Genomic DNA, 72,089 nt, shown 5'->3' on the forward strand with positions numbered 1-72,089 from the left:
GCAGAAGTTTTCGGCACCTGGCTCCTATGTTTTGGAATACTATGCCTCTGCATCTTAGAATAGAAAGCGATTTGCTACAGTTTAGAAAGGGACTAAAAACGTGGTTATTCACATGTATCCCCACAAAATCGTAAGTTTCTCTTGTCTTGACATAATGGCAGTAAGTGCTAAGACGCCAAGGCAAACATGCGCTCTACAAAAACCAATTTTCAATTCATTTAATTTCCACTAGATGAGAGAAGAATCTCCCTTGGAGTAAAGGAGTTACTCCCCTGCAAGGCAGGCACCAAAGACACATCTGACCGGTTTGCATCTCCAAAGCTCCCGCCAGACTCTGAAGAATTCTGCAACACAGGAGGTGGGTTTCCGTGGTCTTAGAGGTCGATCAGTGCCCACAGCAAGTCTGAGGTCTGTATCCCTTATGGCGACCGTGCAAACCGAACCCCTGGACACCACGTCACTTTGCAGAAGCATCAGCTTTCCAACGACTCCTGCAGCTGAGCTTTGGATTACTTATAACCCTGACCCCGAGCAGCATTTGCACCGAAGATTGCCCGCCTACACTCCACGAGTGTTCCGTGAGCTGGCCCTTTGTGTTTTCTCACAAGGTCCCTTCGCGATCTCTAGTCCATTGACTGGTGGGTCCCTGTGAAGGCAACTTTAGTTTTAATTAGGCTTACCTGGTTGCTCCAGACATGCCCTGACTCTCCATTGCTAGGGGAGTCCCCAGGACCTTGCTGGTCCGCACCGAAGCATCTTTTCTCTTCCTGTGTGGGTTGCTGTTGCCAAGGCTTGTTGTGTTCAATCCGAGCACCGACACCGCAGCACTCGACATTCTTTGTGGGACAGCTCAAATCCAGCTTCTGGTTGTCGTCGACGCCTCCTGGTCCTCGTGGCTTCAGAGTCAAGCTTCACCTCTTCGCACCTGAATCACTCGACATCGGTGGGCTTTCGTTTACCGTGCCCCTGGTCACTGGCAAGTGACCCAGACTCTGTCTCCTCTGCTTTCAGGTTCTTCTGATCTTTGATCCAGGCTTGGATCACACCGGACACTTTTCTCCTTCCCGGCACCAGCACTTTGCAGCAGACCGCCATTGAAATCAACGACGCCTATGCACCCGGCTTCCCTGGGTGAGGTAACTTGAGTACTCCGGTGCTCCCGTGGGTGCTGGCCCTAGAACCCCCTAAGTCTAAAGGGGTTTGCTCAAAGTCCTCTCCTAAGTGTCCTCAACTTCTAAAATTCCAACCGCGACCTTCCCATAGAGTACCCCGTGGGTCTCCTGTGTCACTACCATGGGTGGTTCCTTGTGGTCCCAGCAATTCTACGTGCTTTAGGCACTGTGTCTAGTCAAGTTGTGGTTCTTATACCACTTTCTTAATATATAGTTTATTCCGCCACTAGGGCCCATTGTATATTGTGCTATTTACTGTCGTTTTAGAACTGCATTATAGTGTATCATGGACTCTAATCTCATAAAGAGATTAGTTGTGAGTGTTTAAAAATAAACACATATATTTTATATATACCTTGTGTGGATCTCCTTTCATTTAGTAATTCAAGAGGTTATAATCTGGTAAACCAAGCTGCTTTTCACTCCTTCAAAACTTAGCTTGAAGGCTGCTCTCCATAGATACCACTAGGAGAGCTTTCAATAAAGGTTGTCTTTAAACCTATCATCAATAAGGGTTGTTTGGACTGGTATAAGGTGCCCACTATAACTAGTGGACAGCATATACCATGCCAACGTCTCACAATCTGCACGGTACATGTTCTTTGCAGCAGGCACATAAACCCTCTGAGCTACCTTTCCATTAATCAAAACTTCCACTAGACAAAATGATCTCTCTCTAGGAAGAACATTAAACACCAGAGTCATCATGACATTTTTATTGTTGCCGTAAATTGTTGGAGGCCAGGAAGGAGACAGCAAGCACTTTTAAAACCTTAATATACGTGAAAACATAATGCCTCCACCCAAAGTCAGCACCCGGTCCGGTCACACCGGTTGCATTGCCCTAGAGCTGGCCCTTCTCAAGTATCCTGTGACCTCAGTGACAGAGTCACTGTCGCTCTAGGTGTGCTGCTTCATAGGCCTGTCTGCAAGACTGGAGGTGAACTTCAGTAGGGATTGTGGTGGACAAACCTTGAAGGTTAACCCACACTTGCCACTGCTAGGGTCCACATGCTGGTGCTAAGACACTAGGGCTTCTAAGGTCTTGCGCAGCCTTCTAAGGTCTAGCATAGGAATGTGCTCCCTCAGAAGAGTGGTCTGGTGGACTGGTTATTAAGGCTGAGCCTGGTTCCCCAGTTCCAAATTCAGTAGCTCTGGCCATAGTGGCACATCCTCTCCCCCACTGAACACCATACTGCCCCACTGAGAAAAACTCACAATGCCTTAAACTACAACCCAATTGCTGCCGGCTATTAACACCTGGATGCGGCTCAATTTAAATGACGCACTAGACAAGAGCAAAATGTGGCCTACAAAAAAAAAGTAACAAAATCCTGGAAAAAGCAAACCCTCATAGGGAATGTCAAATTTAGCAAACCATGTGAAATGTAAGCAGGAACAACATGGTTACCGTAACGCGTTTACACTCACTATTCAGAAATCAGTGAGTGCTTTTGCCTGAAAAGTTAAGGACATGACTACAGGGCCCTGAATGGACCCATTTCAATGTCCATTGCTTATATCCTTACAAAACGTAAGCAGAATGGTAAAAGACCACATCCCTGGACGTAGAGCCGCAGTACACATTTTGTTTTCCAATCCACACATTGCAGTACCTCCAGGATTGGTGCACTAGTTGCAAGCCCAGGGAAAACAAAGACAAGAAAACAAAAATAGCGCTTCACTGGCAAACTCTAAAAGTGGCGCTAATGTGTTTGGGTGTGAATAAAATCAATCTGGTCAGTTTGCTACCACTCTGTCTTACTTTCTTTCTTTATTTTTCATATTTTTAACCTTTTATTCCAGATGCTGCACTTTGGAATTAAAATACGACATTTCCAGCAAAAATGTTTTTCTTTTTTGGATCCATTTCACAGGGGAGCAAATAAAAGAATGGAGAGGAAAGAGTGTGAAAACCCCGTCTTGAAGTCTCGGTTTTCAGTAAGAGAAGAACTGCTAGACAGGAAGAGAGGGATGAAGGAAAGAGTGGGGGGGGCAGCTGAAGCGACAGAGCAGAAGTGGACATTGTATTTTTCTTCTCTGGGCAAGAAGGAAAAGACAGAGTCCTGTTACTTCTCTGCCACCCGTCCTCGAACGCCAGGAACGCCAAGCTTTATTTATAGGCGATGGTGATTTCTTGCATCCTGGGACGCATTTTCAAAACAAAAAAGTAGGGGAACGGAATCCCTGGAATTGAAGAAGTAGGGGCACGCCGTGCCCTGCCGATCCCCCCCCCCACTTCGACCACTGCTCCATATATATAATATAACAAGTAACATTAGACCTACAACAAGTCAGGGCTAGTCGCTTTATCAATGGTTGTTTGTTGCATAAGACAAATAAGCAACAACTACGGCTTTGTTGTTAGAACATTGAAAATGTCTTGCCTTTGGGACCTTATAAGTGTTTAGTTATCCAGCACAATATCCTTGGTGCAACAACATCAAGTGTTGCATGGCTAAACACTTATAAGGTCCCAAAGGCGTGTAGGCCCCATTGCTAAAGTGTTTCTGCGCTTGAAGAATATTTGCATGCACTTTCATGTCTACCCGTGTCATACATGCCAACACACCTATCTCAGCAGGGTGACTCACGATTTTTTAAACCACATACAGCTTTATTTTTGCTGTCTCTTCCCTAAAATTGCCTTCAAATCAATGCAAGCAAAATTAATTCCTCTTTTTTTTTTTAACGTCCCTCTTTCTTGCTTCCAAATGTGGGCATTATGCCATATATGGTTTTTTTACTTCCCTAAGCTCAAGGAGAGAGCAGGCCTGTCTGGAAATGTGTGTATTCTGAAAGAAATGTGTAATTGAAGTACCTATGGTTCAAGTACAAATGTCAATATTTAATAGACAGAACAACTGCACATTCCTGATAACTTGTATTGGTGTAAAATGCATTTGGATTTTTTTTTAAACTATTAACGAGTCTAACAAAATAAATCAGGCATCTTCCGCTTACTTTGGGAGCGTTGCAACGTGGGAATCCAGTGAAATATGAAGGTCCTCTCCCTCGACATGCCATCCATTAAGCACTACGTTTACAGCTCTAGCCATGTCACTTACAAATCATCATCATGCTTTTAAGTCTAATTGGTTTTAACTGAAGCCAACAGACCCTTCAACATTAAATGCATTAAAGTGCTTGGTGTGCGGCTCCCCTGGCTATGTTTGCCGGCTCCCCAGGGAGCCACGACACACAGTTTGGGAACCACTGGGCTATGCCAATGATTGTTTTTTGGTAGGCACGGGGAGATTAAGTGATTTGCCCAGGCTACAACCTTGGTTTACCAGCGCCAAAGACCCACAGCATTCTGCACATCTAACTATTAAGACAGCCTTGCAGGGCTTTGTGAAGTGCGGACTCAGGCAGAGGGCCTGGGCCCCACAGCCAGCACTAGGCCTCTCTCTGTTTTATCTGCCCCTGTGCTGAGTACAGTGTGTTGAAAAATGCAAACTGGAAGTTGCGGCCGCTGGCCTTGCTTTTTAGTACTAGATCAGAGAAAGGTTCTTAACACGGACTTCAAAGAAGCAAAACTAATAACTGTGTGGCACAGCCTCGGATTTAAAATCACCAAGCTTATATTGATATTTGGGCCTCAAATTCTCCATTCCATTCTGGATGCTGAAGGCAGGCCCCTTCCTCTCTGTTTCAATGGCAGGTCTCGGACCTGAAAAGGATTCTGCTAATTAAACACATTGGGCTCGGGTCTGCGCCCACTCAGCGCCAGGGTCGGACTGGGAACCAAAACCGGCCCTGGTAAAGTGCTCACCCGGCCCCCCCAGGGCTTGGGGGTGCCGCCGAGCTCTTTGCCGAGGCCGGTTTTCGGCCGATTTTGTTACAGTGCCGATTTTCCAGCTATGCTGCAAAAACGGCCCTGTAACAAAATCGGCCCCCAGGGGCCCAAAACCGGCCCCTACCCGTGTGGCACACCAGGGGATTGCCAGGTGCCCACTACGGTCAGTCCGGCCCTGCTCAGCGCTATCTCTCCCAATGACTGTCAGCGCAGCCGCACTGGAACTGCTATTCGTGAGGCAGGCGGTAATGATGCTGCTGGAAGTGGTATCAAAGAGAGAGGCCACGTGGGCAGGGGAGGGACACCGGACTAGGAATGCATTGCAACCCTAGAGCCATAGGCAAAAACAGAGCGTCATTACCTCCTCGTCCGTCTTCCTCGCCACAGTAATTACCAGTGAGCGTTCTGCTCCTACAGAAACTCCATGTAAAAAGTTACATACTAATCTCCCTATCCCTCCAATATGGCCCCCAATGGCAACAACCAATCACATAAAAGTATACAAAAGCCAGAGCACGACCTGTTTTTTTGTTTCTGCACTGCTCCGAGTGCTCTTCCTGTTGACCGGGTAAGTTAGGGGGCGGTGGTCCTGCTTTAGCAGACTCATGGGCTCAGTTAGGGAGGGGGAGGGGTTGGTGTTCGGTGTCTCCCCACTTAATTTGGCACTTCTGGGCATTCTCCTCAGACCTGCTCTAGCGGACGCTGGGAGATACCGTGCCTATGTCTTTATTAGTTCAGCTGCCGAGTCCTGCTTTAGCGGAGTCGGCATGTCTTACTTTGCATTGCTGCCTCCCGGTGGGGTTGCTGGGATGCCTCAGTCTTCAAATGGCTCCCTCCTCCCCAGTGGCTTACTGGTTTCTGCGGGATGACGGCCGAGTACTAGGGGAGCAGGTCATCGGCCAGGGAGGGGGCGTGGCTTCATGCCGGCTCCTTACGGATCGGAGCGTTGAATGCTGAACCTTTTACGGGGGATCATTAGTATGGCGTACCTTCTAGGGGCGTGCCGATGGCCGGCCTGAGGCTTTTTTTGTGGTTTCCATGGCAGTAGTACGCTTTTTACGTGGTTTTGCTTGCCGTATGGGTTTAGCCTGACATTTTTGTTTGTGCTATGATGGAGGAAGATGCTGAGTTGACTTCTGCTGACGCTGGGGCATCTTCTGGGTCTATGGACGCAGTCCCTTCCCTAGCTATGATCCAGCAAAGGATTAATACTGCTGTGGCTGCCGCTTTGCATGACAGGGACTCTGTTCCTCCCTCTAAAAAGGCCAGATGTGACCCTGGTCCCCCCCATGACTCTGATGGGGACGAGGATGTGAAACTTAAGGGTCGTTTTGTGCAGGGGTCGGTTCTTAGGGATGTTCTTCAGCATATTCGTTCCAACCTGCTGTTTCCTGAGTCTGAGGTGAATGTGGAAGATGCGGATTTCTTTTCGAAATATCAACGGAAAGAACCAGAGTCATTGTCTCTCCACTCTTCTGTCTTGAAGGTGTTGGAGACAGAATGAAAGGATGTGGATAAGAGTAACTTTCCCAAGTTTCTGGCCAAAAGATTTCTATTGCAGGACATTGTGGTTACATTTCCAGCCTCTGTGAAGGTGGATACTTTGATGACTGGCATGTCCTCTCAGGGTACTATTATTTCTGAGGATGCTTCCCCGGCAGATCCTGTTGATAAAAAAGGTGGCTACGGCAGTGAAATGCACTTTTTCTGCTGCCAATTTTTCCATTAGGGCTGCTACCTATTTCTCCTATGCACTCCAGTCTTGGTTGAAGGACTTCCAATCGTTGGCTGATTTGTTGGATCAGGGCGAGGACGTTTCTTCCACGCTAGCTCTGATGGAACAGCAGGTGCGTCTGCTTTCTGGCATTTCCTTTGATTCTTTGGGGGCAGCGGCTTCTGCTTGGTCTTCTGTGACAGCTCGCCGCCAATTGTGGTTACGCTCTTGGAAGGTTGATGCTGCGCAGAAGGGTTTACTCATGAAGATCCCTTTTTCTAGAGTTAAGCTGTTTGGTGCTCCCTTGGAAGATATGGTCAAGAAGTCTGCGGAAGATCGTAAGCTGTTGGCTCCGAAAAGAGAGCAGGGCATTCACGCTTTTTTGGGGCTTGTAGGGTCTCTGGTTCTGCTTGTCAAGGACGGGTTCCTCAGCGCTTTCCTGGAAGGGGGGCTCCTTCCTCTGACAAATCCCGGTTCCCTGCCAACTCTTCCTTCTCTTCTGCTCCTTCCAAGTCTTGACTGGGTTTCTCCAGGAGTAGGTCCTGTGGGAGGTCGACTGTCTCTCTTTTTGGACAGCTAGAGGCTAACTGTGTCGGATCAATGGGTTCTTCAGGTGGTGTTGGAAGGTTTTCACCTTGGGTTCGTCCAAACTCCCCCAGACTGTTTTTGGATCACTCCTTGCCCCAGGGACTCTCTGAAGAAGGTGGCTCTGTTGGAAGGTGTCCGTTGTCTTGTGGAAAAGGGCGCTTTTATTCTGATACCCGTAGATCAGCATGGGCTGGGAGTGTACTCTGTTCTTTTCCTGGTAGAGAAACACACCGGGGACCTCAGACCGGTGTTGGATCTGAAGTGGTTAAATCTGTTCATTCCTCCCATACAGTTCAAGATTGTGTCCTTGCAGGTGAAGTGAAGTGAAGTGAAGTGAAGGGGTTTTGTAGAGCGCGACTGCTGCCCGAAGGCGTCCAAGCGCTGGTAATGGAAGGAAGACGGTTCTGCGGGTAGTGGGGGGCAGGGGGGATTAGTTTCTAAATAAGAGTGTTTTGAGTTCTTTGCGGAAGTGTAGAAGGGTGGGGTTGGCTCTGAGTGGGAAGGGGAGTGAGTTCCAGAGCTTGGCAGCATTAAGAGAAAAGGACCTGCCTCCTGCTCTAGCTTTTTTGATTCTAGGGACTACGGCGAGAAGTGCATTCGTGGAGCGCAGGGATTTTCCAGGGCAGTAGGGGGAGAGAAGTGAATGATTGATTTTCGGATTTGCTCTGTAAAATGCTTGATGCGAAATGCCGAGCGCCTTGAATTTTATTCTCTCCCTGACTGGGAGCCAGTGAAGAGCTCTGATCCCTGCCTTGACTGACTCTCTGCGAGGAATCTGTAAGAGAGTGCGGGCGGCACAATTCTGTGATCTTTGTAGTTTTTCCAACACATACTCTGGGGCTCCTAGGTTTAGAGCATTGTTGAAATCTAGCCTAGATTGTACAAGGCCCTGAATGACCACTTGCCTGGCTTCGAAAGGTAGTAGTGGAAGAATTTTTTTCAACATTCGGATAATTCCGAAGCAGGTTGCAGCTGTTTTGGTTGCTTGGGTGTTTAATGTGAGTTTATTATCTAGCCAGACTCCTAGGCTTTTTATATTTTCCTTGGGAGTTGGCATAGGTCCCATGCTTGGGGGCCACAGCTGGTGATAGGTTGTGGGGGGGAAAGGACCGAGGATCATAATCTCGGTCTTGTCACCGTTAAGTTTTAAGGATGACATTGTCATCCATCTTTTGATTTCCTCCATGCATGCTGCCAGATTGGGTTGGGGGGACACACTGCCTTTCTGTGTCAGGGAGACCACCAGCTGGGTGTCGTCCGCATACGATATGATTTTGATACCGTATTTTTGGACGACGCCCGCCAGTGGCCTCATGTACACGTTAAACAGCGTGGGGCTCAGTGAGGAACCCTGAGGCACACCGCAGTCCAAAGGTCGTTTATTGGAGTAGGAGTCGCCATCAAAGACCTGGAAGGTTCTGTTGCTGAGAAACGAACTCAGCCAATTTAGGGCGATTCCTGATATGCCAAGATCAGAGAGTCGAGCTAATAGGGTTTTGTGGGATACCGTGTCGAAAGCTGCGCTTAGATCAAGGAGGACCACTGCCACTGTCCCTCCTCGATCCAAGATCTTCCTAGCTTCTTCTGTAACGGCTAGCAGCGCCGTCTCAGTGCCATGTCTAGGGCGGAACCCTGTTTGGGATGCGTCCAGTAGGAGGTTCTCCTCGAGGTAGTTAGTGAGATGGAGGTTGACATGCTTCTCCAGGATTTTGCTTGCCCATGGTAAGAGAGAGATTGGGCGGTAGTTATTAGGATCTGCTGGGTTAAGATTAGGCTTTTTTAATAGTGCTTTCACCATTGCTTGTTTCCAGGCGGGGGGGGGGGACCACCCCTGAAGAAATTGAACTGTTGAGTAGATCCAGGAGAGCAGGAAAAATGATTGGGTCGAACGTATTCATCATCTTTGGGGGTGCTGGGTCGCGGGGGGAGCCAGATTTTACCTGAGGTGCAAGTGATTTGAGTGATTCGAGGTCTAATAATGAGAAGTCATTCAGGAGGGTTTGCGCAAGGTGTTCAGTTGTGTATATAGATTGTGAAGAAACAGTTTCTTGGTTGGGGTTTGTAAATGAGGAGTACATTTTATTTATTTTCTGAAAAAAGAATTCAGCTAATTCGTTGCAGCGGGAGATGGGATCAAGGATTGTGATTGTAGGAGGGGGAATTTTGGAGAGGGTTTTTACTACCTGATAAATTTCTTTGGGTTTTGACCTGGCTGCCATGATTTTCTCATTGTAGTAGGTAGATTGAGCGGCTTTTATTTCCATTTTGTAGAGTCTGATATTTTCTCTGTACCTGTCTTTGTCGGATAGGGCGTATCCCAGGCGCCACTTCCTCTCCATTTTTCTGCATTGTCGTTTTTGCTCCCTAAGTTTGTCCGTGTACCAAGGGGCGGTTTCACGGGTTCTTTTTAGTTTGGTTTTTCTTGCGGGGAGAATGGTGTCGATGGAGTCCTCTAGCCATTTATTAAAAGTTATGCTATTTTGTTCCGGGTTATTGGAGAGGATAGGTTTGGATTTAGCGAGAAGGCTGGACCAGGCTTCTAACGGAAGTTTTCGACCAATTTTTCATCTTCCGAGTTATGGGGGGGGGGGGGGGGGGCGATTTCTATAAACCAGTTTAGGTGGATTAGATGGTGATCCGTCCAGGGTAGGGGGGTAATGGAGCCGACCGATAGTGTGGGGCAGTTGGTAAAGACTGGGTCGAGTAGGTGACCTTTGTCGTGGGTGGGCGCTTTTACCAATTGTAGTAATTGGATTGCAGCTAAACTGGAAGTGAGCTCGCTTGCCATGTGATCGGTACTGACATCAAAATGAATATTGAGGTCGCCCAGCAGCGTGTAGTTTGAGGAGGACATGGCGGTTTCTGCAGCGAGCGAAGGTAAGGAGGAGGGAAAATTATGCAACAAGCCTGGGGGGCGGTAAATTAGCGTCCCTGTAAGGGAATCGTTGGGAGTGAGCTTGAGGCAGAAGGATAGGCTTTCACAGTCCGGGATAGGGTCGCTAGTGCAATGGCAATGATAAATGGACTTATAAATTATGGCAAGGCCTCCTCCTTTCCGCATGGGTGGTCCCGGCGTTCGATGTAATATTCCGATGGCAAGGTTTGAATTATATCTGGGTCACAGTCTGGGGATAACCAGGTTTTGGTTAGAAAGAGGACATCAGGGGATAGTTCGTCTAAAAGGAGTGAGATTTCTGTTTTGTGTTTCGGCATAGACCTGCAGTTTAGAAGCAACAGGGTGAAGTTTTTCTGTGACTGCTTGAGATGAGTCGTTTTAGGTCCGCGTTGCAAAGTTGACAGAAAGTGGGAAGGTTAATGGGGTGATATTGCTGGAGGCAATTATCCTTCGGGGGGGGTCTCAGTGAGAGACGGGTGGCAGAGTTATATTGCGTCCTGTGAGGGGGGTCAGGAGAGGTGGCCCCTGTCCCCGGCCGGACGCGGACGGGCGCAGACGGGCTTGCCTTAGGCGCGCCTTCGGCGCGCAAACGGCGCTCGTCCGCTGCGCTTCCGGTAAATGCACATTTTATTGCAAAAGGGGAGGGGACGTGGCCTCGAGGGGGCGTGGCCAGGATGCACGCCTGTGATGGCGGCAGCTCGGGTTTGTTTTCCGTGAAGTCGCTACAGCGATAATATCGGCTGTGCGGGTAAGTGAAGTTCGGGCTTCTGCCCCACAAAATGCTTTAAGTGGTGAGAGTTTGTTTTAAAAGCAGATAAACAAGTGACAATTCAATTTTTTTTTAAAAAGCGTGAGGTTTCCTGCTCCCGGCTTCCGCCTCAGGAGTGTGTCTATTCCGCTTAGGTGCTCGTAGTCAGCAGCCTTTTAACTGGGCGGGAGGGGGCGTGGCCTCGAGGGAGCGTGGCCAGGATGCATGCCTGTGATGGCGGCAGCTCGGGTTTGTTTTCCGTGAAGTCGCTACAGCGATAATATCGGCTGTGCGGGTAAGTGAAGTTCGGGCTTCTGCTCCACAAAATGCTTTAAGTGGTGAGAGTTTGTTTTAAAAGCAGATAAACAAGTGACAATTTGTTAGACCTGTCAGCCCTTTGGGTGGTCCCTCCTCAACATTATTTATTTTGTCCCACTTTTGCCTCAAACCCTGTTTGAATTTTTCCTTTTTGGGAACCACCAGACTTTTTCGTGTTGCTGCAGATTCAGGGAGCCATTTTAGCTACCCCTGAAACTTCTGTCTGAGGGCCTGGAGCACAAAATGGTGGCCACCTGTGACATCACCAGCATCCACTGGAACCTACTAGCACCTTCCAGAACATTCCAGAACCCTGTGACCGTTGGAGGCGGTTTAGAATGTTGGGAAGCTAAGACAGAGAGTTGGCAGTTGGAGCTGGCAGTTGGCACCTGACTGGTGAAGAGTGAGCAGCAGAAACCTGAAGGAGGAAGGAGTGAGGCAGCAGGGGTGGAAACTTGTGCCTGGAGTGGGGTCCATAAACCCACCCTTGATACTAGTCCCTACTGACTGAGCCCAGCCTGGAGCCCTGTGTGGGAAGAAGCAAGGAAAACCCTCCTAAGGACCTGGACAACAGGAACAGGCCTTAGAAGTCAAGGAAGCAAGTACCTGACCTGTTTATTGGTTTCCCTGGAGCCGGACGTCGAGTAGCCTGGAGACCTGGAGCCTGAGGTGGAGAAGCGGCGCTGACTGGAGAAGCAGACGTCGTGCCCAGAGCCGCCAGAGATCGTGAGAGGGCGCCGACGGAGGACGTGAGGTGTACCAGAGGTCGAGGTGGAAGTTAACCAAGGTCGAGTGAGCGGTGTCAACGGGGGGGTGAAGTCCGCCCTCCGGAGTCGCCGGAGACCGAGGTGAAGTGTACCGGAGGTCGGGAGTGAGGATCGCACTCCGGAGTCGCCGGAACCTGAGAGAATCGTGCCGGAGGTCGGGAGTGGAGGTCGCACTCCGGAGTCGCCGGAAACCTGAGGAGAGGAGCACCGGAGGTCGGGAGTGAGGATCGCACTCCGGAGTCGCCGGAAGTCGACATCGAGTCAAGGCCGGCCGACGTCATCGAAGTTGAGGTCGCCATCGGACCGGAGCCGCCCGAAGTCGACATCGAGTAAAGACTGCCCGACGCCATCGAATCGGAGGTCGAGATCGAGCCGAGGCCGCCGACATCGAACCGGAGCCGCCTACCGGCGTCGTCAGGAACTGACATTGTGCCGAAGCCGCCGACGTCAAACCGGATCCGCCTCACGGCGTCGACACGACTCCAGCGGCGTCGGAACATCAGAAAAAGGGCAGTAAGTGGAATAGAGGGCGCCAAAGGCCCTGTGGAATCCTAAGAGACTACTCTAGGGGTTAGAGAGGTGCTGGAACCAGCTGGACTGTGCCAGGGGTGAGCTGGGACTAATTTAGAGGGGTTGTGTAGAGTGAGAGAGCCAGGTCTCTGGTATTCCCCCCCTTGATCTACCTCAGTTTAGGCCTCAGCCTTGTCCAAGCCAGGGAGTAGACACCCTCAAGCCTTCCACATCCCCACAAGCTGTGCCTGGGCCAAATTAGCCCATAGTAATCTCAAATGTGATCTGATTCTATGAGTGTCACTGTCAGCTTTTAATTATTTATTAGGGGCACTGTATTTATTGTATTTAACCTATTTATTGCTTCACTGTATTTATTGGACCACAGTATTTATTGATGCACAATATTTATTGGTTTACAGTATTTATTGCCTCAGAATATTTAATTGCCTGTATGTATTGCACTTATATTTATGCCTTCATTATTTATGATCACCCCTATTTATTGAATCATTAAGCCAGTATTTATTTGACCTGCACTATTTAAAAAGTTTGTATATTGTGATTGTTATTTATTTACCCAATCAGCAACTAAGAGAAAAAGAAGATAAAGAAAGATATTTTCATAATTTTTACGGTGTAGAGTCGTTTTTGGAACGGATGCACGCATGGTTATTGTATGGGTATGTCGTATGCTTAGCACGGAGCCTGATTCCTGACCACTCGAGCCAAGCTACCACATTGTATGTCTGGGAGAACACCACCACCCTTCCAGTGTGGGAGTGTTTTTCTAACGCAATTCAATTTTTTTTTAAAAGCGTGAGGTTTCCTGCTCCCGGCTTCCGCCTCAGGAGTGTGTCTATTCCCTCTGATCACTCAGGGGGATTTTCTGGCTTCCATCGATCTGCAGAATGCTTATCTCAATGTACCGGTCCATCTGAACTTTCAGAATTTTCTCCGTTTCTGTGTTATGGGACAACATTTTCAGTTCAGGGTATTATTACCCTTTGGCCTGTGTTCCTCCGTTCCTCCCCCCGGGTCTTTACTGAAGTTCTGGCCCCTCTGATGGGTCATTTGCATGCGAGGGGTATTAAGATCTTTCCTTACCAGGATGATTTGTTGATTTCTGCTTCCTCTTTTTCTAAAACACACAAGATGATGGACGTAATTTTGCATATTAGCATGGTGAGCAAAAAAACGATGGATTTAGGCCCAGATCTCTGTACTGGGGTGAATGTATGCCATTGTTCTGCATTCTGTCCATCAACTGTTGTTTTTGCATTTGTCACCCCGAGTGGGACGGGTATGCCTAGACGTAGGTCCTGTGCTCTCCATGCCACTGGAATCAAGCTATCCTGGCTGAAGAGGGGTGATACCCCAAAACCGGTCCTAGGATGCTTGTTTCCAATCCAGGGAGGACCTGGCTTGGCAGTTCGGGCTGGACTGTTCCCATGAGGCACAGGGTCAAGACTGATTTGCATATGGCTGGGTTCAAACTGGAATGGCATGGTGAGCAAAAAAAACGATGGATTTAGGCCCAGGTCTCTGTACTGGGGTGAATGTATGACATTGTTCTGCATTCTGTCCATCAACTGTTGTTTTTGCATTTGTCACCCCGAGTGGGACGGGTATGCCTAGACGTAAGTCCCGTGCTCTCCATGCCACTGGAATCAAGCTATCCTGGCTGAAGAGGGGTGAAACCCCGAAACCGGTCCTAGGATGCTTGTGTCCAGTCCAGGGAGAGCCTGGCTTGGCAGTTCGGGCTGGACTGTTCCCATGAGGCACAGGGTCAAGACTGATTTGCATATGGCTGGGTTCAAACTGGAATGGCATGGTGAGCAAAAAAGCGATGGATTTAGAGCCAGATCTGTGTACTGGGGTGAATGTATGACATTGTTCTGCATTCTGTCCATCAACTGTTGTTTTTACATTTGTCACCCCGAGTGGGACGGGTATGCCTAGACGTAGGTCCCGTGCTCTCCATGCCACTGGAATCAAGCTATCCTGGCTGAAGAGGGGTGAAACCCCGAAACCGGTCCTAGGATGCTTGTTTCCAGTCCAGGGAGGACCTGGCTTGGTAGTTCGGGCTGGACTGTTCCCATGAGGAACAGGGTCAAGACTGATTTGCATATGGCTGGGTTCAAACTGGAATGGCATGGTGAGCAAAAAAACGAAGGATTTAGGCCCAGATCTCTGTACAGGGGTGAATGTATGACATTGTTCTGCATTCTGTCCATCAACTGTTGGTTTTGCATTTGTCACCCCGAGTGGGACGGGTATGCCTAGACGTAGGCCCCGTGCTCTCCATGCCACTGGAATCAAGCTATCCTGGCTGAAGAGTGGTGAAACCCCGAAACCGGTCCTAGGATGCTTATTTCCAGTCCAGGGAGGGCCTGGCTTGGCAGTTCGGGCTGGACTGTTCCCATGAGGCACAGGGTCAAGACTGATTTGCATATGGCTGGGTTCAAACTGGAATGGCATGGTGAGCAAAAAAGCGATGGATTTAGACCCAGATCTCTGTACTGGGGTGAATGTATGACATTGTTCTGCATTCTGTCCATCAACTGTTGTTTTTACATTTGTCACCCCGAGTGGGACGAGTATGCCTAGACGTAGGTCCCGTGCTCTCCATGCCACTGGAATCAAGCTATCCTGGCTGAAGAGGGGTGAAACCCCGAAACCGGTCCTAGGATGCTTGTTTCCAGTCCAGGGAGGACCTGGCTTGGTAGTTCGGGCTGGACTGTTCCCATGAGGCACAGGGTCAAGACTGATTTGCATATGGCTGGGTTCAAACTGGAATGGCATGGTGAGCAAAAAAACGATGGATTTAGGCCCAGATCTCTGTACTGGGGTGAATGTATGACATTGTTCTGCATTCTGTCCATCAACTGTTGGTTTTGCATTTGTCACCCCGAGTGGGACGGGTATGCCTAGACGTAGGCCCCGTGCTCTCCATGCCACTGGAATCAAGCTATCCTGGCTAAAGAGGGGTGAAACCCAGAAACCGGTCCTAAGATGCTTGTTTCCAGTCCAGGGAGGACCTGGCTTGGTAGTTCGGGCTGGACTGTTCTCATGAGGCACAGGGTCAAGACTGATTTGCATATGGCTGGGTTCAAACTGGAATCGGCATGGTGAGCAAAAAAACGATGGATTTAGGCCCAGATCTTTGTACTGGGGTGAATGTATGACATTGTTCTGCATTCTGTCCATCAACTGTTGTTTTTGCATTCCTCTTTTTCTAAGGCGTAGCTCCATGTCCAGGAGTTTTGCCAGGTCCTGGAGGGTCACGGATTTCTGGTGAATCGGAAGAAGTCCTGCCTGATTCCTTCTTAGGATCTGACGTACATTGGGGCACACTTCAGGTCTCAGTTGGGGTTGGTGTTCCTGCCTCCTGCATGGAAATTGACTGTGATGTCGGAAGTTCGGTCCCTGTTGTCGGGTACTTGTCCTCCTGTGAGACTGTGGTTGAGGGTCCAGGGTCTGATATCCGCCTCGTTGTTGCTGGTTCCGTGGGCTTGTCTCCATTTTTATCCTGTGGTGAACCATGTTTTGTCTCATTGGCGCCCCTGTGGTCAGGATTTCAATCAGGGGGTTCCTGTGTCGGCCCAGATGGGCGAGGATTTGGGTTGGTGATTGAACGACGATCGTCCGTTTCTGATTGTTCCCTCTCGAGTGGTCACTACGGATGCCAGTCGGTTGGGCTGGGGGGCTACTCTGGACGATTCTTCAGGGCGAGTGGTCGAAGGCTCTGATGACTTGTTCCTCCAATTACAGGGAACTGAAGGTGGTTCAATTGGGTCTTTTAGCTTTCTCTGCCCTGCTGGAGGGGCACCATGTTCAGGTCCGGACAAACAATCAGTTGGTCATGTCAGACATCAATCATCAGGGGGGTTGCAAAGTTCGTTCCCTCAGTTGCCTCAGTCACCTCAGTTGCCTGATTTGTTCTTGGGCGGAGTCGAACTTGGCGTCCCTGTCGGTGATTTATCTCCCGGGACGGGAGAATTTGGAGGCAGACTGTCTGAGCAGGGTCTTTACCTCCATGGGGTCTTTGTCTCTGACCCAGTTGATGTTCCGGATGTTGCAGATGAAATTTGGGTGTCCGGTAGTGGACTTGTTTCCGTCTACGGACAATGCCAGGATCCGTTGTTTCTGCATGATTGTGCCTTGTCCAGAAGCGTGGAGAGTGGATGCGATGTCTTTCCTGTAGCCGAGGGGCCTGTTGTATTCTTTTCCACTGGTTCCCCTGATTCCGGAAATGTTGCAGAAGCTCAGGTGGGCATTCATTATTCTGGTGGTTCCGGGTTGATGCTGCCGGCCATGGTCTCCTCTCTTGCTAGAGTTGGCGGTGCGTCCGGGTCGGACTTTGACATTCGATCCCCCTTGATGGGCCCTCTTGTTCCTCTTTCGGTGTTAAGGTCCATGGGTCTGCAGGATTGGCTCTTGAGAGGGGTTCCCTGATCCAGAGTGGTGGTCATGTGGAGGTTGCAGGTCTTATCCAGAAGTATATGGGGACCCTCGACTTTGAAGTCCTACTCTAAGCATTGGGACAACTTTGCTAGTTGGTGTCTTCACCATGGTTAGTCTGTTGAGACTTTGGATCCTGCTCCAGTACTGGATTTTTTGAAGGAAGGTTTTGATTTGGGATTGGCCCTTTCTACTCTAAGTGCTCAGTGGGCTGCCATTTAGGCTTTTAATGGTCTCCCTTTTGTGTCTGTGGAGCCCATGGTGGCTCGTCTTTTCAAATCTCTGGCTTTTCAATGTCCTCGTCCGTTGTTGTCTCCTCCCCGTGGGACATTCTGTTGGTGTTGCAGGCCTTGCAAGGGGTTCCCTTTGAGCTTTTGGTGTCGGTGGACTTGAAGTTTTTGACACTCAAGGTGGTGTTTTTGGTGGCTATTGCCTCTGCCAGACGTGTTGGGGAGTTGGGGGCTTTCCTGCGGTCTGCTCCTTTTTTTGTGGATTTTGGAGGATAGAGTGGTCTTATGGGGTCATCCTACTTTTGGCCCTAAGGTGGAGTCTTTCTTTCATTTTCTGTGGAGGTGGTCCTCCCTGTCTTCTTTCCTGTTATTTCGTCGGTGGAGGAATCTCTGTTGCAGTTTTGGATAGTAAGTGTGCGCTGGTGATTTATTAGTCTTGCACGGCTTCCTTTTGTAAGGTGGACAATTTGTTTGGCACTTTTGGTCTGGCTTGGCAGGGCCTGAAGCCGTCTCTTTCCACTCTTAATCGTTGGATTAAGGAGGCTATTCTTTTGGCGTACGGTGTCCAGTCTGTGGTTCCCTCTCATCCTATTCTGGGGCGTTCTACTCGTTCTGTGGCTGTTTCTTGGGCCGCCTTTAAGGGTGTTTCCATGGAGGATATTTGCACAGCAGCCACTTGGTCTTCTCCTCATACATTCATGTCTCACTACCAGTTTGAGATTGGGGGTGGGGCTTCTGTTTCCTTTGCCTCTTCGATCCTGGACTCTCTGGTTTCTTGAAATGTGTGTCTCTCTCCATTGTTATCAAAAACGTTTGTTTTGTACTGCCTTCTATTTGTAGGCGGTGTTTCCTATCCATGAAGCTGATATTACTTTGGTATCGGCTCACTAGTAATTACTGTGGCGAGGAAGACGGACAAGGAGGTAATGCCCCGGTTACTTACTGGTAATCTTCATTACTCCGAGTCCTAGTCTTCCTCACCACAGTATAGTTTCCCTTCCCTCCCGTCCTCTGTTGTGGCTTCATGACTACGGCTTTGTTTACAGGTCGTGCTCTGGCTTTTCTGTCCATTTATGTGATTGGTTGTTGCCACTGGGGCCATATTGGAGGGATAGGGAGACTAGTATGTAACGTTTTACTTGGAGTTTCTGTAGGAGCAGATGCTCACTGGTAATTACTGTGTCGAGGAAGATTATGACTCAGAGTAATGAAGATTACCGGTAAGTAACCGGGGCATTATTAATCTCCCAATTACTGTTTATGCTGATAGAAAGCATATTTTCACAAGTAGTAATGGATTTTTAAACTACTCTGCTTCAGAGAGGGCATGATTCTTACCTACGTAACATTTGCTCAGCACTCGTGGGCTGCGTCTGCCTCCGGGTGAACATTAGAAATGGAACCTTGTGACAAAACCAGGCTGTTGGCTCCGAAAAGAGAGCAGGGCATTCACGCTTTTTTGGGGCTTGTAGGGTCTCTGGTTCTGCTTGTCAAGGACGGGTTCCTCAGCGCTTTCCTGGAAGGGGGGCTCCTTCCTCTGACAAATCCCGGTTCCCTGCCAACTCTTCCTTCTCTTCTGCTCCTTCCAAGTCTTGACTGGGTTTCTCCAGGAGTAGGTCCTGTGGGAGGTCGACTGTCTCTCTTTTTGGACAGCTAGAGGCTAACTGTGTCGGATCAATGGGTTCTTCAGGTGGTGTTGGAAGGTTTTCACCTTGGGTTCGTCCAAACTCCCCCAGACTGTTTTTGGATCACTCCTTGCCCCAGGGACTCTCTGAAGAAGGTGGCTCTGTTGGAAGGTGTCCGTTGTCTTGTGGAAAAGGGCGCTTTTATTCTGATACCCGTAGATCAGCATGGGCTGGGAGTGTACTCTGTTCTTTTCCTGGTAGAGAAACACACCGGTGACCTCAGACCGGTGTTGGATCTGAAGTGGTTAAATCTGTTCATTCCTCCCATACAGTTCAAGATTGTGTCCTTGCAGGTGAAGTGAAGTGAAGTGAAGTGAAGGGGTTTTGTAGAGCGCGACTGCTGCCCGAAGGCGTCCAAGCGCTGGTAATGGAAGGAAGACGGTTCTGCGGGTAGTGGGGGGCAGGGGGGATTAGTTTCTAAATAAGAGTGTTTTGAGTTCTTTGCGGAAGTGTAGAAGGGTGGGGTTGGCTCTGAGTGGGAAGGGGAGTGAGTTCCAGAGCTTGGCAGCATTAAGAGAAAAGGACCTGCCTCCTGCTCTAGCTTTTTTGATTCTAGGGACTACGGCGAGAAGTGCATTCGTGGAGCGCAGGGATTTTCCAGGGCAGTAGGGGGAGAGAAGTGAATGATTGATTTTCGGATTTGCTCTGTAAAATGCTTGATGCGAAATGCCGAGCGCCTTGAATTTTATTCTCTCCCTGACTGGGAGCCAGTGAAGAGCTCTGATCCCTGCCTTGACTGACTCTCTGCGAGGAATCTGTAAGAGAGTGCGGGCGGCACAATTCTGTGATCTTTGTAGTTTTTCCAACACATACTCTGGGGCTCCTAGGTTTAGAGCATTGTTGAAATCTAGCCTAGATTGTACAAGGCCCTGAATGACCACTTGCCTGGCTTCGAAAGGTAGTAGTGGAAGAATTTTTTTCAACATTCGGATAATTCCGAAGCAGGTTGCAGCTGTTTTGGTTGCTTGGGTGTTTAATGTGAGTTTATTATCTAGCCAGACTCCTAGGCTTTTTATATTTTCCTTGGGAGTTGGCATAGGTCCCATGCTTGGGGGCCACAGCTGGTGATAGGTTGTGGGGGGGAAAGGACCGAGGATCATAATCTCGGTCTTGTCACCGTTAAGTTTTAAGGATGACATTGTCATCCATCTTTTGATTTCCTCCATGCATGCTGCCAGATTGGGTTGGGGGGACACACTGCCTTTCTGTGTCAGGGAGACCACCAGCTGGGTGTCGTCCGCATACGATATGATTTTGATACCGTATTTTTGGACGACGCCCGCCAGTGGCCTCATGTACACGTTAAACAGCGTGGGGCTCAGTGAGGAACCCTGAGGCACACCGCAGTCCAAAGGTCGTTTATTGGAGTAGGAGTCGCCATCAAAGACCTGGAAGGTTCTGTTGCTGAGAAACGAACTCAACCAATTTAGGGCGATTCCTGATATGCCAAGATCAGAGAGTCGAGCTAATAGGGTTTTGTGGGATACCGTGTCGAAAGCTGCGCTTAGATCAAGGAGGACCACTGCCACTGTCCCTCCTCGATCCAAGATCTTCCTAGCTTCTTCTGTAACGGCTAGCAGCGCCGTCTCAGTGCCATGTCTAGGGCGGAACCCTGTTTGGGATGCGTCCAGTAGGAGGTTCTCCTCGAGGTAGTTAGTGAGATGGAGGTTGACATGCTTCTCCAGGATTTTGCTTGCCCATGGTAAGAGAGAGATTGGGCGGTAGTTATTAGGATCTGCTGGGTTAAGATTAGGCTTTTTTAATAGTGCTTTCACCATTGCTTGTTTCCAGGCGGGGGGGGGGGACCACCCCTGAAGAAATTGAACTGTTGAGTAGATCCAGGAGAGCAGGAAAAATGATTGGGTCGAACGTATTCATCATCTTTGGGGGTGCTGGGTCGCGGGGGGAGCCAGATTTTACCTGAGGTGCAAGTGATTTGAGTGATTCGAGGTCTAATAATGAGAAGTCATTCAGGAGGGTTTGCGCAAGGTGTTCAGTTGTGTATATAGATTGTGAAGAAACAGTTTCTTGGTTGGGGTTTGTAAATGAGGAGTACATTTTATTTATTTTCTGAAAAAAGAATTCAGCTAATTCGTTGCAGCGGGAGATGGGATCAAGGATTGTGATTGTAGGAGGGGGAATTTTGGAGAGGGTTTTTACTACCTGATAAATTTCTTTGGGTTTTGACCTGGCTGCCATGATTTTCTCATTGTAGTAGGTAGATTGAGCGGCTTTTATTTCCATTTTGTAGAGTCTGATATTTTCTCTGTACCTGTCTTTGTCGGATAGGGCGTATCCCAGGCGCCACTTCCTCTCCATTTTTCTGCATTGTCGTTTTTGCTCCCTAAGTTTGTCCGTGTACCAAGGGGCGGTTTCACGGGTTCTTTTTAGTTTGGTTTTTCTTGCGGGGAGAATGGTGTCGATGGAGTCCTCTAGCCATTTATTAAAAGTTATGCTATTTTGTTCCGGGTTATTGGAGAGGATAGGTTTGGATTTAGCGAGAAGGCTGGACCAGGCTTCTAACGGAAGTTTTCGACCAATTTTTCATCTTCCGAGTTATGGGGGGGGGGGGGGGGGCGATTTCTATAAACCAGTTTAGGTGGATTAGATGGTGATCCGTCCAGGGTAGGGGGGTAATGGAGCCGACCGATAGTGTGGGGCAGTTGGTAAAGACTGGGTCGAGTAGGTGACCTTTGTCGTGGGTGGGCGCTTTTACCAATTGTAGTAATTGGATTGCAGCTAAACTGGAAGTGAGCTCGCTTGCCATGTGATCGGTACTGACATCAAAATGAATATTGAGGTCGCCCAGCAGCGTGTAGTTTGAGGAGGACATGGCGGTTTCTGCAGCGAGCGAAGGTAAGGAGGAGGGAAAATTATGCAACAAGCCTGGGGGGCGGTAAATTAGCGTCCCTGTAAGGGAATCGTTGGGAGTGAGCTTGAGGCAGAAGGATAGGCTTTCACAGTCCGGGATAGGGTCGCTAGTGCAATGGCAATGATAAATGGACTTATAAATTATGGCAAGGCCTCCTCCTTTCCGCATGGGTGGTCCCGGCGTTCGATGTAATATTCCGATGGCAAGGTTTGAATTATATCTGGGTCACAGTCTGGGGATAACCAGGTTTTGGTTAGAAAGCTACCACATTGTATGTCTGGGAGAACACCACCACCCTTCCAGTGTGGGAGTGTTTTTCTAACGCAATTCAATTTTTTTTTAAAAGCGTGAGGTTTCCTGCTCCCGGCTTCCGCCTCAGGAGTGTGTCTATTCCCTCTGATCACTCAGGGGGATTTTCTGGCTTCCATCGATCTGCAGAATGCTTATCTCAATGTACCGGTCCATCTGAACTTTCAGAATTTTCTCCGTTTCTGTGTTATGGGACAACATTTTCAGTTCAGGGTATTATTACCCTTTGGCCTGTGTTCCTCCGTTCCTCCCCCCGGGTCTTTACTGAAGTTCTGGCCCCTCTGATGGGTCATTTGCATGCGAGGGGTATTAAGATCTTTCCTTACCAGGATGATTTGTTGATTTCTGCTTCCTCTTTTTCTAAAACACACAAGATGATGGACGTAATTTTGCATATTAGCATGGTGAGCAAAAAAACGATGGATTTAGGCCCAGATCTCTGTACTGGGGTGAATGTATGCCATTGTTCTGCATTCTGTCCATCAACTGTTGTTTTTGCATTTGTCACCCCGAGTGGGACGGGTATGCCTAGACGTAGGTCCTGTGCTCTCCATGCCACTGGAATCAAGCTATCCTGGCTGAAGAGGGGTGATACCCCAAAACCGGTCCTAGGATGCTTGTTTCCAATCCAGGGAGGACCTGGCTTGGCAGTTCGGGCTGGACTGTTCCCATGAGGCACAGGGTCAAGACTGATTTGCATATGGCTGGGTTCAAACTGGAATGGCATGGTGAGCAAAAAAACGATGGATTTAGGCCCAGGTCTCTGTACTGGGGTGAATGTATGACATTGTTCTGCATTCTGTCCATCAACTGTTGTTTTTGCATTTGTCACCCCGAGTGGGACGGGTATGCCTAGACGTAAGTCCCGTGCTCTCCATGCCACTGGAATCAAGCTATCCTGGCTGAAGAGGGGTGAAACCCCGAAACCGGTCCTAGGATGCTTGTGTCCAGTCCAGGGAGAGCCTGGCTTGGCAGTTCGGGCTGGACTGTTCCCATGAGGCACAGGGTCAAGACTGATTTGCATATGGCTGGGTTCAAACTGGAATGGCATGGTGAGCAAAAAAGCGATGGATTTAGAGCCAGATCTGTGTACTGGGGTGAATGTATGACATTGTTCTGCATTCTGTCCATCAACTGTTGTTTTTACATTTGTCACCCCGAGTGGGACGGGTATGCCTAGACGTAGGTCCCGTGCTCTCCATGCCACTGGAATCAAGCTATCCTGGCTGAAGAGGGGTGAAACCCCGAAACCGGTCCTAGGATGCTTGTTTCCAGTCCAGGGAGGACCTGGCTTGGTAGTTCGGGCTGGACTGTTCCCATGAGGAACAGGGTCAAGACTGATTTGCATATGGCTGGGTTCAAACTGGAATGGCATGGTGAGCAAAAAAACGAAGGATTTAGGCCCAGATCTCTGTACAGGGGTGAATGTATGACATTGTTCTGCATTCTGTCCATCAACTGTTGGTTTTGCATTTGTCACCCCGAGTGGGACGGGTATGCCTAGACGTAGGCCCCGTGCTCTCCATGCCACTGGAATCAAGCTATCCTGGCTGAAGAGTGGTGAAACCCCGAAACCGGTCCTAGGATGCTTATTTCCAGTCCAGGGAGGGCCTGGCTTGGCAGTTCGGGCTGGACTGTTCCCATGAGGCACAGGGTCAAGACTGATTTGCATATGGCTGGGTTCAAACTGGAATGGCATGGTGAGCAAAAAAGCGATGGATTTAGACCCAGATCTCTGTACTGGGGTGAATGTATGACATTGTTCTGCATTCTGTCCATCAACTGTTGTTTTTACATTTGTCACCCCGAGTGGGACGAGTATGCCTAGACGTAGGTCCCGTGCTCTCCATGCCACTGGAATCAAGCTATCCTGGCTGAAGAGGGGTGAAACCCCGAAACCGGTCCTAGGATGCTTGTTTCCAGTCCAGGGAGGACCTGGCTTGGTAGTTCGGGCTGGACTGTTCCCATGAGGCACAGGGTCAAGACTGATTTGCATATGGCTGGGTTCAAACTGGAATGGCATGGTGAGCAAAAAAACGATGGATTTAGGCCCAGATCTCTGTACTGGGGTGAATGTATGACATTGTTCTGCATTCTGTCCATCAACTGTTGGTTTTGCATTTGTCACCCCGAGTGGGACGGGTATGCCTAGACGTAGGCCCCGTGCTCTCCATGCCACTGGAATCAAGCTATCCTGGCTAAAGAGGGGTGAAACCCAGAAACCGGTCCTAAGATGCTTGTTTCCAGTCCAGGGAGGACCTGGCTTGGTAGTTCGGGCTGGACTGTTCTCATGAGGCACAGGGTCAAGACTGATTTGCATATGGCTGGGTTCAAACTGGAATCGGCATGGTGAGCAAAAAAACGATGGATTTAGGCCCAGATCTTTGTACTGGGGTGAATGTATGACATTGTTCTGCATTCTGTCCATCAACTGTTGTTTTTGCATTCCTCTTTTTCTAAGGCGTAGCTCCATGTCCAGGAGTTTTGCCAGGTCCTGGAGGGTCACGGATTTCTGGTGAATCGGAAGAAGTCCTGCCTGATTCCTTCTTAGGATCTGACGTACATTGGGGCACACTTCAGGTCTCAGTTGGGGTTGGTGTTCCTGCCTCCTGCATGGAAATTGACTGTGATGTCGGAAGTTCGGTCCCTGTTGTCGGGTACTTGTCCTCCTGTGAGACTGTGGTTGAGGGTCCAGGGTCTGATATCCGCCTCGTTGTTGCTGGTTCCGTGGGCTTGTCTCCATTTTTATCCTGTGGTGAACCATGTTTTGTCTCATTGGCGCCCCTGTGGTCAGGATTTCAATCAGGGGGTTCCTGTGTCGGCCCAGATGGGCGAGGATTTGGGTTGGTGATTGAACGACGATCGTCCGTTTCTGATTGTTCCCTCTCGAGTGGTCACTACGGATGCCAGTCGGTTGGGCTGGGGGGCTACTCTGGACGATTCTTCAGGGCGAGTGGTCGAAGGCTCTGATGACTTGTTCCTCCAATTACAGGGAACTGAAGGTGGTTCAATTGGGTCTTTTAGCTTTCTCTGCCCTGCTGGAGGGGCACCATGTTCAGGTCCGGACAAACAATCAGTTGGTCATGTCAGACATCAATCATCAGGGGGGTTGCAAAGTTCGTTCCCTCAGTTGCCTCAGTCACCTCAGTTGCCTGATTTGTTCTTGGGCGGAGTCGAACTTGGCGTCCCTGTCGGTGATTTATCTCCCGGGACGGGAGAATTTGGAGGCAGACTGTCTGAGCAGGGTCTTTACCTCCATGGGGTCTTTGTCTCTGACCCAGTTGATGTTCCGGATGTTGCAGATGAAATTTGGGTGTCCGGTAGTGGACTTGTTTCCGTCTACGGACAATGCCAGGATCCGTTGTTTCTGCATGATTGTGCCTTGTCCAGAAGCGTGGAGAGTGGATGCGATGTCTTTCCTGTAGCCGAGGGGCCTGTTGTATTCTTTTCCACTGGTTCCCCTGATTCCGGAAATGTTGCAGAAGCTCAGGTGGGCATTCATTATTCTGGTGGTTCCGGGTTGATGCTGCCGGCCATGGTCTCCTCTCTTGCTAGAGTTGGCGGTGCGTCCGGGTCGGACTTTGACATTCGATCCCCCTTGATGGGCCCTCTTGTTCCTCTTTCGGTGTTAAGGTCCATGGGTCTGCAGGATTGGCTCTTGAGAGGGGTTCCCTGATCCAGAGTGGTGGTCATGTGGAGGTTGCAGGTCTTATCCAGAAGTATATGGGGACCCTCGACTTTGAAGTCCTACTCTAAGCATTGGGACAACTTTGCTAGTTGGTGTCTTCACCATGGTTAGTCTGTTGAGACTTTGGATCCTGCTCCAGTACTGGATTTTTTGAAGGAAGGTTTTGATTTGGGATTGGCCCTTTCTACTCTAAGTGCTCAGTGGGCTGCCATTTAGGCTTTTAATGGTCTCCCTTTTGTGTCTGTGGAGCCCATGGTGGCTCGTCTTTTCAAATCTCTGGCTTTTCAATGTCCTCGTCCGTTGTTGTCTCCTCCCCGTGGGACATTCTGTTGGTGTTGCAGGCCTTGCAAGGGGTTCCCTTTGAGCTTTTGGTGTCGGTGGACTTGAAGTTTTTGACACTCAAGGTGGTGTTTTTGGTGGCTATTGCCTCTGCCAGACGTGTTGGGGAGTTGGGGGCTTTCCTGCGGTCTGCTCCTTTTTTTGTGGATTTTGGAGGATAGAGTGGTCTTATGGGGTCATCCTACTTTTGGCCCTAAGGTGGAGTCTTTCTTTCATTTTCTGTGGAGGTGGTCCTCCCTGTCTTCTTTCCTGTTATTTCGTCGGTGGAGGAATCTCTGTTGCAGTTTTGGATAGTAAGTGTGCGCTGGTGATTTATTAGTCTTGCACGGCTTCCTTTTGTAAGGTGGACAATTTGTTTGGCACTTTTGGTCTGGCTTGGCAGGGCCTGAAGCCGTCTCTTTCCACTCTTAATCGTTGGATTAAGGAGGCTATTCTTTTGGCGTACGGTGTCCAGTCTGTGGTTCCCTCTCATCCTATTCTGGGGCGTTCTACTCGTTCTGTGGCTGTTTCTTGGGCCGCCTTTAAGGGTGTTTCCATGGAGGATATTTGCACAGCAGCCACTTGGTCTTCTCCTCATACATTCATGTCTCACTACCAGTTTGAGATTGGGGGTGGGGCTTCTGTTTCCTTTGCCTCTTCGATCCTGGACTCTCTGGTTTCTTGAAATGTGTGTCTCTCTCCATTGTTATCAAAAACGTTTGTTTTGTACTGCCTTCTATTTGTAGGCGGTGTTTCCTATCCATGAAGCTGATATTACTTTGGTATCGGCTCACTAGTAATTACTGTGGCGAGGAAGACGGACAAGGAGGTAATGCCCCGGTTACTTACTGGTAATCTTCATTACTCCGAGTCCTAGTCTTCCTCACCACAGTATAGTTTCCCTTCCCTCCCGTCCTCTGTTGTGGCTTCATGACTACGGCTTTGTTTACAGGTCGTGCTCTGGCTTTTCTGTCCATTTATGTGATTGGTTGTTGCCACTGGGGCCATATTGGAGGGATAGGGAGACTAGTATGTAACGTTTTACTTGGAGTTTCTGTAGGAGCAGATGCTCACTGGTAATTACTGTGTCGAGGAAGATTATGACTCAGAGTAATGAAGATTACCGGTAAGTAACCGGGGCATTATTAATCTCCCAATTACTGTTTATGCTGATAGAAAGCATATTTTCACAAGTAGTAATGGATTTTTAAACTACTCTGCTTCAGAGAGGGCATGATTCTTACCTACGTAACATTTGCTCAGCACTCGTGGGCTGCGTCTGCCTCCGGGTGAACATTAGAAATGGAACCTTGTGACAAAACCAGGCTTTGTTCTACAGCTTGGCCCTCCCACCCCCGTGTCTCCTGAGCCAATCAAGATGCAGTGACTTCTTAAGGATTTCAGGGGCCCTGGGCCAAACATATTTTGGGGGCCTGACGAACCAGCTTTGAATGTAGGATTGAGTTTCAGCTCTTTTATTCATTCCTTGCCCACTGCACAGACACACTGGTCCAAATTATAAATCTCTTTACATCTAATATTCAGGGACAATGAGGTGTTTTTCGGTATTGTAATGCAGCAACAACGCACTACAAATAATCTTTGTGATTCCCTCCTATTTCTTAAATGTGAGGTCCTGTTTTGATCTAAAACAATCTTTTTTTATAGATGCATGGTTTTGAAAAATAAATATTTCTCTGCCAAATGTCATTAATAGACTACCATACATCACTCACACTAAAAATAACTTAAAGGAAATTGGTATTTAAAACAATCTGTTTAAGAATTCTTCAAGGTCATCATAACAAGACTATCTACAGAACAGAGCTGTCTCTATCAGGGGGCCCTTAAAAGGTTGGGGCCCTAGGACAGGGCCCACTTTCACCCTGCCTTAAAACGTCTCTGTCTAGACACTGCACCCTTGATGTTTATGTTAGTAAACAGCATGAGAGCAGCTTGAAGTTTGGCTCGGTCCGGTGAACCCATCGCTCCTTACTAGACATTGGGGCTGCAGATGCAGTCCCTCGGGCTCCTAAGATTGTGCAGATAGGAGAGGGTTCAAGCACGCATATTGAGCTGGTCAGAACAAGACACCAGTTCAACCCGACATGCACACTTCACTCTAATGCCCAGCTGAGCTGAACCAGGCTGTGTCATTTATGCCTCACCCCCACCGACGTCTGCCCTCACTCCTGCAGAAAGGCAAACTCGGCCATACTGTGACAATAAAAGCAGTGTCCTGAGGCCAGTAAAGTAAAATTGAAACTGATCAAAACATTTAAAATGGGGTCCGGGGGCAAGAAAACAAACAAGGGGGCAACACAGCCCTGCCAAGCACCACGCATCAGGTGTTAGACTAACGCATTTCAGTGTGGAGGTCCACATCACCACTCTGAAATGCATCATCACGCATTTATAGCTCCTCCTCAGCTTTCAAGCTGGAGCCCTGCTTAAATGCTTCCGTCTGCACAATTTGGTGTTAGTTGGCAGCGCGTTGCTGAGACAGGCTTGGCGGCCGGCTCAGGCAGCTCGCTCCGGCCAGGGCTGGCTACAGTGTTTCAATCGCCGCGTGGTAAAGTTACAAACCTCACGTCGAGACTGAGTCTCAGGATTTAATTGGCCCAATCAACAGCCTGACTAGGGCCTGGGCCGCGCACAGAGTTTAGTTTGCAGCCAACACAGCCAGGAGCCCACAACTGACCTTGCACTGCGTGGCTCGCCAGCCAAAGCAAATAAGAGTCAGACCCATGTGGCCGCATCAGGACTATATTGATGAGCAAACAATTTTCATTCCCGCACACCCTCCATAAATGCGACTTTGCAATAGTTGAACAGCAACTCTAGTTAACGTCACATGAAACAAAATCTTACGATAACTAAATTGCAGGCTGCCTGACGGTGTCAGTGGCGCGCTGTGCAGGAAGATGTTGCTGATGGAATGTGAGGCTGGTCCTTTAAGCAGGAAGCAAGAGTGTTTGTTTGTGCTGCTTCAGCTGTACTCAGGTTTACTCTGAGTAAGGGGTCAGGCTGTCACGTGTTGAGCACTGGACTCTGCAACAACTTTAGCTGACACAATCCTTCTGAAGGTGGTGGACTATAGGCTGACAAAAAGCCCTCCTCCTCAAAGATCCTTTGAAAGAACACCTGTGGCTGGGACAGAGCACCCCTGGAGTTTTGGGACACTTGAAGCTGGAAAAATCCTCTTCCTCGGAATAGAGAAGGGGAGCCAATGCCAGAGCATGGTTGTGAAGCCCTGGATCTCTATCGCTCTATCTTTGGGACTTGCTCAAAGCTATTGGGAGGATTCATTGCTTGAGAGTTAGCATTCTGGGATTTGTAGGCATATGCTTAAAACAGGCAAGTCAAACTACAAGTCTCAGCACGCACCATTGTCGAATGAAAACTATCACCATCTGAAAGTCTTACCAGTGAAATGCAGCGGTTGTTATGCGGATGTTTTGCCCAGGTCTTTGTCTTTTTCTGTGTTGCACTGCTCACCCAGTTCACTCTCCCAGGAGGGAATTAAACACACTCACTGTAGAGTTGGATTGGGTTATTGCCTGTCCAGTCATGTGCTGCTGGCTACAGACTAGTAGGTGTCACTAGTGCCTTCTCCAATCCTTATTTGATTTACTTTTAGCGAGTCATGATCATGAGCCTAAGTAAACTGGGTACTAGGTTAGTGCCCTTCATTTTCTGAAGCTTTGCATCAGTTTTAAGATATTCTTAGAGTCTCTTGTAGCTCAAATGGGTGTAATTTCTGATATTAATGTGTTTCCTTCATCTTCATTGCTTGATTTTGCTTGCGAGAAAGTGTCACTCATAGCCGTTGAATATCCCTCATAATTACACTTAAATTTAGAAAATGCCACACATAAACAATTTGAAACCTTGGAAGCTATGGGCAATGCCCCCATGCCCAAATAAAGAAACCGCCCCTGTGGTGGATTTGAATTGAGTGGTGTTGAGCAGAGTAGAGTGCCATAGAGTGTAGTGGAGTGGTGTAGAGCAGAGTGAAGTGGCGTAGAAGGTATTGACTGGAGTACAGTGTTATAGAGTGGAGTGACGTGGAACAGATCAGATTGTTGTAGAGTTGAGTGACATAAAATGGAGTAGTGTAGGAGAGGGGAATGGCACTGAGTGGAGTAGAACGTTGTACAGTGGAGTGGTGTAGAGTGGAGTGACAGAGTGATAGAGTGGAGTGGGATAGAGTTGAATGTCATAGAGTGGAGCAGTGGAGTAGGGAAGTGGACTAGAGTAGAGTGGAGTAGTGTGTTGTAGAATAGAGTGGAGTATAGTGGCATTGAGTGACATAGAGGGAGTTGCATACAGCACCGTAGATTGGAGGAGTATCGTAGAGTTGCATAGAATGGATTGGAGTGCTGTAGAGTATAGTGGCATAAAGTGGAGTTGAGTGTTAGAGTGGAGTAGAATTTAATGAAGTAGAGCATCATAGAGTCAAGTTTTGTGGAGTGGAGTGTCGTAGTGTGGACTAGAGTGGAGTGGCATAAAGTACAGTGGTGCAGAGTAGATTGGCACAGAGTTCATTGGCTTTGAGTAAAGTGGTATAGAATCCACTGGTGTAGAGTATAGTGACATAGAGAATAGTGGTGCAGAGTAGATTGCAGTGGCGTAGAGTGCAATGATGTGGAGTGGAGTGGCACAAAGTGGAGCAGAGTGCAGTGGCATAGAGTGCAGTGACGTACAGTAGATTTACTGATAAAAGTATGCAGCTCACAAATGATAGTGTGTGGAAATGTCATCACCTAGTGTATTGATTTTTTTTTTATCATATTAAAATATTTGTTGTCACCCCACCTCAGAATTACCCAAAAATGTGCTTCATTTGTGCTTTCCATATTGTGAAATATCTTCCCAGTTCATTTACACACATTTAAAAATCTTTGTGCTAGAAAACAAATAACATGGCACAGCATACGCTGAGTAGCCAGCATGATATGGGCAGGTATTGCTGAATCCCCACCCTACACCCCAATTTGTAACCAGACCGCAGACCATTTCAAATGAAAACATCCATAACATTTCATACAGTATTATTTACATATTCTTGGATGGCTAACCTTAACAGAGACTCTAATACATAGCCATTCCAAACCATAAACTATACATTGTTCCTGCGTATGCTGCATTGAACCTATGCTTAAGATCATGACTGGCACAACTACCTGTGCAGTCCTCTGAGACTGATCTTGCACAGGTGGCCAGTCTGCCCAGAACGCTACCTACATTGGGCACCACCTACACCCTCAAATACCACCCCCCAGGGGCTGTGCTGCTAGCTTGGTGTCCACGCTCCAGTGCGGGGATTGGCCCTAAAGGCCTGTTGGAAGGTTTCAATTCCCACTCCCGCACTCCCTGCACCCTCTAGCCGACTTGCCGCAAGCACCCCCTAAAGGGCCCTGAGATCGCTGTCCCCCACCAATCATGACCTTACCACCGCAGGCCAGCATAGTTCCTACTATCTTCCCCCCCTCCAGAAGGTCATGCCCTGCTTTGTCTAAGGGTCAACCATGCCAACATATTCCCCAGAAAGAGCTCATTCCCCAATTTTGAAAGGTGGACACCATCCTGAACAAAAAGCTCTCTCTGTATGCACCTGTGTGGGATTGTCTGGAGTTTTGGGGACCTAAATAATTTGTCCATCTTTTTATTAATCTGTTTTTCGGAATGGTTCAGGGCCCAGGCAGACACACCTCCACACCATCCGGGAGGACCGGGAGCAGTCACCTAGGAGAATTGTGGAAAACTTTCCTTGATGCAGTAAGAGTGTGTTTGGGTGTATGATGGCTGTTTCTCACTTTTGAAGTTTTTCAGTGTTATTGTGACTGAAAGAATATATCACTGTCCCAATGCTCTCATTTACGCCGATTGCGGTTTGTGTGTTTTTCTTTACAGGGTTTGACTACAGGGGTTTTCCTCTCCCCTCCTCCCATGGGGCAAGTGTATAGGGTAAGATCATTGAGATTCTATCTCGCATCATAATTTCTAATTGCGTGCACGCATAGAGTGTCACGTGTCACACGAGTAGTCACTCACAATTAACTGAACCAGTGCATGTATTGTTTTCAGTGTTCATTTCGTGACCCAGTTATGTTGTTACATTTCCCTTTGCAACTTTTTGTATTTCAGGCTTGAATTTAGAAGCCATTTTTTAAAGTAGAGAGTGACCTAGGTCACACCCGCACAGTGGTATCTTCTAACCACAAGTTGGTAAGAAAGGAGCCCCATTTCCGTACTAAGGTCCTGATGAATGCCCTGGACCTCTTGGGCCATTTTGGTAGAAACATGTCGACCGCTTTCACTACGGTTAGGGGACAATTATTTCCCCATATACCGTCCACTGATTTTAATATCATATAGTTACCAGTCATATTAAAATCCATAATTTGATAACTATAATGGTTTTTACCTTCACTCACTTTCTCACGGGCCCCCACTTAGTTTAGAAGTGCATCCCTGTCGTCATGTGTATGCCCGCCCTCTATCAGACCAAGTTTTTAGAGGGCGAGGACTGGTCAATGATAAAGCATGACACCTGGTGGTGTGTGAGACCAGTCCATCACATTTTGTGAGATGCCTACACTCACATCTCAATCATAATTTTGTAGTGGTCACTACACTAGGAGCAGTTCTTGTTGTGGTTAACAGACTCCTCTCCTTGCCATTACAACCTCGGGATGATGTGGGACCATGCTAGGATTGACTGCAGGCATCTCCTTGCCAACCATCCCATCTCTGTAATCAATGCCTCGAATAAACCCCTCCTACCGAAATGTACTAGGTTGTTGCCCCCTAGATGTATCACCACTACTCCGGAGGGCATGCCTCCCTTGCAAAGCCAGAATTCCATCATGCTCCTTAACTGTCCCAGATGGAGCCCCCCATTCTCGTGAAAAGAAACGCTGAAACCCGCCTGGGGGGGCACACTCAAGTCAATTTCCAATGAAAAAATCGTGCTGGACATACAAATGCCCTACAACCAAGACCTATGTTTCATCTGGCACACAGGCGAGTACCTGGGCTGTGCAGGAATCCGGTGACCGGTGCACATCAGCAAGCTTCCTTCCTGTGTCACAGGACATGAAAACTGAAGAAACGAAAAAGAGAAACCGTTACTGACCAAGCATTAAAGCCTAAAGTATGTGCAGCCTAACATAGCATTTGTAGCATTCAGAGGACCATCTGCCAATTCTCTGCATCGCCTGCCCAGAGAGTCCCATTGCCGTGGCCGCCCCAATTCTGAAGGAATGGGAACTGAACTCCAAAGGGTCAATTCCCAATGCCTTGAGGGCTAGCCTAAGTGCCTTAGTGAATTAAAACTTAGTTAGAGGGGTACCATCAGCGTGCAGTAGGAGCGAGCCCCCTTCCCCCTGGGATCTATGTGCCAGGAATGTCTTGAAGTTAGTCACAGGACAGCATGCATTGCCTTCCGCCCTATGCAATATGACGTTTTCCCCTCTGTCACCCTGTTCTGTTTTTGAGCGTGGTATTGAGAGGGGTACTGAACCCCCACGCAAGTTCACGTGCACTAGCTGCAGCCCTCCCTGCTAATCCTTCTTATTTATTGCCACAAGCTCCCCTACCCTAAAAGCTAAGGCGAATGCTGCCTTGAACAGTTAACTTCCACAGTGGACCTACAGACGCCAGCCAGCACCCCAATACCGCTGATATTGTGCCTATAGCAATGGGACGCTGGGCATCTGTCTGGGATCTCTGCAAGCGTTGCCATCCTCGCAGTGTCCTCTGCACTATGAAACTGCTCGTAGGGTCCTGGTGGCACCACATTTTTGCAAAAAAGTCAATTGCGGCCATGTGGCGCCCTGCACAAGCTGCGGTGCGCCCCCTCCCTCAAAGCTCCTAAGAATGACAGGATAGCGGAAGATTCATGCCACACCCCTTCCCACCCTTACCCAAGCAGAGAACAATAGGCGCTAAATGCCCCCTCATACGCCTCCCTCGTTCTGGGTGCGAAGCTGGCTGCCATGACGTCCAATAGGCTTGGGCACCAAGTTGTCACAGACGGTCTAGAAAAGGTGTTGGGGCTTCCGCTGCTTCTGAGTGGTGGGACATGAATACCTGCATCTTAAAACGAAACAGAGCATCAGCAGCATTATTCAGCTGCCCTGGGACATGCTTGGCCCTAAACAACACATAAAGTTTCATGCATTGGAGCACTATCTCGTTCAACAGCCTCAGTATCATCTTACATTTGGCCACCTGCTGGTTAATGCTCTCAACAAATGTCATATTGTCAGACCAAAATATGACTGATTGATTGCAAAGCTGGTCTGTCCATATGGTCAATGCCACCAGGATGGGAAAAAGTTCCAAGAAACCTATGTTAACGGTCAAACCTGACTCCACCCAGGTTGCTGGCCAATGCTGCGCGCACCATTCTGGGTCCAGGATGGCACCAAAACCCTCGCTACCTGCCGCATCGTTCAGGAGGCCCAGCTTCTTACTGGACTTGGGGTCACACCAGAGAGCCATTGAAGTCCAGCAGGAATGAAATCCAAATATGCTTGTCCTGGCGTAACTCACTGGACAACCTGGTGTAGTGGTGCTTCTCCCTTAAACACAACATTGACTGCGCGATGGAACGCTAAAAGGGGTGGGCAATGGGAATGATTCTTAAGGCGAAATTGAGCTGCCCAACAACTTTCTGTAACTGGTGCAGTTTGACTTTATCCTTACTAACGCATTCCTGCAAAGTTAGGGAGAAAGCAGAAACCTTTGGCTGTGGGAGCCGTGACACCCCGGTTTCAGAATCTAACTCGATACCCAAGAACTCAATGACCGTTGATGGTCCCATACTTTTGCTTGAGCCAGGGGAACTGCAAATTAGCCCATCACTGCACAGAAGAGCTGTAGTGCCTTGCCACACTCTGGCTAGCCCAATTAGCCCAGGAAGAGAAAATTGTCCAAATAATGCGTTACCCACCGATGACCCGTCTTCTGCCTGAACACCCACTCCAGAAAGGAGCTGCATTTTTCAAAGTATGAGCAGGATACCAAGCAACCCATGGGCATACATTTGTCCGGATAATACTTCCCCTCAAACTGAAAGCCCAGTAGATGAAAGTCCTGCGGGTGCACTGGGAGCAATCGGAAAGCCAACTCTATGTCTAGTTTTGCCAAAAGGGTACCAGGCCCGGCTCCTGGAGCATTTCTTTTGCTTGGTCAAGGGAGGCGAACCTAAAAGAGCATAAAGTGTTGTCAATTGGGTCATTCAGGGACTGCCCCCTGTGGGCAGACAGGTTATGTATTAGCTGGAATTCACCCGGGTCCTTCTTGGGCACTTCTTCCAGCGGTGAGCAAGCAAAATCCTCCAAGGGTACTGACTCAAATGGGCAGGCCACCCTCCCTAAACTCACTTCCTTATACATATTTGCTGCCCCCACTGCTCTGTTAGACATTAGGAACTGCTGATTCCTGCAGTGGGGGACACCCATGTATCCTGGAGCTGGTATCCGGAAACCATCCTTAAAACCCTCAAGAAGAGCTTGGGCTGCTGCCAGTTTAACATACCTATTAAGCCATAAGATCACTGCTGATAAATTCACAGGGGAGGGGGCTTTGCTGAGGAGCAGGTCATTATTCCTGCTTCTTTTCCCCCCTATCCTTTGATTTCTTAAAACACTTTGATTCAGAATGTAGGGGACCCTGCAAAATGAGCAAGCATGCTTGAATTTAAATGACCCAGGTGGCCTGGTGCAGGACTGCCTATTATAGTCCCAACATGTCCCCTTTTCTCCACCTCTCCTGTGTTACCCGAGGGGCCTGCCCAAAAGGACTGCCAGGAGGTGGTGTCTTGGCACACTTGGTTCATATGGCATAACCACATAATAAGATCGATCTGATCCCACGTTAGGTCAGGGTCAGTTGCCTGAGCCCTCCTAAATTCCTTGTCGTACTCTTTCTACCCCACTCCCCTGTACTCATCATGTGCCCAAGCAATTCTCAAATTGTAGCAGGCCGTTTGGGCACCCAAGCCAGTGAAACTTTCGGCCATGACCGCCTGATAATTGGAGAATCCTTTATTCCAATGACCAAAGTCTCTTCCACCCTCTTTTTGTAAGGCCAGTGGCCACATTCCCTGTAGTGTGCACACTCCTTGCACCTTTTGACTTCCTCCCTATCAGGCTTGTCCAGCAGCAGTAAATCAAAGTTATGCACATGCTCCCACTTCCAGATCTTTTCTTTCACCTCTGGCGAAATATGCCTGCCCAGACGCTTCCGAGGTGACCATATTTCCCCCAAGCTTGGCAGCAACTGTGCCATACCTGAAATCGCTGAGTCTTGATACTTGGCGGGTGCTCCTGTCTCTGCCACAAAGCTTGGAGCTGGTTCAGGAGAACTTTTGCTCTTTTCCTCATTGCCTTAAGTATCAGCCAGGTTGGCTGCTGGGCCCTACCTCCCCGGCACTGAGCCACCTCCCCCTGCTGCAGCGGCAGCTCCAGGCTGGGTCCCTGGCCTGGGCCCCACTACCTGCACCACTAGCTTCCTGGCCTTCTACAGATCACCCCCTTCTGACAGCATAGCCCCACCCCCAGCCGTCCACATACCAAACTTCGACAACCACTGTAACACAGAGGCGAAATTGGTCACTAAATTCGGCTGACTAAGGGCTCCATCTAGATTTACTCCCACTGCTGGTACCTCCCTTGGAGTGCTCGGCCCCACGGGTGCAAGCCCTCTAGTTTCCACCACTGGCCTCCTTCCGTCCAGCCTGAGGGCCCTGGCACCTCCTCCCCGGGGTGCTGCGGGGGCCCTTGACCTTCCTCCCTCAACTGCTTTAAAAAAAAATCTGGCAGAAGGGCCGACCATCAAACACTAAAATCAAAATCATGCCCTCACAAGTCAATAAACAAGCTGCCTCAATCAAACACTAAAATCAAAATCATGCACTCAAAAGTCAATGAATAAGCTGCCTCAATCAAACACTAAAATCAAAATCATGCACTCACAAGTCAATGAAAGCTGCCTCAATCAAACACTAAAATCAAAATCATGCACTCACAAGTCAATGAAAGCTGCCTCAATCAAACACTAAAATCAAAATCATGCACTCGCAAGTCAATGAATAAGCTGCCTCAATCACACACTAAAACCAAAATCATGCACTCACAAGTCAATGAATAAGCTGCCTCAATCAAACACTAAAATCAAAATCATGCACAGACAGACCAATGAATAAGACGTTAGCAACGTTACTGAGAATATGACCAAAACACAACACCCCATAGTTACAAACTGAAATAGACTCGGGTTTGTGCTTGCAACCCCGGGACCACATGGAACGTCACCGGGCTGTCAAAACATCTATGAAATCAAATCAATAGCAGATTGTGATATATAAAATGCACAGAACATAAATCCTTTCAAGTATTTTTAAGGCAAATGTTCTCGTTAATTCTCCACAGCCAGCCTGATCACCCGTGTAAATGTGCGCTTTTGCTATTGGGCGGCATGGGGCCGGTGAACGCTGCTGTGAGGCGATGTGTATGCTCGAAGATACATCCCAGGTTGTATTTGGGCAATCTTTGCTCGCCTCGTCTGTGGGCGTTACGAGCATGTGACCTGCCACACATCTGTTAGTTAGTTTTAGAGGGCGAAATGTGAAAGAGGAGGGGAGATAAGCTAGGAAAAACAGAGGGAACAGAGATAAGCCGGTTCTCCGAAGAGACGGAGATGTGGCCTGAGAGATAAGAAAAAGTAACTTGGAGAAAGTGGGATACAGGAGTATGAGGCACAAAGAGGCAGTGTCATCGAGAGGACTTTGGATAAAATAAGTGACTAACAAAAAGTGAGGCAAAGCAGATTGTGAGTGAGGATTCAGGAACAAAGATACAGAGGGACACGATACAGTGTTTGAAAAATAGTAAGACAGTCACGAGTGAGTGTGTCAATAAAAGAAGATGAGACGCAAAAGAAGACAAGGCACAAGTGAGAACAGATTTCTGATATTTGTCTATTTCCATTGACTGCATTCCATGATTTTGGTTGCAAGGAAGTGCCAGCAGCAGGAAATTATTAAATTAATAGCTGAATCTCTTTACAGCTGTCAGAACGATCCACCGAGGGGCACAGCGAGCCCTGCTGCAGTGTCTCATCAGACAGACAGGGCCATTGAGGCTTTTAGCGTTAGGAAGGTAGGTTCCAGTGCAGAAAGCAGTTGGATTAGCGCTCCAGGGTCCTCTTCGATCGCATTGTCTGGGCATTAACCCTCTGATCGAGAGAAAGTACGGGAAGTGGAGAATCCGCCGCGCTTGCCCCTGATAACATTTCTATGATTAAAGTATTACCCTGCACTGACTTTTCACTACCTGAAGTGCTGCGCTTTGAAAATCACACGCGCACACTAGCAGGTAAAATGAATTTCGACCCTGCTCTGTCAAGCACAGGGTGCTGGTGAGCACCGCACATTATTCAAATGAGCCCTGCTGAATAGCTCAGCAGGGGATCAGAGGGGGGCTACAGAAGCGGCGCCTTGGCTGCCAGATAGTTTCACTCCTGCTCATTAGCACTCTCAGCCAGTGAGCCTACCTCTCATGAGTACCGGTACTCTCCTGGGCAGTAGAGAAGTGCCGGTACTCAGAGTGACAAATCTAAGAAGTGCCGGTACTGAGTACCGGCCCCTTTAAAGCACTGGTTGTACACCAGTATAGCTGCTGCTTAGTATGGCTAAAAGTTAGTGACACAGAGTATCGCAGAGTGGAGTAGAGTGGAGTAGAGTGGCGTAGAGTGTCAAAGAGAGAAGTATCAAAGAATGGAGTGGCGTAGAGTGATATAGAGAGAAGTGGCATAGAGTGGAGTAGAGTGGCGTAGAGTGTGTCATATAGTCAAATGTCATATAGCGGAGTGTCATATAGTGGCATAGAGCGGAGTGGTGTATAGTGGAGTGGCATGGAATAGGTTAGAGTGGAGTGGATTACAGTGGAGTGGAGTGGATTAGAGTGGAATGGATTGCATAAGGGTGGATTAGAGGGGATTGGAGTGGAGGAGATAAGAGTGGAGTGGATTCTAGTGGAGTTGATTTGAATGGGGTGGATTAGAGTAAAGTTGGTTGGAGTGGATTGGATTAGAGTGGAGTGGATTGGAGAAGATTGAAGGAGTGGATTGGATTGGAATGGATTAGAGTGGGTTGGAGTGAACTGTGTGTGTTGCAGTGGAGTGGATTTGATTTGATTAGAGTAGAATAGGTTGGAGTGGAGTGCATTGAAGAGGAGTGATTTGCAGTGTGGTGAATTGAAATGGATTAGGGTGTGATGGACGGGAATTAATTATAGTGAAGTAGATTATGGTGGATTGGAGTTGGTTGGAGTTGGTGGGAGTGGAATGGTGTGGATTAGAGCGAAGTGGGTTAGTGGAGAGGAGTGGATTATAGTGGAGTGGTTTGGAGTGGATAGAGTGAAGTGGACTGGAATAGATCGGAATGGATTAGACTGGAGTTGAGTCAAGTGGATTGGAGTGGTGGGGATTAGAGTAGATTAGCATGCATTGGAATGGAATGGATTATAGTGGAGTGTATTGGATTGAAATGGATTAGAGTGGAGTGCATTAGAGTGAATTAGAGTGCATTATTAGAGTGGAGTGGATTGGAGTGGCTTGAGGTGGATTAGAGTGGGGTGTAGTGGAATGGAGTGGAGTGAATTTAAGTAGATTAGGCTGGAGTTGAGTGGATTACAGTGGATTAGATTGGATTGGAGTGGATGAAAGAGAAGTAGAATGGACTGGAGTAGAGTAGAGTGGAGTGGATTACAGTGGATTGGAGTGGATTAAAGTGAGTTGGAGTGGATCAGAGTAGATGAGAGGAGTGGATTTTAAGGGGATTAGAGTGGAGTGGATTGGATTAATTTGAGTGGAGTGGGTTAGAGTGGAGTGGATTTGATTGGAGTGGATTAAAGTGGAGTTGAGTGGAGTGAAGTGAATTAGAGCGGAGTGGATTAGAGCGGAGTAGATTGAAGAGGAATGGAGTGCATCAGAGCAGATTGGAGTGTATTAGAGTGGAGTCAATTGCATTGGAGTGGATTAGAGCATTTCGGAAGTTTCACTGGGTCAGTTTTACAGTGAAGGATACCAGGAGAGTGTTTGGTGATGGGCACACCTACTTCAGTTCCTTCCGGCACACCTAATTCAGTTCCTTCCAATTTTGGAGTGAAGATAATCTGCAGGTGATGTGTGTTCTGGGACGGGCACACCTACTTCAGTGGCATTCGGTTTAACAGTGAAAGGTACTGGAAATAGTGTTTTCAGTGTAGCGTGTTCGGTGAAGAGTGAACCCACAATTACAAGAAGTGCTCCGTGATGGGCACACCTTTACCTAAACACTTCAGCTCAAGGCTCATAGTTTAATTACTTGCTCAGTGACGGGCACACCTATTTTTCTGTAGTAAGCATATGGTGGTTTCTTTTGGCTTTGTGTTTCATTGATTCTCTCTGAAGTTAATTACAAGTTCTGACATATAACATTTGTGTTTTGTTTTTTGAGGAGTTCTTTATCACCTGGAACATACATGTGCTATGACATTATGCAAAACGTCACCCTGCCTCCTTTCTTTTTGATGAACTCAGGTGATCCTACGATTCCTTGGAAGAAATGGAAGTGTGATTTTGCATATTATGCCAGAGTTAGTGGCACGTCCTTGCGTGCTGAACGTAAAATGTCTTTGCTTAAGCATTGTGTGGGGTCAGAAGGCCAAGAGGTTTTTGAACATTTGCCTGAATTAACAGCTGAGCTAACTGCCAATTTGATTGACTATGACATTGATATAAAAAAATAGAGTTACATTACTTACCAAAGGTTTCAAGAGTATTAGAGAGGTATCACTTTGGTAAAGTCAGCAAAGAGCTGGGTAATCTGTTGAAGAGTATATGAGTACTTTGAGATTGGCCTTAACTTGCAGTTTTGGTGCTAGTAATGAAGAACCATTCTGTGATCAATTTATGCTAGGTTGTAGCTTAGAGAAAGCTAAGCAAAGCTTTTGGCAAAATGATGATCCACCGCTGTCCGAAGTTGTTACCATTGTTAAGACGTATGAACATAGTTTAGCATGTGTGGAGGTAATAAAAAAAGGAAGCACTAATGAAAAGGAGAATTTAGTACAACCAGTCTCCTCACATAAGAAATGTAATGATCAAAGCACATGACAGAACATTAAACAAGCGTTGGCATAGCCAATAGGTCTCGCCTTTGGGACCTTATAAGTTTTTAGTTATGTTTTACATTATCGTGGGTTGGAAGCTTTAACATATGCATTAGGCATATTATAGAACTGCATTGAGAAGTACTTATTTAAATTGTTTTTTTGTACAACTAAACTGCAGGGTACATATGAACAATACTGATAATAGGGTACCAAATTAAACTGGCAGAGAATTTAACAGAAGGATTGGGATGGTATAAACACATGGCAACAGCAGCTGGTATAACATGGTTAAGAAGTAAGTTCTTCTGTATACATATATTAGAAATATGTGAATACATTCGTATTTTAGCAAAATATTTTTTCAAATTAAATTGCATACTAAAAACATAGGGGCATATTCTCAAGAATGTGTGAAAACCATCGCAAAATTAGCACCACGCAACTCTACACATCGACAAAATAACACCGTGTTAACGTTGTATTCCCAACCCGACGGCTCCATGCGATAGTAGCAGGATAATGTGCCAAATGATCGCTAAAAATGAATGCAACGCCAAAAAAATGCAAACCACAAACGGGAAAAAACCTGCAGTGCCCGAAATCGCGATACAAAAATCAGCGACAAGCAGCGACAGGCCTGCAATTCCCATGCGTCATGCGGGAAAATGCACTATAAAAGCAACAAAAAAAACACACCAAAACCAAATCAAACTGCGTAGCAACATGGATGCACCCGGACCGAGTGCAGAGGACAACCTGAACCCCACAAGCCCCACGGAGGACCAGCCAGGAACCCCATGTTCGGGGAAGGGCAAGAGGAAGAGGAAGACGAGGTTTAGTCCGCAAGAAGACCAGATCATCGTCATGGAGGTGATAGAACACTACCAACAACCGTTTGTCACCTCCACTGCATCATTGGCAACACAAACGGAAATACGGCAGTCCATCGTCACCAACATGAACGCAGTCGGAGTGTCGAGGAGGTCAATGGAGGAGGTCAAGAGGTGCTAGCATGAAGTGCGCAGCAAAACCAAACAGAAACTTGCTGCCAATAGGAAGGCAGCAAAGGCGGCTGGAGATGGGAGTCCTGCGCCACAGGAGGAGCTGGATGAGCTGGAGGAAATGGTGTCCACAGTCATCAGTGTGGAGACGGTGCAAGGAGTTCGAGGTCTGGACACAGCTCGGTATGACCTGACCCAACAGCAACAGGGTGAGTAACGTCCAGGGACTGGGGGGACGGAGGAAGATGGGCACAATGGCGCACAATCATGTGCAGCACACTGCACACCCACAATGAGTGTGGAACATTTCCCTAATACCCTTGGCACACTGCAGCACACATAGAAACACCAAGTAGGCCCCCGTCCACAATGTGCACAAATGGGCCCCCCTCCATATCACCAATGCCACAACCTACCCATGCACATGTGCTGAATCCAGAAAAACAGCGGCTCTGTGAGCCAAACTGACAATGCAAGTGACACTGCATGACAAATAGCATGGCTGCAGTCACAATACATGACATGGTGCACAAGACGACATTGAGGTGGCTGAGTGTGGACCACATCCGTAAAGTTGCAGGTCACACTCTGACACATCCACGTGCACTTACAACCCATGATGTCAAAAACATATCTGCAGACAAACAATGCACAAGAGTAAAACATTTGTCAAAGAGCACAAATGACCCAAGTCGCAAACATCCCAGCACCCGAAAAGCATACAAGTCAAAGGGATAAGGGGCTGCCAAATCAGAGCTGCAGGGGCGACTCGCCAACAATGCAGCACACACACATAGCAATCACAGTACATCAACATTGACGACAATGTGGTACAAAGTACAACCCTTACACCACAGGACAGAGGACACAACTAGTGCCGCTCGTGCGTAGAAATTGGCCAATCACATCTGGCATAGCATGACACTGTGAGACGATAATGTACAAGTACAACCACACATCCGTCTTGTAGTCGAAATGTCAACTGTCTCCCATCAAATAGCCAGCTTCACCAAAACAGTCACAATGTACATTGTCATGCAGTCTGAATGTAAACATCTACAATGCGACAACATACATGGAACACACTGTTAACCTGCATCTCCCCTTTACATTGCAGAGGAACAATCAACACCTCCTGCACAGCAGACCACACATCCCTTCAGTGATGATGAAGAGGACACCCTGCACATTTGCTCAGACACCCCCCAATGGCTAATGGACAGCCTTCGCACCCCACTCCCAGGAGCAGGGCAGCCCAGCTGCATCGTGGTGACCCCACACCCTGTACAGACCACACAGCAGGAAGCACACACCACCACTGCAGGCTCCCAGGACCCGCACGACCAACACATGGAATTCCAACGCCATGTGTTAGTGTGCCAGGAGTAGATTGCTGATCAGCTGCGGGTGGTGTTCGACCTCATGGCAGCCAAACTCGATGCCATACGTGGGTGTCCGAGCCCCATCAGGGACCACTTACAGTCCCTAACGGACACCCACTGTCCACACCATGCTCACCAACAATCCTTGGCTGACATCACTGGGGCCATTACTCGGAAACAAGAACTGTCTAGTCAGACAGGCTCCAGCGGCCACAGCACAGAGTTGGCACAGATGCGGGGGACAATGGAGACCATGGAAACGATGCAGGCTGGAAGTATGGCTGCCACGGCTGAACATCAGCGAGATGTAGCTGGGAACTTCCATGCTCTGCAGATCCTCATCTTGCCATTGCTACCACTGAGCCTGTACCAGATGACTGCTGCAGGAACCTCGACACACACATCTCTCCCCCCTGATGTGTCATTGGCACACAGTGATGCAGCCCTATCACCTTCGCACCCTGATGTGTCAGTGGCACACAGTGATGCAGCCCTGTCACCTTAGCATCCTGATGTGTCAGTGGCACACAGTGATGCAGCCATATCACCACAACACACACCTGACACATCGGACACAGAAGACGTCTCAGAGGAGTAAGATGTGGAGGGTAATGACTGTGTGAGGAAGGACGTAGTAGCATCTGTCCCTACCATATGGCCTGTCCCTGCCTGGTTCAGCCCTAAGCATCATGTCCTGGAACAACACCTCCCACTGTCCCCCGAAACACTCTGCGACATTCACCTGCACCCCGACATCGACTGCCATATCGGCTCTGGTACCAATGACACAGCAATCCGGCTGCGGACTGAACTCTTCCTCTTCAGATTAAATTTGCATTCCCCCAAGGACTCTGGTTGGCCCGCCACTGGGCAACCATGTTATGTGGGCTTGAAGTGGTCATGTACTGCTTCAGCTCCAACACTCCCCAGAATGTGAATAAAACATTCCAAATCACACAGATGTGTCATGTCTATGTTCACTCATGTATAAAAGTATGGATGAATGTAGGGACATTGATTGCACTAAAAGCTACACCCTGGTAAATGTCATCAATGCGGATGTTTGACTCTGACTCACATGGCCAATTAGATGACTGCGAAGGTGTGAACTAGCTGTGGCCTCATTGCACATGAACAAAAATCTCGTTACCGCCCAACGTAGCCCCACGTCCATGTATTAAATAGGGCTGTGTGTAGAAATGTCAAATTCGATAGCAGTCCTGAAGTGGTGTCCCCCATCATATGTGACAACAGAACGTCTCTTCGCATAACTACACACACATATCTGTGTGGACACAGTCTGTTTTGATGGATAACCTTGATCTACATGACAAGAAGTTGGAAACCATACTCACATTGCTGGAGACACGTAAGAGCACAGGTCTGCCAGCAACTATCCCAACCACAATGTCTGGCTCACAGAGGTGGAGCTGTCAATAGGGACTCAACCCCAATTTACAAGCGTCAGTCAATCCCTCCCTGTACGGACAATGCTCAAGGAGGCACACAATTTGTCATTATAATCAACACTCATCACAGTTGTACACTAGTGAAGGTGCGTAGACATTATTAGCATGTGCGTGTCAGTACGGGCAAGGCAAGGGCCACAACATGCAGAGCAATGTTTAAGACACTTACAGGCAGCTTAGGAACATGTCGAGGTGTAAGAAATGGGGTGGCAAAAATGAACACAAATCATTACAGATGTTAACAGTCTCAGCCCACCTTGCCTTGCTGGACGAGTCATGTGATGTTTGGCGTCTGCTCATTGGCCCGTCTCAGGGGACACGACTCACAGCCCATGGGATCTGCATAGTGCTGTTACCACCGGACTGCGCCGACTGTGTGCTCTGCTGACAGTGAACAGGTGAAAGGGTCCTACAAGGTCACATGTCGTACTACATTGCCATGTGTGTACTCTCCCCCCAGCAGTTTCTCGAATTTTGAAACGTTGCCAAACAACGCTGTGCAGCTCCGCCCATGGGACTGCATCACCTTGCACAGGTGTGTGTACACACGCGTAGGTCCACGCACATGCATTCTGAGTCCAGGCGAAGGCAGACATGTCCACTGTTGTGGTGGGATATGTGACCATTCCTCCAAAATGCTACAAGGTGTGGGGACCTGTGCTGTGGGTGACAATAAGTTGTGGCTGCAGGAACGTAGTTACTCGTCGATGAATGCGTGAGTAGGTTCATGGGCAATCTGTTCCAAGAGTACATCATTGTTGAGTTCAAGGAATACGAGGGCGAGCCAATCTATTAACTGGTCCGGGCAGCTGTGCTCCATCCACACCGTTTCACCAATCCGCAACACAGCCCAATAGGGGAGCACCTCGATGTGGTCACTGCACACGAAGAGTTGTGCAATCTTCCATGCCCAACTGCCTGCACATACGCCGAATATCAAAGCATCCCATGCATGGGTATCACGGTTACACTCCTGTTCGTGGGCCAACAGGGGGCGCACACACAAGTCATAATCCAGTTCAGCTACCGCTCGTTGGATAGGCAGACATCCATGGGAAACTCAAATGTGCATGATCGACAGTGGAACCAGGGCTGGACGCACGTGACGTACACAAGACGGAAACTCAGACGGTAACTGATGAGCAACAATGCCAGTGGCAGTGATCCCAACAGATGCACCATTCGAGCACGGTACCGGTCCACATGACAGGGGTTGTGCATGTGCCCGGTATTGCCAGCCATTGCCATTGTTGGTCTCGTAGTGTTGTAAATTAAAGCAGAATGTGATTAAGCATTTACTGAAAACATTAATGTTTCCCTTTTATCGTGTTTCCCTCATTATGTTGGCCGAAGTCCGGACTCCATTTTGTATTGACATGCTGCCACGTGTTCACCACGAGGAGAGTCCAACCTCTGTGTTAGTTGCTCTTGTAATCTGCCTAGCAACAGTTTATAAATAGCTCTCTCTTGTCCGGCTGGCGCATGCCCAGACTTGACCACATCTGTTATAATTAGCTTTGCTTGACCATGTGTTTTCGCGGGTCCAAGGAGTGTGTTAGCTCCGCCCATGTATTGATTCAGTATCGAGAATGACCATAAATGGTAATGTTCTTCGGCCTCATGTTGTATCCACCCACTTATGAGCCCCTCTGTTGTGTATAAAAGGGGACAATGTACGCAAGTTCTTTGTGCTACTCCTTGCAATACTGAAGAGTGTTGTGTGGATTGTAGGACCACCCTTAAGGGTTAATAAACGTTGTTTTGTACTTTGCAGTTTCCGTGCCAACTTCCTTATAGATTTCGATTACAGAAGAGCGAACCCTTGTCTCTTGCGGGCCTAGCTGGGGCTTGTATTCATCAATTGGCGCCCGTCACGTGGGGCTCATCGACGACTCGGATGCTCGAAGGACTGGTCGCGACGAAGGTGAGGAGTTTGGCCGGGGACGTGATCACTGCCAGCGGCGTCTTAGCCTTGGCATCCCGAGGTTTTTCTTCCTTCCCTTCCGAGCTGACCGTCTGGGTGGCGCCGGTCATCGACTGAGACCTCTTCTGTCGGTCCTGCCGTGAGAGCCGTTTGGGCGATTGTGGAGCTTGGCAGTTGGAACCTGGACTCTTGATTGGTAAGAACCGTTGTACGGTACTTGCTCCGAGTTTTGAAGCCTGGTCTGGCTATTTGAGTTTGATTGATGGTGACTAGTCATATTTTGAATTTGTCTTTGTGAAAATATATGCGTTGCAACACATATAGGCAGGTAATGTGGAGAAATTTCTCCGGAGCTGTGTAAACTTTGAACGGCGCAACGATTAAGTGCCATTTTTTTTACTGCATATTTTGCATTATTCCTAGCATGCCTGCTTTTAGCGCACTTCGTAAGTGGTGCTGCTGTTTTGGGAACCGGTTGAACCTCGAGGAATCTGCTCCAGCTCCCCCAGAGGGGACTTCTAATAGGGATATGTACGTGAAGCATGGTCTTTCTTCCATAATGTACAGCACGTTATGGAGGAAATATACGAGGAAGGATCCTGAGTTGCGATGGCCTTTGTATGGATCGTTTGATATACGTAAGATTGAGTATGTGGAACAGTGTATGTGTAAGCGACGTGCTCGTCAGGATATGTTTGAGTGTGTGCGATTATGGGTGAAGGAAGTGCGTGAGCGAGAGAAACGTGAGAAAGCGCTGTTTGATAAAGAACAGCGAAAGAATGATCATATGCGAGCGCAGGAAGCGAAGCGTCGGGAGGACAAAGAGCAAATGGACAGACAAGAGAAAGAGCGTAGGCTACAAGTTTCGGGTCAATATGTTGTTCGTCAGCCACTTTATCCTGTCCTTAATAATCCTGATGACGATTTTCATTTACTAGATCGCTCTCCGCCCCCTTATGTTGGCGCATCTGCTCCGCGGCCGCAAGATTCTGGCCCGGCCCCGGGTAAGGTCGACACGCGGTCCATGTTATCGACCGAGCATATGGCTGATCTTCGGAAACTTTCCCTCCGTGCACTTAAGGGCAAGATGTCTATGGATGAGTTGTTTCATGCTTGGGGGTATGGCACGATAGAGAGAGGGTGTATTTTCTGTCTCATTTTTCAGAAGAAGTAATTGCTGCTTTCCGAAAATATTCTAGTGTCCTTGAGCCTGACGACGTGTCTTCGGATGCCGGAGCATTACGTAATGGTGTTTTTTCTCCCCCTAAGGCTTCTGAGGCGGCTCGGCGGCTGTTCGCTTTGCGGGACGAAGTGCTGGCCCTTAGAGAGAAAGCCCGTCAACAAACGGAGGAGGAGAAGCAGTCGGATTCGTCTGCAGCAGGGGGCCACCCATCCGCCTCCCAGTCAGATAAGGATGACATAGTGCATGTTAAACCAATGCGAGAGGCGGCGCCTTTGTATGTTCCTCCTAAGGGAGCAGGGACTAGCTCGGATGTTAACTCCGCCGATGCAAGGGGATATTTTGTGTATAATTGGGTTTATACTCCATGGCATAGGGCCGATGTTATGGCATTAAAGAATGCGCTGCCTGACCCCCGCAAGAATCCAGCGGCCTTCTATGAAGAAGTCGAGGGGGCCTTGAATTCTTGCATTATGACCTTGGCGGATATAGACCTGTTCTTTGGCCTTATCCTACCGCCGGATACGTGGCGCTCTGTCCGAAAGGTAGATGATGCGGTTGCCTTCAAGGCCCGGTGGTCTGACCTTGAGGATGAGGATAGGGAACGGAAGCCCGCACAGAAACCACCCCAGAATATTTTAGATCTCCCTGCGGCTATTGTGGCTAAGTTGAAGACGATTATCCCCCCTAAAAAGATTGACTGGAATATGTTAGCTGCATGTAAACAGAAAGTTGACGAGTCAGTCGCGGACTTCTTTACGCGTTTTGAGGAAACGTTTCATGATTTTAGTGGCCAGTCGCTTACTGACGACACGGGCCGCCACCTTTTCGCGGACAAATATGTGGCTAATCTGCTGCCGGCAGTTGCGGCCCGGTTAAAAGCGAGTGAGAGTTCTTGGTCCTCCGCGACACCGACGGCCCTTCTGACTATCGCTCAGTATTATGAGCGTCAGGAGCACGAGGCGAAGGGCCAGGAGGAGAAGAAATCGAAAGATCTCAAAACCAAAGTGATGTTAGCACAAGTGTATGGCCCGCCCCGGCGGGGTAACAATAATAACAGGGGAAGGGGCGGATCTTATGGTCCCCCTTCGGGCCGATCTGATTTGAATAGGAACCAGTGTGCGTATTGCAAGCAGTTGGGCCATTGGGCCAGGGATTGCCCAGCGTTGCGTGCTTCGCGTCAGGGGCACACTCCGGGTGGCCCGAGAGGTAGAGGGGGCTTCTCGAACTTTAGAGGGAATTCCAACGATAATGTCCGTTTCGATACTGCTGGACAGCACCGAGATAGCTCAAATGTTTTTGATCGCCAGCACCAGTATCATGTATCGGACATCGATCGATCGGGATATCATGATTCTCAGCATGCATAGGAATGCGTAGGATGGGGGTCCGAATCAGTTGAGGTGCCGGTCGATCAGACGGGTCCTTATGTATCGGCTGAGGTTTTAGGTTCTACTGATCAGTTCCTAGTGGATACAGGAGCGACACGTAGTGCATTGTCTAGGTACTTGGTTCCGGGGGCTCCCCCATCCGGCTCAATAGTTACATCGGTAGGGTTTGACGGTACACTCTCCCGAAGCCCTCTTTCACAGCCCCTAGCATTTAAAGTTGATTGTTTTTCTGCGCCTTGTCCGTTTCTGCTAGCTCCGTACAAACCGGATAACATTATGGGCCTTGATATGTTAAAGCATTTTAGGGCTACAATCCGCTGTTCCCCTGAGGGTGTGAGGGTGATTTTAAATGACAACTACCCCCGATCTGGGCGGATGTGTACGATCTCAGAGGATGCGTTGTTGGCTACCCTCCCCCGAGCTTTATGGGCGACTTCGGACACAGATGTCGGACAAATGGTAATTCCTCCGGTCCACATTAGTGTCCAGGAGGGGGCGGTACTACCACGCCTCCCACAGTATCGTATTTCCCAGGAGGGCGAGGAGGCTCTCATACAGATTGTGCAGGATTTGATCGCAGTAGGAGTAGTGGAAGAAGTTCCCTATAATATCTGTAACAGTCCGATTCTCCCTATTCTGAAAAAGGACACGGATGCAAAGGTCTATCGGTTCATAATTGATTTGAGGGAGGTGAACAAGATCGTGATACCTCAGTATCCGGTGGTTTCCGATATCACGACGTTGCTTACCTTGGTCCCACCTACGGCGACCATGTTCTCGGTGATTGATTTGAAAAATGCCTTCTTTTCTATTCCCATTCACCCTGATAGCCGATTTCTTTTTGGGTTCACATTAAACAATAGATCTTATCAAGTCAAGTCAAGTCAAGAAAGCTTTATTCGACGATTGTCATAAAAGCATATTTATACCATACATTTAGAGGAAAAAACATGTTAAGATATTTTAAAATGATTTAAAACAATAAATAAATAGAGATATTTACAGACTGATTTAGCAATTCACGGGAAGGAAAATTAATCAAGACAGCATTTTGCTCCTAATTACCCATGCCCTGCCAAGAAACTTTGCAACACATATATAGACAAATGAAGTTTCAGCAGATCGTAAAATGCGAACTGCCACCTTGGTATTCATAGTACCCAAGGTCCGGCACATTGGTTTAAGCCAGGTCTGTCGAGGGATTATGTAGGAAGGGCATTGGAACAAAAAGTGATTGACAGATTCAATAGATGCAGTACAACCGGGACAATTAAGTACATTTTCTGTAGACCATCTAGATGTAAACTCTCTTACTGGGAGACTACCAACTCTGAACTGAAAATAAAGCTTCCTGTCCAAAGGACTGGTTATATCATCCCAAAAAGGTGCCAAGGAAATGGTATCCTTAAAGTCCAAGAAGATGCCAGTTAGTGAAAGCGTTGCTGTTGATCTGAAAACTCTGGATGCTACCATTTCCCAGTACAAAGCCTTCAGGACTTGTTTGGTGGGGAAACAAGCATTTTGAGGATCCTCCCAGAGGTTTTTTAGGCCCAGGTCCCGAAGTGACTCATAGATCCTACGGAGCCACTTGACCTTTCGGCAAATGTCCAGTTTGATAATGTCCATGAGGCCAAGAGCAAAAAGCCTAAGTTCGGGGGTAACCCATAACCGCCTCCAGTATAGAATAGGGCGGAATGAGGCAATTAATGCTATCGGTCTCATACCAAGGTCATAGAATAGGGGGCAAAGGGGAGTGCTCTGAGGTAGACTTGTTAAGTTTCGAAGGAAATTATTTTCAGAGGAAGATAGCTTTTGCACATTTTCAAATCCCCACAATTCAACTCCATAAAGTGCAGCTCCAACCACTTTAGCATCATAGACCCGAAGAGCAGGATCAATAGGTTTGGTCAAAGATTTGGCATGTTCTTTGCTTAAAGCACCAGAGAGTTGGGAGTGCTTAAGAGATGCCAGGTTAACCTGCTTTTTCCAGCTCAAGTCATGCTGAATACAAATGCCCAAATAGGTAAAATCTTGGACCTGGTCCAGTAACAAACTATTCATAAATATCTTACATTTAAAAGATTTTGGTTGGTTAAAAGACATGAATTTGGATTTTAAAACATTAATTTCGAGCCCACGGGCTAAACAGAACTCCTCGAACAAACTTAAGGACCTCTGTAGGCCACTCGGGGTTTTGGAAATTATAAGGCAATCGTCGGCAAACATTAAAATAGGAATTTTCGCACCTGCCAGAGAAGGGGCATCCACTTTCGCATCTATTAATAGTTTTGCTATGTCGTTGATATATAGAGAAAATAAGGTTGGCGCGAGGACGCAGCCCTGCCTGACCCCCTTTTGGATGGGGAACTGCCTGGTCACTTGTCCAACACCACCCCATCTAATCTGCGCAAAGTTGTCTAAATGGAGTCTAGCAATTAGAGAAACTAGAACAGCTGGCATCCCCAGGTTGTCTAAGACAGCCCATAGGGTTTGCCGAGGGACTAAGTCAAAGGCTGCCCTAAGATCAATAAAAGCTGCATATAGGCTGCCTCCCCCCAAGTAGACCACCTTCCAATAGAGCATAGCAAAATGCAGCACCTGATCAATGGTGCTTATTCTTGCTCTGAAGCCAGCTTGTAGATGGGAAAGGATTGAATTGTCTAGGGCCCAATCCAACACTTTGTTCAAGATCAACCTGCCTAAGATCTTTTGTGTGGTATCAATCAGGCTGATAGGACGGTAGTTAGCGGGGAGAGACTTGTCCCCCTTCTTGAACACTGGAATAATTTCTGCTCCCTTCCAGGACGTCGGAATAGGAGCGCCTCTAGCAATCAAATTGGCTAAGATTAAAATGTAGTTACCCCATGACTCACTATTACAGGAGAAAATATCAGCTGGAACTCCATCCATCCCAGGAGCCCTCCCAGGAACCAATGACTTAAGGGCAGTAACAACATCACCCAAGCTAAAAGCATCTTCATTATAAAAAGTATATTGATAATTTAAAGATGGGCATGTGTTTTCGTCAATTGCATATAAGAATTCAAAATGCTTGACCCAGTCATCTTGTGTAACCCAGTTTTGTGGTTTATCAGGGTTACCGCCAGCCCCCCATTTAAAAACTGACCAGAATTGTCTCATGTCTTTATGGGCACCTGCTTCCCTAAGTTCCTGCCATCTTTGGAAGTCCCATGCTCTCTTAGCTTTAAAGATGGCTTGCTTATATGCATACCTAGCGGGACGAACTAAGGAGATGTCACCAGATTTCAATGCGGTGCCCAGATTAGCACGAGCTTCTCTACAATCGGTAGAATACCAACGTAGTGAGAAGTCGATATTAGGTTTAGTTTTTTTGGTGGGTCTAATAAAGATATCTTTAAGTTCTGAGAAGAAGGTTTCATGGATCGAAGTTCCGAGATTACAATGAGATGCCAATGGGCACTGGTTAAGTACGGCCCCCATATCCTGAGTGGCAAGCACTAATCTATTAAAAATATGAGTAAGGCTTTCTTGGCTTTGAGCAACCTTTGCCCACTTTACGTGACGCATATCATTAGAAATAACCACGTCTTGAAGGAGCTGGGGAGAAAGATTATTATGGGCAGTTGGAGAAACCCAAAGCGAAATAGTCAGAGAGAGAGGGTTGTGATCACTCTCCAATCTGGCTATAACTTCCATGCCCTTCAGGGATTCCCATAAATCTAAAGATAGAAGGATGTAATCTATCCTGCTTGTGCGGGAACCACTCTTGAAGGTAATAGATCCAGATTTATCCTGTTCAGTCCTTCCGTTAGTTGCACGAAGCCCCTTGCTTAAACAAAGGGCGTTGATCTGGATTGCCAGTTCAGACCAACGAGTGACAGGTTCAAGATCTAAACATGGGACACCCCATGAACCATCCTCAGCCGCCAAGATACTCCAGTCAATACCAGAAAGGGGTTCAAAGGTTACATTAAAATCACCACCTACAATGACATGTGAGTGGTGGGAATAAAGAAGCAAGAGTTCCTCCAAACGTGCTATAATATCAGATTTCTTGCCCCCAGTACTTCTAGCATAGACATTGTAGATATCCAGCGATTTACCGTTTTTAAACTTAAGCTTAAGTAGCTGGATATCTGGGTGAGAGGTAGAAAGCTCCTTAACGATAATACCTAGGTCCTGTCTAATCCAGGTGGTGAGACCACCTGAAGGACGCCCCTTTTTGCCCTTTACGGCCAAGACGTTAAAATTCAGAAAACCCGCTACAAACTGAGCCTCCAGTAGCCAGGTCTCTTGGAATAAACAAATGTCATAAGAATTAATGAATCGTACCCAGCTAGGATCATTCAACTTAGATTTCAGTCCTGCGATATTCCAGGACAGAAGTGTGCCATGCTCAGAGATGGTTACACTATCTTCTTGAATAGATTCCGGGGTACCATTCAGTGGAGTGTTCTCTATTGGGTTTACAAAAGAACAATGCATATCCAGACTACCCAATTTGCCAATGACAGGGACTTTATTAATCTCTGGGATGCTGCTCAGTGAAGTAATCCTTACATGAACTGTGGAAGCATATTGTTTATCCCCACTGGCCGGGGTACCGATATTAAGGGTTTTGCTAGGCAAAAAAGGAGAAGCAGGGGGAACCACTAGCCTAACTTCATTACAAAGTCAATCATTTAATTCTAGGCCGGACTCTCCCAAGGACTGTGGCCAAACACCTCCTGAGCAAGAAGTTTGAATAGGGGAGGACTTGATTTGGATTATAGAATAGTCAGGAGGACAGCTTCTAAACTCTAGATTGATGAGGTTATCTGCTAAGGTGGGATCGTAAAAAGTGACCTCTATAAGGTCCATCCTATTACCATTCTGAGAAATCCTTCTAGCTCCCACTATGTCAGCTCTGATTACAGAGCAACAACCCCTTACATGCCTGAGCCAGTGTATGACCTTGTTAACCAGAGATTCACTGCTTTCAAATTGGGACCCAGAGGACAATTTTGGAACATTTACCATAAGGACCTTTCGTGGGTGAAAAGTGCGACTGTGTGGCCCATGTCTTTGGGTTTGATGGTAGGGATTACCTCTAGGAGTGGTTCCAGTTCTCTCATTAATAAGGGAAGGTCTTCCAACACATGGTAATGCCTGAGGCATACCAGGAGAGACTCTAATAGGATGTCTAACAGAAGGTGGGGTGCAAGCAGCGGCAATGTTAGCCTTTGATATAGCTAAGAGGCGAGACTGGATATTCGCAGGGTGAGAAACATGGGGCAGTTTCTTAGCATTAACATTAGATGTTACTGGCGGCCCTTCAGGCTCCTCTATGGGGGCCTTTACCAAACACCTCTCCGAGTTAACAGAGTTTAGCTTAGAGTGAGTATCGGTAGCCAGCTTAGATTCCCCCAACTTCATGACAGTGGTTGATAGTGTATCAATCTTGAGTTGCATAGTCTCAATCAGGGAATGCAGGTTTTTCACTAGAACCAACAAAGATTTTATATCATGTTTGCAGGATTCAGTCCCCATGAATTCCTCGGGCAGGTTAATGATAGAACTATCCTGAGGTAAGAGAGGACCTGTATTTGTATCCAAGCTTGCTGAAGGAAGCAGGGCTGGACAACTAGCATCGATATCAGCTTCACTCAGAATGGAAAACCTGTTGCTACAAGCTATACCCGGGGGGCAGTTGGAGTCAGAAGGGGATTTGTCAGAGTAGACTTGGCTCGCATCCGTTGATACTGTGGGGGTGATAGAGACCACAGTTTTGCCCCTTACCCCACTTGTTTGTTCTTCCCCACCCTTTTTCGAGAGGAACATATCCGGAACTGTAACAATATTTTTAGTAGACACATTTCTACCACCAATAGCCTGCAAAGGGGTGGCATTAAGTAATTCCCCGCATTCATCAACAATAACCTCAATGCGGTCCATTACACAGTTACTGGCTTGATGTTGGCGAGCTTTCTTTGCTCTAGACTTCCTTGTCTTAGCGTTCACAGGCAGGGAACGTGAAGAGTCCGAATCTCCCTCAGGGGTTTTCCTTTTACCCATGGCTGTACAAAATGATGACAAATATACAGACCTTGATGAACCAGGAACACCTTGTCAAGGACCAGGCCGACCCGACCCAGTTCGTCCCCGGACGGCCACAGACGGCCCGCCCTCTGCCCGGGCTCAGCCCGGCGCCGCCCGCGCGCGTCCCGCGACGCGGGGAGTGATGACGATTTTTAAGCGCCTCCGGGCGCTAATCCAATGACGCTGGTTCCGAGGTGGGCCCGGGGATCCTGGGTAATGTAGTCCTTGCACGCCCTCCCTCCACGCTGCGGCCACGAAGGTTTCACACGCGGCGGCGGGAGGGGGGGGAAGGACAGAGCAGCAGCAGGACACTCGGGGACAGTGGCGCCCAGGCCCCAGGTACGTGCAGGGGCAACAGCAAGTCGTGTTTAGGAGGCACCCACTCCACTGGGTGTGATGACGATTTTTAAGCGCCTCCGGGCGCTAATCCAATGACGCTGGTTCCGAGGTGGGCCCGGGGATCCTGGGTAATGTAGTCCTTGCACGCCCTCCCTCCACGCTGCGGCCACGAAGGTTTCACACGCGGCGGCGGGAGGGGGGGGAAGGACAGAGCAGCAGCAGGACACTCGGGGACAGTGGCGCCCAGGCCCCAGGTACGTGCAGGGGCAACAGCAAGTCGTGTTTAGGAGGCACCCACTCCACTGGGTGTGATGACGATTTTTAAGCGCCTCCGGGCGCTAATCCAATGACGCTGGTTCCGAGGTGGGCCCGGGGATCCTGGGTAATGTAGTCCTTGCACGCCCTCCCTCCACGCTGCGGCCACGAAGGTTTCACACGCGGCGGCGGGAGGGGGGGAAGGACAGAGCAGCAGCAGGACACTCGGGGACAGTGGCGCCCAGGCCCCAGGTACGTGCAGGGGCAACAGCAAGTCGTGTTTAGGAGGCACCCTTATCGTTTTTGTAGAATTCCCCAAGGCTATACAGAAAGCCCTAGTATTTATAGTCAGGCTTTGAAGCGGCAGTTGGATTCCTTTGTTTTATTTGAGGGGGTCGCCCTCATTCAATATGTCGATGACATCCTGTTGGCGGCTGACACCCTGGAGTTGTGCGAGACAAGCACGATAGCCTTACTTTCCTTTTTAGCATCCCACAATCACAAGGTCTCTAGGAAGAAATTGCAATTCTGTAGACCAAAGGTGACTTATTTGGGTCACCTTTTGTCTAAGGAGGGGCGTGCACTCACACCAGATCGTATCCAAGTAATTTTGGACACACCGAGGCCATCCACGCAGAAGGATGTACGTGCATTTTTGGGTCTTGTTTCTTTTTGTAGACAGTGGATATTGGGGTTTTCACACATAGCTAAGCCATTACTAGCTCTCTTGACAAAAGACACGCCCATCCCGATCCCCTGGTCAGATGAGTGTGACGCTGCTTTTCAGCAATTGAGACAGGCCCTTTGTTCAGCACCAGTGTTAGGGACCCCTGATTATGCAAAACCCTTTTCGTTGTATGTGCATGAGAAAGATGGATGTGCATTATCAGTCTTAGTGCAGATGCACGGCGATAAGCAACGCCCTTGTGCATACTTTTCGGCTGTGCTTGATCCTGTCGCCCGAGCATTACCAGGGTGTTTTCGCTCGGTAGCGGCGACAGCTGTGTCAATACGCCAAAGTGAAGGAATTGTGTTGTCCCATAAATTGTTGGTGTTAGTTCCCCATGCTGTGGATGCCCTGCTTAATCAAACAAAGACGCAGCATTTGACCAGTGCCCGTTTAACGGGATATGAGCTGACGCTTTTGGCTCCTCATATTACGTTGAAAAGGTGCGTGACATTAAACCCGGCCACATTGTTGCCATACCCCGAGACCCAGCCTGAGGCGCAGAAAGCGCATGATTGTATTCTTGTGACTGAGGAACAAACAAAGGGTCGTATTGATCTCCAGGATACGCCCTTTTCAGATGTAGATGGAGAGTTGTGGGTAGACGGATCATGCCTGAAGCTACCAGATGGTACGACTTCAGCAGCGTATGCAATTACCACATTACACACGATAGTGGAGACAGCACGCATACCACAGAAATCAGCTCAAGCAGCGGAACTGATAGCATTAACACGAGCATGTGAGCTCAGCATAGGATTATGTGTGAATGTTTATACAGATAGCCGCTATGCCTTCGGAGTAGCGCACGATTTCGGCCTACTCTGGAAGGAGAGAGGGTTTCTAACGTCACATGGAGTACAGATAATGCATGGAGAATTAGTTCATAATCTTTTAACTGCATTGACATACCCAAAGAAAATCGCCATTGTTAAGTGTAGTGCCCATAGGAAAGTAGTTGATAAGGTTGGAGAAGGGAATGCGTTAGCGGATCGAGTAGCATGGGAGACTGCGATGCAGCCCGGTACTACTGCCATGTATGTAGTGAAATCGCAGGTGGAGAGATGGCATGATGCGAAGGAGGAAGTGCGAGAAATACAAAAGACCGCTTCTGACAAAGAGCGGGAACAATGGGCTAGCGAAGGAGAACTGGATGACGAGGGTTGCTGGAGAAATAAGCAGATGGATAGATGGAAATTACCCACGGCTTTTGTACAACCTATGGTCCAGATGGCACATGGGCTAGCACATGTTGGAGCTTCCGCAATTGTGAAATTGCTTACCCAAGTCTGGGAGCATCCAGAGATTGCTAGCACGGCAAAGAGGGTGGTGCAGACCTGTATGATCTGTCTGAAGTATAACCCAGGGAAAGGCACGCGAACTCCAGCAGGAGGATTTGCGACACCCACTGCACCCTTTGAGGTTCTGCAGATGGATTACATCCAGCTTGAGCGCTGTAACAATTTGAAGTATGTCCTAGTGGTGGTTTGCGCTTTCAGTAAGTGGGTTGAGGCGTACCCTGCTAAAGACAATACTGCAATGACTACAGCGAAGCTATTGCTGAAAGAGTTTTTCCCTCGATACGGCGTCTGTAGACTTCTGTGGAGTGATAATGGCCCTCACTTTGTAGCGGATGTTATAAAGTATGTCTTGAAGGGCCTAGGCATCACCCAGAAGTTCCACGCCGTGTTCCACCCCCAATCTGCAGGACTAGTCGAGAAATATAATGGTACACTGAAGCTTAAGATCGCCAAAATCCAAGCTTCAACATCTTTGACTTGGCCAGACGCCTTGCCACTGGCGTTATTGTCAATTAGGTCGGTGCCACACTCTCGAACCGGCCTTACACCCTATGAGATTGTATTTGGACGCCCAATGAATATTTGGGGTCCACCAAGGCCTAAGGCTGTGTATGATGTACCTTGTGTGATGATGAGTGATTATCTGGCACAGTTAACGGATAACTTGGTTTCTATTCATCAACAGGTCCGGGAGGCGCTCCCTGATCGGTCTACTGGCGAAGGACATGGTCTCCGGCCTGGAGATCAGGTAATGATAAAGGTTTTCGACAGATCGAACAGTTTGGAGCCGAGATGGGTCGGACCTGAGCAAGTCCTTCTTGCAACGAGGACGGCAGTGCGAGTCTCGAACAGGAAGAATTGGATCCATTCCCTGCACTGTCGAAAGGTACCGCCCGGATTGGTGGAGTCTGCCGTGCTGACCGATCAACGAGACATCCTAGCAGCAGAGACAGGCCGTGCTGCAGAGCCAAACGACACTGAGGAGCTCTTTCCGGACCACACGACTTCTGGAGGAAGACGATATCATCTGCGACCAAGGAAGTGAGGTTTCCAGTACCGGGACATACTGTCAGAACGGCCCTTGGGTTAGTGAAACGGAGAGCCAATGAGGCAAGGGGGGGGGGATCAGCCCTGCATTAGTGTAGCGACACCCGTCTTGGCCCGCTGGTGAAGAAATCAACCGCTGCCCAAGGGGAAGAGTTCTGACAGACTTTTTAGTTTCAGGAAGATATCAGGGTATTGTTTCCTTTGACATGGAGAAGAAGAAAATTCTTTGTGCGTTGGGGTTCATGCTAACAGTAGCTATCGTTGGTATAACTACATGGTTTGTGGAGGAGGCAACTCCTGCTCGAGAGACGCTTGTACTGACGACTCCAGTGCCTGCGGAGCACTACTTTTATACATTGCCATATCAAGAGTTGAAGCATCGACAATCCTATTTGAATAACACTTTCATTCAGATGCTGCATCACACCCACGTTGCTACAAATGCTACGAACTGTTGGATATGTGGGATGATGCCAGCCCATCAGAAGAAAGGAGGTACGCCATTCATACCACTTCCTTTCTCTCACAATGGCTCTTGTAGAGCATGGTACACTCTGTTGTTTGCCACTCGAAAACCGACAGTGGGACGATTGCTTTTCAGACTTAATAAAGAATGCCATCAGGACAAGAATGGATATCCACAAGCGAATGGGACAATTTGGGAATGGGAAGAGTACCGACCGGACAATGAATCCATCCCCTATATCTTCACGAACACCAGAGACACTGTGGGGAAGGAAAAATTCGTAATCCAAGTAGCACAAGCCCAAGCGGACCTGTGTGTCCAGAGTGTAGGTTTTATCCCTGTTGGTGTCAGTGATTGTATAACTGTGTTAAACATCGATGGGTTAAATAACAGCACCTTCCTAGCATCCCATAATACTTACTTTGTATGTGGAAATAAAGGTTATTACCGTTTTCCGGCTGGGTGGTCTGGGGTATGCTATGTATCATTCCTATTACCTCCTGTATTTTTAGCACCCGCATCATATCATAAGGATTTAAAACTGTTGAATAATGTGACTGTAAATAGATATAAACGTACTCTATCAATTGATGAGGTGGATCAAACAGATACCAGTTTGCAACAGTATATTGATTTTAACTTAGGATTGTTCTTTTTTGTTGGAGCCGCTTTGAATAGTAGGAAGATCCGAAGATTAACGAGAGTGGTAGAAGCTGTGACTAATCAGACTGCTGCTGCTCTTGGGAATCTTACGGAAGAATTACAAATTACTAGGATTGTTGCATTGCAGAATCGTATGGTATTAGATGTAATGCTAGCTGATCGAGGAGGAGCCTGTAAAATTATTGGAAGTAGCTGCTGTGTGTTCATCCCTGATCATACGCCATCTGTTTATAACGCCATTAATAAACTGCACAAAATAGCAGCTGAAATCCACACAGAAAACGGCACTTGGTCCTTTTCTGGATGGTTTTGGGCGTTGGTTACTGCCTGGGGTTGGAAGGTTCTAACTGGTCTCTGTATTATTGTAGCAATTCTGTTCCTTTTCTGTATGTGTATTCAATGTGGACCATTGTGCTGTTCCGTATGCATTTCATTCTGCATTCCAGATAAGAAAGCTATTGCCGATGTTGCCCGCCAGAAGGGTCTAGCTAAAGAGGTTAAAGGAATGATGATAATTGACATATACGATGATTATTCTTGGAAACCAGATGTCTTCAGTAAATGCTGAAAGGGTCGTCTGTTGTAAATTAAAGCAGAATGTGATTAAGCATTTACTGAAAACATTAATGTTTCCCTTTTATCGTGTTTCCCTCATTATGTTGGCCGAAGTCCGGACTCCATTTTGTATTGACATGCTGCCACGTGTTCACCACGAGGAGAGTCCAACCTCTGTGTTAGTTGCTCTTGTAATCTGCCTAGCAACAGTTTATAAATAGCTCTCTCTTGTCCGGCTGGCGCATGCCCAGACTTGACCACATCTGTTATAATTAGCTTTGCTTGACCATGTGTTTTCGCGGGTCCAAGGAGTGTGTTAGCTCCGCCCATGTATTGATTCAGTATCGAGAATGACCATAAATGGTAATGTTCTTCGGCCTCATGTTGTATCCACCCACTTATGAGCCCCTCTGTTGTGTATAAAAGGGGACAATGTACGCAAGTTCTTTGTGCTACTCCTTGCAATACTGAAGAGTGTTGTGTGGATTGTAGGACCACCCTTAAGGGTTAATAAACGTTGTTTTGTACTTTGCAGTTTCCGTGCCAACTTCCTTATAGATTTCGATTACAGAAGAGCGAACCCTTGTCTCTTGCGGGCCTAGCTGGGGCTTGTATTCATCAGTAGCACCGGCACTCTTCTGACAGGCGGCAGTTATGTGGATGATATGCCACTGCTCGAAGCAATGAGTCATATTTGTGTGCATCGCTTGGATGTATGGGTTGTTTTTTACTTATGTGTCAAGGGCATCCCATGCAGGTGTACCTCAAGCAGGGACAAGTGTGTGTGGGGTGTGAACACGTTGGTCTTTCATTCGCGCTGTTCGTGGTGTGGGAGTCGTCAAGATCTGGTATGGTATCTCTCGCAGGGAGTGCCAGCCGCATTCAAGACCAAGGTTGGGGGTTCAGATGTCCTTCCGCCTTGTGTATTAAGACAAAGGAGCTTTCATACCTAATGTTAGTTTGACTACTGCTTGCATTTTTGAAAAGTGATGTGCCCTTTGCGTTGCAATTGATGCCAGGCCTTTGCCTTAGTGTGCACCAATAGCGATACACACACAACAGTTGGCATGTATGAGCCAAGAGCCCGATTGGCCTTGCCCTCCTTGTACAAACTCTCTCTTTCTCTCTCTTCCTTTCTCTTCCTCTCTCTTTCTCTCACTCTCTATCTCTATCTCTCTCTCTTTCGCTCGCTCTCTCGGTCTTTTGATGAGCGCATGACACACCTTCTTATCTAGAATTTTGTTTTGCAGGCTGTGACTTACAGATTGTCCTGAAAGGACCCGCCATGACTCCTCAAAATAGTTGTTTTGTGTTTATTCTGGATGAAACAAAATATTTGGAAATTCTAAGATGAATGTATGATTCTCATTTTTCTGACCACACATGTATGTTAGGTGTTGTAATTGTGCGACATCAGGCACATTGTTTTGATCATGATTTCGTAACGTTGATGTGACATATCTTTGTCTAGGGGTGGGTGGGGGGTGCCTGGAATGGGGTCCTGGGGGTGTTGGCAGTGGGTGTTGTTGCCCTCTTGGGGCTCCGGGATGCATGGTCAGTGGCTCCATGGCATCTGTTGTTCTTCATGTGTGGCTCTGGGCTGGGCTCCCTTTGATGGTGCAGGTTGTCATCTGACTTTACACTAGGTCAGAGCAGGTGTTAGATTCCTGCTGCTAACGTGCCTTATTGCATGTTTCGAGATCTTATCACCGATCTGGCTGGCCGTTGAGAATGTTGCGGAGTGGTGTTGTTGCGGCTTTTTGCATGGGAACGCCTACTCTGCATCTCATTAGCGATAGTTGCCGAGCTCATCTGTAAAGATGTTTTTGCAGCTGCTATCACAGGTAAACTGGTGTTATCGGCTGTTAGCACCAGCTTGTGAAAGGGGCGGTAAATTTATCGCGACTTTGGCTGCAATAAAGTGCCGATAACTCGGCGATAGATCCTTGGGAATATGCCCCATATTTCTTCACTAATAAAGGAAATGTATGCACTTTAAGCAACAACTAAACTCAAGTCTTGGTAACCCGCTCACATCAGGGTTATTTTTGGTTCCACCTCACAGGTTTAGATTCTTCGCGAACCCAATTTATGTTCCCTGAAGTCAGTGTGCGTTTTGTGTGCGTATATATAAGGGTTGCGGTGCCTGCCATGGATTAAATACTGTAGAGTGTATTCAAAAAGTCACAAAATGCATTTTGTTACCTTTTTGCACACTTTGTTGCAGAGCGAAAAGCTAACCTTTGGCCTGTTTCTGCTACTGTTTAAATACCACCACAAACAACAACTTTTTAAAAGAAGCCTAGGTCAGAATTTCGGTCTTTTTTTAAGTCCACGAACAGGAAACACGTGTGCTGAAGAAATCTGTGTGCACGCAGCAGCCACAGGTAAAAACAAAAGCAGGGCTGACTCTGACTTTCATCCTTCCCACTGTTCAAAAAGCATTAGCGCATTACCATTACGTAAGGTAATAATAACAGCACGTAATGTTAAAGTACAAAAAACTAACAGCTTGTAAAAAATGGTATGTAAATAGAGCATTTTATTATTAAGAGTGATTCCCAAACAGAGGCTGCGGGCCACGCCTCTGCTTGGCGCCAACTTTACCTTAGCATAGGCGTATACAAGAAAACTTAGCAGCATTTATTTCATCTTGCACCTATAAATAAACCTCACTTGCAGAAAACAGGGTTCCATTCCAAATTATTGCAATAAAACTATATAAAAAAAGAGCGATTTTCATGCGTATCCGGAGGGTTGTTTATGCTCTCAACGTTGTACATTTAGCATGCCCTGAAAAGTGCACACAGAAAGAAATAGAAAGGGAAAAACGTATGAACAAGCAAACACAAGTGAGCAACATAAATAGTTGTGTACAAAACAGAGAGAGCAAGACACGGACAGTGAGAGAGGGACAGGTATAGATAGATAAGCAAGCATACACAGGGATAGACAGAGATAGAGCAAAACAAGGGCAATGAGAAAGGCTACACAAATAACTGAACAGAGACAGTAAAAGATGGACATATACACAGAAACAAAGAAACAGGCACGTTGCATTATGGTCATGGGATTACCACTGTCTTTATAACGTAGCCAAAAAGACACTTGGGGGCACCCGCTGCGCATAACAACAGTTCCAGACACAAGGGTTCAATAGTATATATAACAACGCGTTCAAACAAATATACAAAAAATTCACTGTCAGCCAATGCAGTGCAACATGTTTTAATGCAAGGATTTTTAAGCTCACAACAACACAATTTTAAGTCACTCGAAACAGAGTACGTCAACGTTCCCAAAACATAACTTTACCGCTCTGTTACATATACTGTATGCCTCTGCTCTGTTAGCGGTAAGAAATAGAAAAAAAAACGTGAACTCGAGGCAGCGAACTGGAAGACACCACTCTAATTAAAAACAGATGGAGCCCTGCGCGCCGCTGCTCACTCCCGCATGGTGGATGCCGTGGGAGGAAACATTTGCTTAATAAAAAGGAAACTGAAAGACACTGCGCTAATTAAAAACAGACGGCGCCCTGCGCGTCGCTACTCGCTCCCGCAAGGTGGATGCCATGGGAGGAAACATTTGCTTAAAAAGGTGGGACATGTAACCGCCTTTGGCCAATTGCGGGCTTTCTTTTTGGAAAGACGCACGCAAAGGCCAATACAATTAATGCAAAAAAAAAGCCACACTCACGAGTTTCAGAACTGTCCTGAGTAATTCCAAGAGGTCATCTCCTACAGCGGCGCATGCGCTTCACTAGGCTTGACCTAAAAAGAGTTTGGAAAAGATTCTAAGAAAACTCAGAGGAAGTGTTTTAGGTGTGGTGAATATGGTCACTTTGCCAATTTTAAAGGTAGTGTGGGTTGGAAGGCCACCTGCAAAAAGCGTGGGAAGAAGAGAAATGTGTCAACATGTTGAAGGAGCTCTGATAATAGAAGCTCTGATCTAATAAAAAGATTAATTAAGCCACTTGTGAGAGCTCTAATGATTCTTCAGATGAGGAGATTATCTTACAAGTTCAAGATGGTAAAGGTGGCCCTTTAGAGATAGTTCAAGTTGAGGGTGAATCAGTATCTCTGCTATTTGATTCAGGGGCTAAGATTATGCTTATTCTAAAGGATTTATTTGAAAGAAACTTGCGCGGCAACCTGATATTTGTCCAAAAGGATATGGGGGTCAACCCATCAAATTGTTAGGGTACTTTAGTGGGTCCATACAGTTTAAGGATAGAGTAACCACAGGGAAGGTGTACATCTCCATGAAAGGTGTTTTCCTCATTAATTTGTATCATCAGAGGAATCTGAATGTGTATCTTGATCCTAATGCCAATCCACCAGTCAGATTAAAGCAAGTTGAACAGATAAGCAAAAGTGAGTGATACAGAGACTGTAAATGATACTAAGACAAATTTTGAACAGGAATTTCCTGAAGTGTTTCAGACCAAATTAAGTTGTTTGAAGGATTATGTGCAAACAATTAGAGTAAAGAAGGGTGGAACACCTGTAGTGAGCAAGGCCAGGGGAGTATTATTATTAGTTTAGGACAAAATGAGAGTAGAATTAGACAAATTGAAGAATGATGGCATAATTGTGGAGGTAGACGCCATGGAATGACTTGCCCCTGTGGTTATGGCAAAGAAGGCTAATGGTGAGGTTCACCTCTGTGTAGATTTGTGTGAGTTGAACACATGTGTCATTGTTGATTAGTACCCGTTGCCAAATTTCAATGTCCAAGTAAGGCTCCACCCCCAACGTTGTTTGTACCATACAGTATTCTCTCACACAATCTCCTTTTATTTGCTTATATGCATCTTTGCAATACCTTTCCTTTCCATCTTTATTCTATCTGCCCTATTTTTGACCCTCCTGGCAGAATGGCCTGCAGCAGTATAAATTCTACAAATCTAACCCACTGAGGAGCAAGTCTTGTCAGTGGATACATGCCTAGCAATGCTACATTTGAAACAAATGCTATCTCTACCACTAGATCATTTACCGAGGCTAATGCTGTGTATGTCTCTAAAGTGTTTCTCTTCACAATCTACTTTCTGCTGACAGCGAAGTGAGCATGTTATTTCCCTTGGGTTGATCCATGATGTGAATGATAAAGTCTCAAAGCAGACCAAACAATGATGGTCCCTTGCATAAAGCTATTTGTACATGCGATTTGTGTTTATAGAGACAAATGGCTCAAATTACAAGTACAAAATAACTCTTGTATATCAGAAAAAAACATCTGCAATTGTGAAATTATTTACACAGAACCAATTTTACTCCACCATGGTGTAGGTGTAATATTGTGCTCCTTTTTTATGTCTGTCATATGTTGATGATTTAGTTATGATGAACTATACTTCAATGGGTCTGCAACTGAATTTTCAGGTGCTTCATGAGTTTTGTGTCAATAACTTCCATAGAGCAAATATAGATAAAACAATTCCTTGTCTTTTGGAAGAAATGTGGGAAACATTCCTAGTCTCAAGAAGGAAAATGTGTGGAGAGAGAACACTCATAAATATTTAGCCTAACCATCTCAAGTTCCTAAATTGGGCGGAACATTTACATCAGGCATCTGTCCAGTCTATTGTATCCTTGGGTAACCTATTGAAGTTCAACCACAAATAGGTGAACTGGAATCATTTAGAGGAGAATCAATATTTGCTCTTAATGTTAACTCTTTAGGAGAAGATGAGATCCAGAACAATGGCTAAAAAGTGCTTACATTTAGCGTAGGTATAAATCTACTTTTATTTTATAGGGGAATGTGTTTGATTTTTGAACTGCACATGTAGTTGTACTCATATCTTGATTCATCACACTTTGCTTTCCTCTTTTCCCTGTCAGATATTTAGTCCTCTATTTTTTTTGAGTTGTACATGTTTTTGTATTTTTTAATTATGTGTCTATTTGTGATAGTTTTAAGACAATTCTGTCTAAGCAAACTTTATTTTATAAAATCCTCTTCAAGAGGTTAAGTGTTGGCATTCCTGGCTAGTGATCCCCTGGAAAGTTTGAGAACACACACAAACTCAAATTTGTGGGTATGCACAAAACTGCCCACAGCATATTGCCACCCTGGAAATAGCCAGAGAATATTTATATCAGGATAGGAGTAAATCCGTTTCTAGTGAGGGAATGCAGCTGGAATGTTTCCTTGCTGGAGCTGTAGGGACATGGGTTTATCCATAGGAGAAATATTTATTTTGAAGTGAAAAAGTAAGTCAAATAAAGTGCATTTGGCCTTAAGAAAGGGAATCTTCTAATGCTGAATTGTGCACTACATACAATTGCATGTTGGGAATTACCTTTACATGTTTGTTAAAAAAAAAAGTCAAAACACTATTCCAAGAGTATTCCTAGAAACCTGTTACTAGCACAGATTTTCATAATTACTCTTTGAAACCTTTGTGAGTTCCAGAAATATCGAAATCTGCACCTCCATGACAGAGTAAGTCTGCAGGTAAAGATGTACTCATTTGTGGTAGAAACTGTCCCTAACCGAGGAACGAAGGCACATTCTTAAGATTTAAGCAGTAAAAGAAAACACAAAAAAATATATGAAACAAAAAACATTCAGATTTCGAAGAATTACTGGAAACAACTCTTAGAAAAAATGAAGCAAAATTATATGTAAGAACTAAAAAGCAATGACCTTAGACTTAAATGTGGAATGTATTGCAAACACACTTCAACTATTTCCTTAGGAAGCTCCCAAGAGAACGGCTGCAGAATTTGTATATATCAGGCAGCTACATACATTACAACAGGTCATCCAGGATGAATAAACACAGCTGTATACACAACATTATCGAGGTTGAAAGCTATTGTGGGAAGTTGGCCTGGTATATGCTGACCACAAATTAAAGTGGGCACCTTGTACCAGTCCAAACAACCCTTATTAATGATTAGGTTAAAGACAACCTTTATTGAAAGCTATCCTAGTGTTAGCTATGGAGAGCTGCCTTCAGGCTAATTCTCGAAGTAATATAAAGCAGCTTGTTTTACCAGATCAGAACCTCCTGAATGACCAAATGAAAGGAGAACCACACAAGAGATATATAAAATAATGTATTTATTACTAAACACTCTCTACTAGCCTCTTTATGAGATTATAGAACAAAGCACACAATATTAAATCACTAGAACAACAGTAAATAGCACAATACACAGTGGGCTCCAGGGGGAGACCAAACCATATACTAAGAAAGTGGCATAACAACCAAGACTTGACTAGACACAGTGCCTAGAGCACGTAGAATCGCTGGGACCCCAAGGAACCACCCAAAGTAGTGACCCAGGGGACCCACGGAGGACGGGTGCAGTGTGTGAACACAGGCGCGAGCTTCATACAATCCTATGAGAAAGTCGTGGTTGGAATTTGAAAGATTAAGGACACTTTGGAGAGGACTTTAAACAAACCCAGTTAAACATAGAAGGTTCTAAGGCTAGCACCCTTGAGAGTACCGAGAAACCCGTGTTACCTATCCTAGAGGAGCCGGGCGCATAGGGGTCAAGTAATATCAGGAACGTTCGTCGTTTTCAATAACGTGATGCGAAAAAGTGCTACTGCCGGGAAGATGAAAAGTGTCCGGTGGAATCCAAGCCTGGCTCCAAGGTGAGAAGAACCTGAATGCAGAGGGGACAGCGTCTGGGTCACTTCACAGTGACCAGGGACACGATAGACGAATGCCCACCGATGTCGTGTGTTTCAGGTGAGAAGAGTTGAAGCTTGACTCTGCAGCCACGGGGACCAGGAGATGTCGACGATGACCAAAGTCTGGAGGTGAGGTGTCCCATGAAGGATGTCGAGTGCTGGGGGGTCAGTGTCTGGATTGAACACCAACAAGCCTTGGCAACGGTAGCCCACGCGGGCAGAGGAAAGATGCTTCGGTGAGGACCAGCAAGGTCCTGGGGACTCTCCAAGCTATGGAGAGTCAAGGCACGTCTGGAGCAACCAGGAAAGCCAATGGAAATTCAAAGTTACCTTCACAGGGACCCACAGGCCTACGGACCAGGGATCGTGAAGGGACCTCAAGCTGAATCACAAAATACCAGCCCAGGGAACACTCGTGGAGTGTAGGTCAGAAATCTTCAGTGGGATTACTGCTCGTGGTCAGGACTACAAGTAGCCCAAAGCACAACCTCAGGAATTGCCAAAAAGCATATGCTGCTGCAAAAGTACACGGTGCACAGAGGCTCGGGTTGCACGGACCCCACGAGGGATATGGGGCTCAGGGTTGCTGTGAGCACAGATCAACCTCAGAGTCCTTGAGAACCCACCTACTGTGTTGCAGAAATCTTCGGAGTTCTCAGGAGCTCGGGAGATGCAAACCAAACAGATCCATTTTGGTGCCTGCCTTGCAGGGGAGTAACTCCTTCACTCCAAGGGAGATTCTTCAGTCATCCAGCGTTGTGCAGATCGTCGAAGTACTTGGTTTCTGTAGCAGAGTTTAGTCCAGGTAAAATCTGAAGCCTGTAGTCAGGGGTTCCTACTTTACACCCAAGGAAGGGGTGGGACAAACTCTGATGACCCACCTATGGGAGGGTCAGGACAGAGGGGTGGCTACACCCAGGTCCTTTGTCCAGTTTCGCGCCAGAGCAAGAGCAAATGGCTCCTGCAACCGGTTTGAGCTGGACTATGCACAGGGACACCAAATGTGCCCCCAGTGCAGACTTCAAAGCACTCTCAGAGTGCACCAACCCAGCCCCAATACACGAAAGCCTGTCTGGGAGGTGGTTACACCTCCCTGTGACAGAAAGCCTATTGTCATGCTTTCCCCTGCTCAAGCTTGGCTCAGCAGCAGGAGGGCAGATTCATGTCTGTCGCTGGCAGCATCCATTTTGTGATGCCCAGGTCCAGAAAGCTGGTACCGGGTATACCAGTGTGTCGCATATGTCCCTTTAGGAAGGTGGAATAATACCTACCCCGCCAGGTACTGGCTGGGAGGTATGATTCCAAGGTGTTTGACACCAAACACGACATGTTTCTATGCAGCTGTTTTAAAGTTAGCATTTACAGCGAGGTTATAATGCACTTAAATATATATGGTTGGCTGCATCACAAACAACCCTGGAAAATAGATTCAGAAGGCTGCAGAGGCGCTCTGCTCATGCAGGTGCACCCTCTCACATAAAACCCAGCACCCTGCCTTCAGGATTGATAAGGCCTGCCATAGGGGTGACTGATAGGTTTATATGTGCAGTGATATAGAATAGATATAGTGCACTTATATCTAAGTAAGGGGGGCATGCACCACCTTAAACAGGCTGTTGTAGCAGACCTGTGGTGTCATTTTGAATGGTCTCTCAGGGGTGGCACATTCTGCAGCCCCTGGGAGGCCTCTGGGGTACCTAGGCCCTGGGTACATAGTATACCATATACTAGGGACTTATAAGGGTACCCCAGAATCCAATCTGGAGTGTACCTAAAGTGCATGCAATCAATTTAGAGGAGAAAGCAGCTAGACTGGGGTCCTGAATAGCAGGATCCCACTCAGACTAAGTCGAAAACAGTGTCACATCAGCAAAAAGTGGGGGTAACTATAAGAAGCAGATCCTACTCTCCTACACAACCCCCCCAAACGCAGGGACATTAAACTAACCTTGACCAGTTGAGTCTTCATGTTCTAAGAGGAAATATCTGGAGAGTCCATCTGCATTTGCATGGCTACTCCCAGGTCTATGTTCCACTGTATAGTCCATCCCCTGTAGGGAAATGGACCACCTCAAAAGTTTGGGGTTTTCACCCTTCATCTGTTTTAGCCATAAGAGGGGCTTATGGTCTGTCTGAACAATGAAGTGAGTGCCAAACAAGTATGGCCTCAGCTTCTTCAGAGCCCTAACCACAGCAAAGGCTTCCCTCTCAATAGCTGACCAACGTTTCTCTCTAGGGGTCAACCTTCTGCTAATAAAAGCTACTGGCTGATCCTGACACTCATCATTCAGTTGTGATAACACAGCCCCTACCCCCAACTCAGATGCATCAGTTTGAACAATGAATTGTTTGGAATAGTCAGGACTTTGCAGAAAGGGAGCAGTGCTGTGTTTTAGTTGCGCCTGGGACATGAGCGTGGAGCCAGGGAGCAGCGTGAATGGAGCTGCGGTGCTACGGCTGCGGTTGCCTTGCAGTTGCCTTGCTGCTACGAGGCTGAGAGGCTGCGAGGCTCGCACAGGCCGTGAGGAAGAGCCGCGACTACCGCAGCGCTACCACCGCCGCCGCCCTACGGCTACGGCTATGTGCTGGTGTGTTGCGAGCCCGCCAAGCCCTATCGCTGCCGCGAAATGGAGCTGTGGTGCACCAGGAAAAGCCGCAATTGGTGAGAGCTCGGAGAGTGGTGAGCCACCAACAACAGCACAACCAACGCCAAGCCACTACCGCTGCCACGGAGGTGCAGCTGCGAGGTGGGTCACCAGGAAAAGCCAGTGGCATGGTTCTGCATCTGCCCTGAATTGGTATCACGCTGCACACTTCGTGTACTGCAGCCGGCCAGGGGAGCACCAGGGAGGCAGGAGAGCAGGTGAGCTGTCTACCCTGTGTACCCTCGCGACAGTGAAGGTGGAAGAAAGTGGCATGAGTGAGGCTGACTCAGGAGAGCGTAGCAACCGCCTAGCGTGACTTGGGGTAGTTGACCGCCCTGGTGCTGGGGGGCTGGCTTGGTATCTGGCTGAGCCCTGGTTGAGCCTGGCTGAGTCTGGGCGGACATGGTGTGGTGCCGGGTCTGTGCTTGTATGGGTCTGGCTGCGCCTGTGCCTACACTTGGGGGAACTGGGTTTTACCATTGTTCGAAAACGGTCGGAATCAGTCAGAACGCTGTGCGAGTGTGAGCAGAGGACGCCGCTCCTCGCAGTCCACTCGGCCTGGACCCTGCCTTGTAGCTCTGTTGATCTTGGACCCTGCTTGGACCCTGCTTTTGCCTTCGTGGACCCTCTGTTAACCCTGTTATTTGAAGTGGTGAAAGCAGAGAAAGAGCTGCAGAAGTTTCCTAAAAAGAGGTTTGCAGGCTTGTACGCTTGCCAGCTCAGTAGACTGCTCAGCTCAACTTACACTAACTAAATTTCAGGAATGTGATCAGGCAG

Source organism: Triturus cristatus, chromosome 10 (genome assembly GCF_964204655.1).
Source record: "Triturus cristatus chromosome 10, aTriCri1.1, whole genome shotgun sequence".
In the NCBI taxonomy this organism is placed as follows: Eukaryota; Metazoa; Chordata; class Amphibia; order Caudata; family Salamandridae; genus Triturus; species Triturus cristatus.